The following is a 72,089-nucleotide window of genomic DNA, read 5'->3' as shown; positions in this document are numbered from 1 at the left end:
ATCATAAATACACTGTTTATACTCCTCTACAAATATCAGTTTTCCTTAGCTGCATTAATAGTCCAATTATCTTTCTAATATGTGGAGAATATGATGGGCACCCATAAACTAGTATACTGTCACTAGTCAAACTCAATGATTATTTCAGTAATCACACAAAGCTAATCCTTCACTTCAATTGGAGTAGTTCATAATTTACTTTACAAGACAAAAAATTCAACACAGCTCAATTAACTTCGAAAAAGGAACCATTCTTGACAGAAATCAAAACACCACTAATTTTAAAATGAGCTTAGCTTATTTGTCTTTTTACCACCTGTGAAGCAGGTGTTTTAGACAATAACATTTACACAATCTTGCACTGTATTCCTACAAAACTCTACTTTGCAATAAACTAAGAGTACTTTAGCAAAATCCTATCTAACTTCACTTTTGTGGTTATAATTGAACTTTTACTACTCTTTTTACATTTGACAAAAAAATCACTTTGAAACTCTTGAATGCCAGAATTGATCATTCAAAACAGGATACTCGATTTTAGTAACACTTAAGTGAGGACCCTGGATAGGTTCATGATCAGAACAGAAAATATGGTTCCAGACACAGATTTATAACATATGGATTATTATTAAAACCACACACAAAACTTAACTGCTCCATGCCATATACATAGCTGGATGCATGAAGTTAGTAGAGCAGTGGCGAAGTTTTGGTGGCAAGTGACATGGTGGCTAACTGTACTCACGGCTCTTGATGTTCGAATGCTCTACAAAATTTCGTCTTGGAGTCGGATTTTCAACTTAATACAGCCATTCCTTTTAGCCGAAAATACCATATAATAGCCAGATCCACATTCGTGGCAAAAATCCTTTGCAAAGCAGATTCCAATTGCCTCTCTTACCACTGTTGAGGTATACCGTGCTATGGCTAGACACTTACTGCATACCGTTTACACCAAGGGGCCGCGCAGTTCAACCGCCAAAACCACCTTTTACATCGCGCCATGACACTTCCGTTGCGGAGGGACTTTCTATGTCTTTTATATATATTACAAATACAAGTCCCCTAAACATGAACCAGCTTCCAATAAACATTGCCTTTCTTATAAACATACACATATATAAAAAATTTATTATTTTAGTAAATCATTTTGCTCTTTTCATATATACATTACACAACTCTAAATTTCCTGACACAAATCAATGACTTTCAATAGCAAAGAATACACACTCCATAATTGCAGATACACAGTTACATAATATAACCCTACTTCTAGTCGATATAAGTGTTACAGTAAGACTCCTCTAATCTGAGCTATATTGTCCGTGACATGACGTTATGTGAACCAGCCTTAACTTCACGGCTTTTGATGTGGACGTAATAAGAAAGGTAGGAAACTGCATTCATTTAAGAATAAGTTTAAGGCAGATTTAACCACTCAGTAGGCGTTGTGAATCCAACACGCCTTTATTTTGTTTTTACAATTTTCTTTTGTTGTCTCTCATATCCTTCAAATGACTGGGCCAGTCATTCCATGTAAATGATGTTGGTTAGATGCTTCAATTCGTGAACAGTTGCCTCGCTTCTCCGCTATGATGTGGTTGGAACTTTTTTCACACATGCACCTGCAGTGCCACAGCAGTGGCGTCACTTAAGTGCTTCCGTGAACAAAGAGGTAGGCTTGAACAGGAAACGTTAGCGACAGCCCCAGACATGGAACAAGTCCCGCCCATACACCCTCCTCCACACATATCCCATGCTAACTGGAACAGTCGAGGGTAAAGTATTTGGTCCACATAGTGGAGCGCATATTGCATGGTCTTTGGTCGTCGTCACTGTGTGGGGCACCTGTTATTTAGTAGTCTTACTGCGACAGCATTTATTTATTGCTCTCTTTTGGTTGTTATTTATACAGTGAGCGTTAGCTTGTTTGCCGTGCTTTACAGCGTGAGCGCTTGTTCGTCGCCTCTTTTAGTGTGTTGGTTGGAGTGACGGAATTTGCTTTTCCCTCGCCTTTTTGAAATCCACGTTTTTTTACTATGGTTGCTTGTACTAGCAGTGTTGTGCAGTTAAAAGTATTTAAAATGAGTGCATTTAAGTGTGAAATTTGTGAAAACGAATATAATTACCTAAAGACTCTGAGGCAGCATATTTCCAAAGTGCACCCACAACAACTGAACGAAATCATACCTCATGTTACAAATAATAAACCTTCACGTTTCTGCCAGCGCTACATAAGCGACAAGAGTTTTACTTGTAAAAGAAGATTAAAACGCCATCAACGAAACATCCATGGCCTAATGCAGCAGCAGAAGACGTTGAAGTGTGTGATGTGCACATTTGGAACTGAATCTAAAAAGTGCTGGATTGATCATTTCCAATCCACTCATCAAATAGCGTGAAATGTGGAATTCTCTTAGTGAAGGCGAAATTTTAAAAGTGGAAAGAGGAAATGGAACGTGTTACACAATCCAGATTCCTCAAACACAGTGGCATTAAGTTTTTTGATGACTGCTCAACGTGTATGTATGTTTGTCATCGTTTAAGTCAGTGAGTCTCCAAACGTGAAGGGATAAGACACCTAAAAATGCTAGGTGGTGACAAAGATAATGGAAAGTGCCCCACAGGGATGCAAGTCCTCCACAAGGAAGGAAGGAAGGTGTCTTTTTAAATTTGTGTTGGCTCATGTTGAACACAATCTAGACTTAAATCATTTGAATCTGACACAACAAGAACCTGGGAACAAAGCTACAGACATTGCTGTAGGATGTTACATGATGATCTGTTTTGTTTTTAGAAAACAGCCTCGTCTGTGGCACATTTTTTTCTCTTGTGTCTCCTTTATGGGCTAGTGAATGAACGGCTATGGGTTCAAGCAGCATCTACTTTTGCCATCGATGATATCACCTTTTTTGGCTAGGTAACATTCCAGCAACCTTCAAATAATATTTTTCTTTTCATTTGATAGTGCTCCCTGGGTATCGAATTTAGCATTTACAGTTACTTGGTCTAAAACTGCATCCCTGACAATTCATGATTTTACAAGTGATTATCACCTCTGCTCTTCAATCCATTTGTGAATGTGGTTACTCATGTTTAATACTGTAATTAATGCATGTGCAAGAATGCCAATGAATGGATACTTCACATTTATTGCACACTAATCTACACTTACAGAATACATTATTGTCTTTCACAAGATAAACTTAAGATGATCTTGAAGCAGGTACTTCCCAACCACTGCGTACCTTAGTAATGAAGTCACCTACTAAAATAGATTTGTGTGTAATTTAATGTCTTTTACTTTACTAGTTACTGTTCCTTTCACGATCACAATAAGCATATCAAACAGCTTCACTGTTACAAACATCAATGCAGATATACCTTTGTCCAGTCATTTCACTTGCTTTGCATTACCATATATGTATTTCAAAGCCTTGTACATACTCTCCAGGTGAATGTTTGTGCTGAGTGCAGCTTGCATCCTGTGACAATATGCCCAACATTTCGCATTTTTTTCATAGTAAGTCTTGAAATAATGACCAAATTCGGATGTATCTGGATCACTACAGGGCTTCCGGAGTGCTTTTTGCAGCAATTCTTCAAACATAGCAACTTCTCTCACCTGCATTAATTTCTTAACAAGCTTGTACGTCTCATTTCTGTTGTCCTTGTGCAGAATTTTACACTTGGTGTTGTTCCTCCATGCTCTATCCACCTGCCAGGTGCAAAGAAGTCTCATTTTAGGAACTTTTATCATCCTGTTCCAAACAATACTGTAGGTCAGCATGAGATTTTCACTCTGCAGCGGAGTGTGCGCTGATATGAAACTTCCTGGCAGATCAAAACTGTGTGCCCGACCGAGACTCGAACTCGGGACCTTTGCCTTTCGCAGGCAAGTGCTCTACCATCTGAGCTACCGAAGCACGACTCACGCCCGGTCCTTTGGAAGGTAGGAGACGAGATACTGGCAGAAGTAAAGCTGTGAGGACCGGGCGTGAGTCGTGCTTCGGTAGCTCAGATGGTAGAGCACTTGCCCGCGAAAGGCAAAGATCCCGAGTTCGAGTCTCGGTCGGGCACACAGTTTTGATTTGCCAGGAAGTTTCAATACTGTAGGTCTCTGACAAATCTGACATGAATACTTTGAGGCAAAGCTGTCCAACGGGAGAATTCATATAGTTGAAAAATATAGTCAACACATCCCTGTCATTTTCGTCAGAAATGAGGAAAGTGTATGGAAATCTTTGCCTCATATCATCCAGTACTAGTATCCTGGTAAATTCAGAATAATAGCCATTTAGACTGAGAGTCCCATCAACACAAATATAATCATTTCCGTATTTTGCTAATAATTCATCATGTGCATTATTAATTATCACTAACATGAAATCTTCGCTTCTTAATCCCATATACAGGTTACTATGCCTTATTGAAGCAGTACACATGGATTATGACATTGCTTAACTTGATGTATCTATGCTTTGATGGTATTGCATCATTCATGCGCGACTGACCAAGAAGCAAAATTATAAGAAGCTGCAAAGTTATGCAACTCCTGCATCGTTGTGAGATATAACCTATCTAAGTTTGAACCCTGCATTGCTGATCAAATTTTGTCAAGAACAATGGGAAACAGGAGTCCTACAACAGCATGAGCAGCAACGATCTCCAGTTCTTTTGGTGTCAGATTTAGATACTTAAGTCTAGATCATGTCCAACATGAGTCAACCAAAAATTAACAAGGCACTTTTGTTCCTTATAGAGGACTTTCATCTCTGCACAACCCTATCCATTGATTTTGTTGCTTTGTAACATTTTCAGTTCCCTTCACCTTTGGAGATAAATTGACCTGAACAAAGGCAAACATACTTACAAGTCGAGCAATCGTCAACAAATTTAGTGGCATGCTGTTTGACGAATTTGGGCTGTATAGCACGTTCCATTTCCTCTTTCAGCTTACGATCAATCCAAAAATTTTTAGAGTCAGCTTCAAATGTGTACATCACACAGTTCAATGTTTTCTGTCGTGTTATGCCATGAGTGTTTTGTTGGTGGCGTTTTAATTTGTTTTACAAGTAAAATTCTCGTCAGTACTCAGCACTGGTAGTACTATGAAGATACATTATTTGTAACATGAGTTATGATTTCGTTTAGCTGCTGTGGGTTCACTTTGGAAATATGCTGCCTCAGAGTCTTGCAATAATTGTAATAGTTTCCATAAATTTCACACTTAAAACACTCATTTTAAATGCTTTTCATTACACAAAACTGCAAAGAAGTATAGGGTGGTGATTCTTCTGGAAAACCTGGAATTCTCAGGGAATTACATTTTACTGGGCAAATCTCAGGGAATTCCAGGAATTTTATAAAATTCCATAGAATTCTGCATTTTAGTTTAGCATTGAAATTTAATTTTATTAATTGCAAATTTTAAAATACTTAATATTTCAAAGTGTGTTAGTTGTATGAATATTATTTCACATAAATTATCGATGGTTAAAAACTGTGTTTAAACTACTACTTATGGTTGTATGTAGTGTAACTGAGATAAAAGAAAAGCCATTATTGTTGTTTTCTGACCCTCTTCCCCTCTTACGATTACTTTATCAGCAGTATGTTGACACAATCATCAGTCTCACACTTGGAATTCTCAGGGAATTTTTTTCCAAGTTTGAGTAGCCATACTGGAAGTAGCTTAGCGCTATTAAATAATTATCATCGCTGTCATGCGTTATTTTCTTTGGACTGAAGAGCTGATACTGTTAAATTGAAGTATATCTTCAGGAGTTGCACTATTCCTGGATGTAATTTGAAATACAACCTGGTGGAATAATGTTGTCCTTCAGATTTATTGAGGCTATTGTGACAATCCAAAAAAATCATCTATGTATTATATATTTTTTCTCTGCAGTAGTTTACATCTTTGGGGTTCTTCTCACTGTATATGTATATATGTGGCACTAAAACCATGCATCTACTCTGATCTCTGTGAGAGCTTAGTGCTTGTAGCCTGTGTGTTTTCAGTGTAACTGAATGAATGTTAATGTGATAACTCGTTTCTTGCTTTTTAATCAAAGCTATTTGCAGATTCTATTCCCAATTTACTGTATTTTTGGCATCTAGTTTTTTGATTTGATTTATATAATATCCACGTGATGTCATATCTCTATCCTAATTTATTATATTTTGACAACTAACGTAGAGAGTAATTTAATGTACACAGTACATTCCTTTTTTATTTTTAGCATTTGCCTTATACTTTGTTGTTTTGTATGATGTTTACCAAGAAATACTGGTTTTCAGTTTTAGATAATTGTATTTATGGGTTTTGTAATTTGTTTCAACCACACTATTATCTGTGTTTTGCAAATTAAATTACTTGGCTCTCTTGAAGAGTAATCACACCGAATTATCTTCTTTGTTTCAAAGGAAAGCCTTTTGAGAAGGATTCAAATTTTGGATGCAGTGGGAAAAATGGTTTTTGTTGTTGTTGAAGTGTTCAGTGTGTAATATTTCATTTTAGTAAGCACATTTTAGTAAGCACTTTTAATCCTCTATCATAATCAAGAGTGAAATAATTCCTAACCATTAAACTTTGTCATTGATAAACTGTTTAGTGCATCACCCTACCAAATCCAGTTGATTGATTATTTTGAACTACAGATATCTGATAGTAGGTCACGTACAACTTATTCTCACATTTGTTTTATTCAGATGTATATAGTAGTTATAAGAATATCACTGTCAATAAAGGTGTATTCTTCCAGCATTTGTGTCTTGTTGATTCTTTGTCCATTTTACATAATCGGGTGCTGATGACCTTGCCGTCGAGCACCCCACAAACCCTACATCTTCATTATCATTTTACACAATAAGTAATTACCAACTGGAAATATGAAGTGGTACCATTGAAAGCCTATCACTTATTGAGGTTGATAAGTATTTATTACTGAAACTGTCGTCCTAGCAATGTTATGTAGTGATTTACACCTTACAAATGGTGCTGCATTGCTTCTCAGTAAAATTACATAATGGTCCCAGCTCTCACTCATCACAAAAATCCGACTTTTGTAGTATGCTGCCTATATCCTTCACGGTACCTGTGGTTGCCTGAGTTGTGTACCAGTGTTGACAACTTTCAGGGCTATCTCATAGTGTCTCTGCTGTACATAGTTCTTAATGTGTAATTCTTCACGTAACGGCTAAGATTTGATCACAAGGATTCTTTCTGGTTAGCCAGACATGCACAGCAGTGTGAAAATACTTTAGAAATTGAAATCAAACAACAGAAAATTCAGGATGGAATAACAGGATGTATATGCCCCAGGGCAACCGGGAAAAATCCAGGAATTTTGTCATCCAGAGAAAACCAGGGAATTTTTTAGAATTTCAGAAATGTTCATTGTTTTAGTTTTCAGTTAACTGGTAAGAACTGATACTCTAACAAAGAATTTCACTTTAGGCCACTGAAAAATAATACTGCAGCAATAAAACATAGATGAGAGGAAAAAAAATAAAACTTATGTTACAAAGGAAATTCACCAATTAGAACAACTAAACACAGTGGACACACAAGCGCCTACCAACAGCAAAATGTGTTAGAGGCTTTAGAATGAAGACTATGCAATACTTCATAACAACGAAGTGCCTCTGGTGAGCTTGACATCACAATGGTTTGCATTAGGTTCGTTTGAGCAGTTTCCACTGGGCTTATGCATATGTTTAGAAGTGCCGCATATGAGTAGTACCTTCACCCGCTTCTGGCTGCTTGAACTGCAGTTCTTAGCTATATCAGTAATAGTAACAAGCAGGAAGATGCTGTCGCGCCCAAGCTGCCAAACTTGCACATGCACCAAGCAGTCTGAGTTGTAGTGAGGTGGGGAGTAGTCTCACATCAACCATGTTTACGTTTGGTGATTTTGCTGTTTCCTCTTTGGTCACAACTCTCAGGCCAAATAAAAACAAAACCTATTTCTGTGACCAGAAACTATAAAGTGAATTAAAATACATTCACATAACTGCAGAAGGTTAAAGTATGTTAGTTTCAGTTTTCTGATTTCATTTTATTTTCAGGGTTTTGGCTGTCAGACATTAATTTCCTTGCAGAACAATGAAGTTATTTTTGTTGATTTCCTAAAAAATGGCTTTAATTAATCTTTTATGCAGAGGCAGTCAATTTATTTGAAACGCTATTGGCTAGTGTCAACTGTTTGCGGAATTTCAAGTGGACATTTTTATCTTCTGGGACGTATGGCATTATGCCATAAAAAAGAGCTAAACATGAAATAATAACAGTACTAGTACTCCAGGAAAATTTGCATCCCAAAAACACACTGAAAAGTTTAACATCAGATTGGGGCCTAGTTGTTTTTGAATCTGGACATACAAATGTGCATTTTACTATGGTTTACGAAGTTTCGATGCTCTTGGAGAATCCTCTGATGTCCTGTTTCGTCTATGACGTAATGTAAGATCTCTTAACGCTATATATGTACGAACATAGGGGCTACCTACATCATCGTAGCTGCGCACTCACAGTAACGCCGTTTTCTGGCGCCCTCTGACAACTGCTGGAAAGAATTCTAACAGGTCGCGAGAAAATATTGTGATTGCTGGTTTGAAGAGCGTTACTTTCAAAGTACACTTCATTTTATGCAACATGAATTATGCTATGTGTGCAAACGCGCTTTGAACTTCTTAAATCACAGAGTGTTCGATTCTCATTTAAAGCTTATCACCTTGAGGGCCAGCCACCTAGAAGAATTTCGAGCTGAGAAAACGAGACACTTACGTAATTGTTTAAAATTTCCTGGTACATTTGTGTGATGTATCTAAGATTAACACACCCAAAAAAGATAACTGTTTTATGCGAAAGTTTTCAAAAGCGCATCGCAATCTCGATTTCAATACTTCAGAAACTAACGTTCTGTGTGTGGTGGCATTCGACAATATACACTATGTGATCAGAAGTATCCAGACACCTGACTGAAAATGACTTACAAGTTTGTGGCTCCCTCCATTGGTAACGCTGGAATTAAATATGGTGTTGGCCCACCCTTAGCCTTGATGACATCCTCCTCTGTCGCAGACATACATTCAATCAGGTGCTGGAAGTTTTTTTGCGTAATGGCAGCCTATTCTTCACGAAGTGCTGCACTGAGGCAAGGTATCGATGTCGCTCGGTGAGGCCTGAGACGAAGTTGTCGTTCCAAAACATCCCAAAGGTGTTCTATAGGATTCAGGTCAGGACTCTGTGCAGGCTAGTCCATTACAGGGATGTTATTGTCGTGTAACCACTCCGCCACAGGCCGTGCATCATGAACAGGTGCTTGATCGTGTTGAAATATGCAATCGCCATTCCCGAATTACTCTTCAACAGTGGGAATCAATAAGGTGCTTAAAATATCAGTGTAGGCCTGTGCTGTGATAGCGCTGCGCAAAACAACAAGGGGTGCAAGACCCCTCCATGAAAAACACAACCACACCATAACACCACCGCTTCCGAATTTTACCGTTAGCACTACATATGCTGGCAGATGACGTTCACCAGACATTCGCCATACCCACACCTTGCCATCGGATCGCCACGTTGTGTATCATGATTCTTCACTCAAATGGTTCAAATGGCTCTGAGCACTTTAGGACTTAACATCTGAGGTCATCAGTTCCCTAGAAGTTAGAACTACTTAAACATAACTAACCTAAGGCACATCACACACATCCATGCCCGAGGCAGGATTCGAACCTGCGACTGGAGTGGTCGCGCGGTTCCAGACTGGAGCTCGTAGAACCGCTCGGCCACACGATTCTTCACTCCACACAACGTTTTTCCGCTGTTCAATCGTCCAGTGTTTACGCTCCTTACACCAAGCGAGGCGTCGTTTGCATTTACCAGCGTGATGTGTGTCTTATGAGCAGCTGCTCGACCAGGAAATCCAAATTTTCTCACTTCCTGCCTACCTGTCATAGTACTTGCAGTGGATCCTGATGCAGTTTGGAATTCCTATGTGAAGGTCTGGATACATATCTGCCTATTACACATTACAACCATCTTCAACTGTCGGCAGTCTCTGTCAGTCAACAGATGAGGTCGGCCTGTACACTTTCGTGCTGTACGTATTCCTTCACGTTTCCACTTCACTATCACATTGGAAACAGTGGACCTAGGAATGTTTGGGAGTGTGGAAATCTCGCGCACAGACGTATGACACAAGTGACATCCAATCGCATGACCATGTTCGAAGTCTGTGAGTACTGCAGAACGCCCTATTCTGCTCTCTAACGATGTCTAATGACTACTGAGGTCGCTGATATGGAGTACCTGTCAGTACGTAGCAGCACTATGCACCTAATATGAAAAACATATGTTTTTGGGGGTGTCCAGATACTTTTGGTAACATAGTGTACTTTCGTAATAGGAAGTATGCAGCATATACGTTGCTGCACATCAAAGATCTTTCCAAAACGCATTTTTTTCCTGCAGTTCGTTTCCTAACATGCCATTAAGTTCTACGCCAGTGTATAAAACTTTAAACATTCAATGGATTGATAAGTTTTACAGTTCCAAGGGAAAGTATAATGTCACTTAACATGGAAAAAGTGTATTTTCACCTGGGAGAACGTGTACTTTTAACCGGGAGACCCGGGAAAAATCCGGGATTCATTTTCCTTGTCCGCATATACACCCTGAATAACAATGATATTAAGAAAAGGATAGATTGATGATATGTAGATGAGCTGTTGAGTTGCTGAAAAATACAACAAAAATACTGCTATAGATGTGTACTTGTTGCCGAAATGTCTTCTTCTAACATAGAAAATACACATATTGATGCAATCAAAACTCTCCCACAAGTGAGGACTATGTCTTTCAGGCTGAGTGCTCACATGTGTAGCAGTCTTGTTGTTGTGCCTGCCTCAATATCTCATCCATGTGGTGAGTTGTAATGTAGTCTTTTCAAAATTAAAATATTAGACCCCATGCAGCAAACAATTTGTAAAATTGGAAGTGTTGTGGAGATATGTGAAAATTCTTAGAATAATTTCCATCTTCATTTGTCATCAGCTGGTATTTTCACATGAGACTTGGGAACTCTAAGCCATTACAGTGAACTTGATTTTCAGTGATTATTCAACTGTCAGGAAACAAAGCTAAAAGATTCTTTGCATGAGAGGGGGGACCTTACATTAATGAGGTACAGTAGGTTAAGTGTTTGCCTGTGAGTATTGATTCCGCATAAAATTCCATTCACGATCTGCACAGTTTTTATAGCCACCTAGTGTCACCTTCTGCATCTAGCTGTTGGATATCCTTACAGCATACTGTTATGAAATACTCTTTTATGTATGCTACAATAATCATGCACCCACAAGCACAAATTCGTAAGGCAAGTGAATCCTTAACACAGTGAAGTAAACAATTTTTGCCGGCCGAAGTGGCCGAGCGGTTCTAAGCGCTACAGTCTGGAACCGCGCGACCGCTGCGGTCGCAGGCTCGAATCCTGCCTCGCGCATGGATGTGTGTGATGTCCTTAGGTTAGTTAGGTTTAAGTAGTTCTAGGTTCTAGGGGACTGATGACCTCAGAAGTTAAGTCTCATAGTGCTCAGAGCCATTTGAACCATTTAAACAGTTTTCTCAAAGTACATTCTGTTCTGTTTTTTTATGATTATGATCTGTTCTCTGGGTGACATAATATTTTAATGTGGCCATGAATAATGTATTCCAGCTTTTATTAACCAAGGACAAAACACATTTAATTATCTGTTGCAGCTTCTGTTTTGTCTCATTTCTTCAGTGTTCGGGGAATTCCAAAATCTATAAACAAGAGTTTTATTTCACAATATCAAGAAAAGGACTGATTGCAAGTCACTGTAAAGATGACACAATGAGCTGCAGACAGACACACCAAAAAGACTGCTACACATGTGAGCCACCTGGGGACAGCACATCTGCAGTGATGGTAATCCCTTGCCCTGTATGCTAAAGGTTTCACAAAGACCTTCACAGACAGACACCACCCCTGTGCAAGGTCTATGTGGAGGATCTGCCCAGTCCACTAGCTCTGCACTTTCTGTTCCAGTCCTGTCACAGGCTTCTCTTACCCCATAAAAGAGGTAAGGCCTCCTATGAAAGCAGCTGTTACATGTAACAGCTCTGCTGCAGTCATCGTTCAGCTTTTTATATTGGTATGACTGCCAGCCAACTGTCTGCGAAGATAAATGGCCACCCCCAAACTGTGGCCCAGAACAAAGTGGATCATCTTTTGGCAGAACATGCAGCTTACGTACACTACTTGATTTCAATAGCTAATTCACAACCCAGGCCATCTGAATCATCCCATTCACCACCAGCTTTTCTAAACTACACAAATGGAGACATACTTACAACAGCTCTGAAATCATCCCATCCCTGACCTACACTAACCTACTGACCCCACATCGTCCATCAAACTGTTTCCAGCCCCCTCTGACCTGTCATCTCACCCTCATTTTGTGCTGTTCCCTGCTATTGCATCCACTGGTCTTTCTTCCTTCTCTGCCTTTCTGCTTTCTGCTCTCACATTTTCCCTATCTTCTCCCTCTGGTGCTGCATCTGTCATCCGTATCTTGCCACATCTAGTCACAGTGTGCTCCGCCAGCCATCACCAATTCCTGTTCCCTCACCCATGTTGCACTGTCCCTCCCCCTTCCCTGCCCTACTCTGGATTGTTGCTCTGGTTCAACACGCTTCTTTTGCAGTCTGGCTGGAGGTAGCGGTCATGTGTGTGAGGTGTTCTAGCTCGTGTGAATGTGTGTGCATTTCTCTTTTCTGAAAAGGGCATTGGCTGAAAGCCTATATGCACACACTCTTCATTGTGTATGCGTGCAACTCAATGTTCTTTATGGAGAGTGGCAATTTACCCTTTCATAATATTGTTGACTTTCCATGCTTAGATTTTTATTTGAAACATGAATGGAAGATCAAAATTGTGAAGCAGGAGTTGAATGCAGGTACCTCATTATCTAGAGCAATGCACTCACCAGCAGGGATACTTCAGTCTTCCCATCAGTGTTTTCAGAGCAAATGATTTCATCTGTAGGCAAGAGAATTGGAACAAAAAATGCAAGGATACAAGAACACGAGAGAAATGAAAGAGCAAGGTTAGTGGGAAGAAAAAAAATCAACTGAAAAGTGTTCGTGTGAGGGAGTATACACAAGAAAAAAACACATTTGTACATAATCCAATTTAGTTATCTGCAGATGACTGAAGAAAGCACACTCTACCTTGTTACTTTACATGGAGAATCTGTCAACACTGAAACTTCAGCTTGCTGTCCTCGCGGTAACATATTTATATTGAAATGAGCTATTACATTATGAATCCTCTGACAGCACAAACAAAACTTACTGAACATTATAAAGCTACACAAATGTGGACATATGTTTGTACATTTTTGTGAGAAAGAGCCCTCATGGACGCAAATGGTTACTAGTGATGGTTTTTTCTGGAATGGCCTGGATATAGACAAGGATTTACTGTGGGAAAATAAAGAAACAGTCGTGGACAAGTGTAGACAGATAGTAGTGTCTGTTAATATGCACGACCTACAACTAAACGTGTTGATTGACACCGGTGCAGAAATGAGTGCTGTATCTGGGAGAATATTTGAGTTACTGAAAGACAGACCTGGCATCGAAGTTAAGCCAGTAACAGGAGTGAAAATTATCGGTGCTACTGGGAAGGCCAGTAAACCGGTCACAAAACAGATTTTTGTCAACTTCGAGATATGTGGGGCACGATTTGAACAAGAGTTTGTCGTCGTGCCAGACTTAACTATGGAAGTAATTATCTGGTTAGATTGGCTATTAAATTACCGTGCAGTGATTAATTGCGAAAGCTAAACTTTGACATGTACGTCACAAGATAAAACAATAGTAGTTAGTTTTGACGAGGCAGGAGATGGTGTGCATAGGCAATACCAGCCTATACACATTGTTAACTGGCCGGATGCCACTGACGTAGGCATGAATTTGAACTACTGTAACTTGGGGAATCTAGGCATTGACAATAGTGTAGAATGTGAATTGGAAAGTATTGTAGATGGTGTGTCAAACGTAACACACGAACAAAGACGAGGCCGGTATGAAGTTATAATGACGAATCGGACTGTGTTTTCAGACAAACCGAGTATTGGTGTGAAAAAAGATCGTTTGCGAGAAGTAATGAAGCTAAAAGCCGATGCTCGCATACGTCGTCATGACGCTGAAGCGCATTTTGCTAAGTTTGCAATCGGAGACTTAGTACTTGTAAAAGCTCATGAAAAATCGAGCGAGATAGACAATGAAATCTCTAAATTTAAGTTTGTTTATAATGGACCATATAAAGTCATTGGTATACCTCGTACAAATGCTTATTGCTTAGAGTATCCAAGCTCTGGAAAACTATTAGGTATATGGAACGTTGAAGACTTGAAATTGTACCAACCTAGGATTGATTAATACCACAGAATGGGTTATTTTATACAGTATGTAAATATAGAGTGTAAGATTTAACGATTTGCTAGATTTCCATGCCTTTGCCTGACCAAGAGGACATGAAAGAAGTTGTAATTAATAAGTAATTAATTTTGATTAAATGATTTAAGAGTAACTGATTGTTAATCGATTGAAAAATCCAAGCTGAGTCACAGTAGATTAAGGAATGTAAATATGATTTTGTAACTAGCTGTCAGGTTCCATGAATCTGTGTTTCACTAGTCATTGCCGATGTACTTAGGCACTGTTTTAAGTTTCAGGCTAGTACGTGTGTGTGATGATGGACAGTGTTGAGTTATCCACTGTGATAGTGTTAATGGACTCCTTGAGATTACTCGGGAGTGAGTTTTTCCGAAAGAATTCAGTGAAACGGACGTTGTGGAATGCCGTTACACGGGCGATTGAGATCAAGCGTGCCACACAGGCGGGCGCTACAATACTGGCGACGCGGAGCCGCTGTCGGCTCTTGTGCCGCTGTCGGCTCTTGTGCCGCTGTCGGCTCTTGTGCCGCTGTCGGCTCTTGTGCCGCTGTCGGCTCTTGTGCCGCTGTCGGCATTCTTTGTACTTGCAGGTACGGAAGGCGGAGTTGGTTTTCTTCCCGGACAGCCTATGTGAAAGAATTCTGTTGTCAATATTTATGTTTTTGTCGATCTGCTGTATATTATTTTCTTGTTTAGCGATAAGTGGACTCTCATACGAGAATATTAATTATTAAAAGATTATATAAAATGTGTATTCTATGTAATTAATTATTAATTTGCGTATTTTGATATACCTGCTTTTTATGACCATGTACTCTGGTTAATTTTGTAAATAGAATTCCATTTCTTGATACTGTATGGAATTTTGATGATTTTAGAATAGCTAAACCATTTTCTATGTTTTCTATGAATTTTAATATGTTGTCAACCTGTTTTCTTTTGTGTAAGATGACAGAGTGGATAAGATTAGAAGTGTCTCCACTCAATTATTATGGCCTAAAAAGTGGTTTATGGTTAATCGTCCTAATGCTAAAATTTCTTGATGTTTTGAGCATATGCATTTCCGCTGTTTCTTTTTTGGGACATTTTCTGAGTCTGTCTAGGTTACACGAACATCCTCAGACAATGTGGGGCACGTGTAACGCCGGAAATGCATATCCTCCTATTTCCATCTATTGTACTATAAATTTTTTTCCTTATTTTGTTAGTTGAAGATATGACATTTCTGTGTCTTCATATATATTGTAATTGTTTTACTATTTGTATATATATATATATATATATATATATATATATATATATATATATATATATATATATGCATTTATATCGATGTATAATTGGTTTGTTTTGTGAATACTATTTGTATTTTTACACTGGGTCATGCCTAGGAAAAACTATGCTATCGAACGAATACATCAATAGGTTGTGTGGAGAACCAAAGTGTTTAGGATCTTTGGTAATGTGAACTCGACCGCGTGGAGCGCGGGCAGAGCGGGGTCTGACTGGAGTAGTGCAGTGGAGCAGGTACGTTGTGTGACGCTCCCGCGAGTTGAGGGGCTTTCAGAGTTTGGCAGCATGTAATTGCGCTCGATTTGCTATGATAGTTTCTGACACGGTGTCGCGGACGGGAAGCATTAGCTGGCGCACATCAAGAGCCCGTTTTGCCTGGTGACCATGCTGAGAAGAAGGCACGCCAACATCCAGCTTCTGCAACAGTGAGGGCCGTCAATGAGTGACTGTCGTCACCTGCTCGACCAACAACTGCAAACCTTCAATCAACCAACAAGGAAGACTGGAAGCTCGTAAAGTTTTAGAATTGTATTGCAGACCTCAGCTTTTAAAATTGTTGCATCACAAAATTACAGCAATGTAGAATGAACCTTTGTTGCTCATTGTCCCAATTGCATTACCAAGCAGGGTCCCTTCCTTTTCCGGAATGAACCCGAGTGTTGTTGAAATTCAAACGCCAGTATTAAAGTAATATCATTCGATTTCACTGCTTTAATTTCAAAGTTCACTTTAAGTATTCTTAGCTGGCTACAATATTCAGATTACACAAGCACAAATTATGAGTGTGAGTTCTGTTAGCACATTTTAGCCTACCTGTGACTGCAGCTCAGCTTGGTACGTACTAAATTTTACTATTGTTAATTGTCCAGAATCATTTAGTTCAAGTTCAAAGTTAAATCTCTTATTTCTAAACTGCGTAGATTCAAGTAGCTTTTGAAATGATTGTTAAGGTGGCCCAAGGCTAACCTGATTTAACTGAATTTCGTAGTGCTTCAGAAACAAATCTCACTATTAATTTCAGTCACTAAATTAACTTTCAATTTGCCGGTTTTATTAATTCTTTTGCTAAATGAAGTCAGAGTGTAGTGAAATTTATTACTTCTGTCAAACTTTCAGTTTTCACACAACACATGTCAACCTTCAGTTGCCACGCTTTTAGTGCTAATTACATGTGCAATAACCTTTCTTTTCCAGTTATTATAGTAGTTGTCCATAGGACTGGCGACCGTAATTTTCACCAAATCTCAAATATCTAATTAACGCCATTTAGTTGTTAACGTGACGACCGCACATTTACTTTCTTTATTCATTTTACCCTTTTCCCAAAATTAATTTCCACCAATTTCATTTGCATTTTTCCTTTCATTTAGATGTAACCCTTTCCTCCCTCTTTACCGATAGATTAACTTCGGTGACGATTGCTTTTCCCAAATTTCCATTAGCAACACGCGGTTTAATTTTTCACTGTCGTTAAGGTCGATAAGTGAGGGGGCGGTTACACGTGGCAAGCTGGTGACACGACAATCTTCGGATTTGAGGTTGTTCTGGACACGAATTTTGCATTGTGCAAATCTCGTAACAAAGTACTGGTTACGAACAGCTCGTTACGTCAACGAGAATAAGTAGTTTGAGGAATCCTAATTAGATTTGACATTTGGCATTTATATTGAAAATTATTAAAATGAGTGAAGGCAACTATTACCAAAATTTGGTAGACTTGGATACGGAAGAATCGGTCGAACAGTGGGAAACATGCACTGCAGAACCCATTGTTCAGGGGCAGGCGGCTAGCATGAAAGACGCGACCGCCGAAACGCAACAAAGAGCAGAAATGGAATTCCAAACTTTAGAAAATGTTTCGGAATCGGAAGCGAAAATTAAATCTGTACCCCTTGATGACCAATACGGGGGAACATATATAGAGGAACCAGCTATGGAAGTGAAACCGGTAGTTTCCGGGAATTTAACTGATTTATTGAATGTTCTGATTAATGAAATCAAGAGTCAATCGGCAGAAATTAAAGCTCAGGCTGCCAAGCAAGAAGTTCAGTCTGCCAAGCAAAAAGCTCAGTCTGAAAAAATTGAAATGAAGCTAGACAATCAGAAGAAAGCCATTAATGTTGTTAACAACAATGTTGGAGTTGTTAACACAAAAGCTGATAAAATCAAAGAAGATATTGTTGTGATTAATACCGAAATCGGTAATCTTAAACAGGAAATGATAGGCGGTCAGGCGGAAATTGCGAGCATAAATACTCGTTTTAATTCCGAAATTAGCAGAATCGAGAAAAGTGTAGGAGAAGCAGTTGCTCCAATTATCGAGAATAAGGTGACGGAACAAATTCAATTAGTGAAAAAAGAGGATCAAAAGCAGGTGGAAACTTTAAAGGCTTTAGTATCTGAAGTAGATACCAAAGTGAGGAAGCAGGCTAATACCTGCGAAGAGAAAAAGAGGGAAGTGGAAACGCTTGCGACAACCACTTGCCAAGTAATTACGAGAGTGTCGGAATTAGAAAAGAAACTTGACGAAAAACAGAGCTATGTGCCAATCTGTGCACATAGTTCGGAATTGTTGACGAAAGAGGAGCGGTTCGACCCCTTGAAAAAAGGCGGAATACACGTGATGGACTTCATTAAAAATTGTGAAAGAGTTTTACCCAGATCATGGACTAATGAGAGGAAAATTAATGCGGTTATTGATGTGTTGGCTGGTGATGCCAAGCGTTGGCGCTTGAACCTCAACATTACGAACCTGACTTTTGACGAGTTTAAAAATTTGTTTCGGGCTGAATACTGGTCAGAGCAAAAATAACAAAGTGTCTGACGCGAATTTGTCGTATCGAGGCCTTTCGATGCGAATTCGCGCGGCTCGATGAAGGAGTTTTGTGAGGGCTGGATCCGCAAGTTGGAATATTTGCGTGATCGCCGCACGGATCCGAAATAGTCTGGGAACTCTACAAGAAGCTTCCAGATGATACAAAACGCTACGTAGGAAGCAATTACAGGACAATCAATGATTTCCTGGAAAGAGTTGAGGACGAGGACAATAGGCGCAATAATCGCGATAGTGGTAGAGGCCGTGGTAACAACAACGGGTACCACAGCAACCACAACAATGATAACTATGGGAATAATGCATACCGTAGTCTTGGCAGCAATAAGAATAGTGGTCCGGGCCGTAATGACAATCGGTACAATGCAAAGAATAACAGGAATGACGGAAACCAGTATCATACTAGCGTGATACGGCCTTCGCAGAATAGTAATAACGCCAGAGGGTGTGATCAGCCGCCTCAGCAGGAGCGTATCTGCTGGGACGTGACAGGGAAACCATTAGTCGCGCCGGTGAGGGGCCGACCGGGCGTGGAGAAATTTTGGCGGCCCAATAACAGTAGAAGACCGAGGTGTCGTCGTTATGAAAATTCCGTGTGGAATACTCAACGGCGGGAGAGTGTGCCAGTGTTAGGAGAAAGGAGTGCGCCCACAGGTAGTAAATCAGCTGTATACACGGCAGTAGGAAGTACATTCACTGTCAGTGAGAACAATTTAGGTAGTGCTCCGGAAAACGATTATAAAGTGGCAGCTGTAATACCCACAGCGGAACTGGAGATTGAGTTTAAGAATGATTCGCAAGTGTTGAGAGAAGATCAGATGTCGGATAAAACGTCCGTCATCGAGCGAGGGGATGCAGAGAGGGATGAGGTCTGGTTAAGGCAGTTCGGTCGCTTATACGACGAACTAAGAGATTATAGGGGTCTGTATGGGAGAAGCGTTTATGGGGAGCGCGGGCAGGATTTGCCGCGTTTCGTCCCACAGGAAGATAGTATTTGTGAAGTGATAGGAAGTTCTGGCCCTAACCGGCAGACTTTACTAGAAATAGTTGATGTTAATGGGGAGCACGAGCAAGATTCGTCGTGTTTCGTCCCGCAGGAGTTGGCTGTTGAAGTAGTAACGGGAAGTTCTGGCCCTAACCGGCAGACTTTACCGAAAGTTACAGTGGTAGAAGTAGCCGACCCATCCGACGCAAAACTCCAGTTTAAACATTGCGAAAGTATTGAGGAGAAAGATTACGAAAATTTTAGTGATAGCCGGACACGATTGGTAGAAAAGCATGTGGATTACAGCGTGTATGTGGTTAGAGCTGACATTATACGGTCAGACGATAGCAGTGTGGGTTGCGCAGATCTAGCGGAAGTAATTGCAGAGACTACTGGGCACATTCCTCCAGGTAGATTGGCGGATGATATCAATCTGGCCAAAGTGGAATCAACGAAGGTGACAACTTATGAATTGATAGCAAAGCAACACTCACTAGTTGACGAGTTACAGGAAAAGGTTTCGGTATTGGAGGCGAAGCTACAGACTAAGCCTCAGGACAAACGTGTTGAAATTAAAACTGTATGTGAACAGAGGTTGAAAACGCCGCCAGATAAGCCGGATTTAGGATCAAAGCCGGATGGTTTTTTCTGGAATGGCCTGGATATAGACGAGGATTTACTGTGGGAAAATAAAGAAACAGTCGAGGACAAGTGTAGACAGATAGTAGTGTCTGTTAATATGCACGACCTACAACTAAACGTGTTGATTGACACCGGTGCAGAAATGAGTGCTGTATCTGGGAAAATATTTGAGTTACTGAAAGACAGACCTGGCATCGAAGTTAAGCCAGTAACAGGAGTGAAAATTATCGGTGCTACTGGGAAGGCCAGTAAACCGGTCACAAAACAGATTTTTGTCAACTTCGAGATATGTGGGGCACGATTTGAACAAGAGTTTGTCGTCGTGCCAGACTTAACTATGGAAGTAATTATCTGGTTAGATTGGCTATTAAAGTACCGTGCAGTGATTAATTGCGAAAACAAAACTTTGACATGTACGTCACAAGATAAAACAATAGTAGTTAGTTTTGACGAGGCAGGAGATGGTGTGCATAGGCAATACCAGCCTATACACATTGTTAACTGGCCGGATGCCACTGGTGTAGGCATGAATTTGAACTACTGTAACGTGAGGAATCTAGGCATTGACAATAGTGTAGAATGTGAATTGGAAAGTATTGTAGACGGTGTGTCAAACGTAACACACGAACAAAGACGAGACCTGTATGAAGTTATAATGACGAATCGGACTGTGTTTTCAGACAAACCGAGTATTGGTGTGAAAAAAGATCGTTTGCGAGAAGTAATGAGGCTAAAAGCCGATGCTCGCACACGTCGTCATGACGCTAAAGCGCCTTTTGCTAAGTTTGCAATCGGAATCTTACAAGGGAACCTCCCCATCGCACCCCCCTCAGATTTAGTTGTAAGTTGGCACAGTGGATAGGCCTTGAAAAACTGAACACAGATCAATTGAGAAAACAGGAAGAAGTTGTGTGGGACTGTGAAAAAATAAGCAAAATATACAAACTGAGTAGTTCATGGGAAGATAGGCAACATCAAGGATACAAAGAGCGCAGGAGCGCCGTGGTCTCGTGGTAACGTTTGCAGCTGTGGAGCGAAAGGTCCTTGGTTAAAATCTTCCATTAATTTTTTATTTTCAGTTTATGTGACAAACTCTTATGTTTTCATCACTTTTTTGGGAGTGATTATCACATCCACAAGAAAACCTAAATCGGGCAAGGTAGAAGAAACTTTCTACCCATTCGCCAAGTGTACAAGTTAGGTGGGTCGACAACATATTCCTGTCATGTGACGCACATGCCGTCACCAGTGTCGTACAGAATATATCAGATGTGTTTTCCTGTGGAGGAATCGGTTGACCTATGACCTTGCGATCAAATGTTTTCGGTTCCCATTGGAGAGGCACGTCCCTTCGCCTACTAATCGCACGGTTTTGCGATGCTGTCGCAAAACACAGACACTAAACTTATTACAGTGAACAGAGACGTCAATGAACGAACGGACAGATAATAACTATGCAAAAATAAAGAAAGTAAAATTTTTACTCGAGGGAAGACTTGAACCTAGGACCTCTCATTTAGCAGCTGCTCACGCTACCACGGGACCACGGCGCTCCTGAATTCACATTGTCCATGATGTTGCTTATGAGGCGCATGGACTAATCGGTTTGTATATTTTGCTTATTTTTTCACAGTTCCACACAACTTCTTCCTGTTTTCTCAATTGATCTGTGTTCAGTTTATCAAGGCCTATCCACTGTGCCAACTTATAACTAAATCTGAGGGGGGTGCGATGGGGAGGTTCCCTTGTTAGTACTTGTCAAAGCTCGTGATAAATCGAGCGAGATAGACAATGAAATCTCCAAATTTAAGTTTGTTTATAATGGACCATATAAAGTCATTGGTATACCTCACACAAATGCTTATTGCTTAGAGTATCCAAGCTCTGGAAAACTATTAGGTATACGGAACGTTGTAGACTTGAAATTGTACCAACCTCGGATTGATTAACTTTACCCCTTTTCAAAATTCATTTCCACCAGTTTCATTTGCATTTTTCCTTTCATTTAGATGTAACCCTTTCCTCCCTCTTTACCGAGAGATTAACTTCGGTAACGATTGCTTGTCCCAAACTTTCATTAGGTACACGCGGTTTAATTTTTCACTGTCATTAAGGTTGATAAGTGAGGAGGAGGTTACACTTATCAACCTTAATGACAGTGAAAAAATTAGGACAATCTTCAGATTTGAGGTTGTTCTGGACACGAATTTTGTATTGTACAAATCTCGTAACAAAGTACTGGTTACGAACAGGTAGTTACGTCAGCGAGAATAAGTAGTGGGAGGAATCCTAATTAGATTTGAGATTTGTCATTTATATTGAAAATTATTAAAATGAGTGAAGGCAACAATTACCAAAACTTGGTAGACTTGGATACAGAACAATCGGTCGAACAGTGGGAAACGCGCGCAGCGGTACCCATTGTTCAGGGGCAGGCGGATAGCATGAAAGACGCGACCGCCGAAACGCAACAAAGAGCAGAAATGGAATTCCAAACTTTAGAAAATGTTTCGGAATCGGAAGTGAAAATCAAATCCGAACTCCTTGATGACGAATACGGGGGGACAATTAAAAAGGAAGCAGTGCAACGGGAGATAGATAAGATGATCGAATGGGGAGTGACTGAAAGAAGAACGAGTCCATACAATAACGGTTTGGTCATTGTAGCAAAACGGGATGGTAGTGTGCGTATTGTGATTGACGCACGCACGTTGAATAGGGTCGTTCAACGCGAAACAGACAGATCAGAGAGTATGGAGGAGATTTTGCAACGTTTTCATGACTAAGTTCATGACTAGCCTCGATCTGATGGCTAGTTACTGGCAAATAGAACTCGAAGAAGAATCTAGGCCATGCACCGGCTTCTTGTTTGCGGGCAGGTGTTATCAGTATAGAGTACTGCCGTTTGGACTTAATATATCTGTGTCTGTATTCATCAGGGCCCTAGATAAAGTGCTAGGACCGGCTTTGAGTTCAAGATTAAGTGTATATGTTGACGACCTATTGTTGGCCAATGCCACCTGGCATGACCATTGTGACCTGTTAGATGAAGTTTTTAGAGCATTTCGCCGTGGCGGAATGACTCTAAAGCTAAAGAAATGCGAATTTGTGAAGCAGGAACTGAAATTTTTAGGGCGTGTAATTACCACTGCTGGTATTACGAAGGACCCGGAGAAACTAGAGGCAATAAGGAATTGTCCTCCACCCAAGACTAGGAAACAGTTAAAAAGTTTTCTAGGGCTCACAGTATTTTACCGTAAATTTGTAAAAAGACAAGTGTTTAATGATGAAAATTTGAATAACCTCTTACTCAAAAATGTTCCGTTTGTGTGGACTGACGGGTGTCAGGCCGCTTTCGAGAGATTAAAAGACGAGTTGTTAAGATCTAACATACTATTTCATCCTGATTTATCGCTACGCTTCCATCTGGGAACGGATTCGTCGAATTACGGGGTGGGGGTAGAACTGTTGCAAGAAGTTGGTAAAGGAGAGGATAAGGAACACCGGACAATAGTGTTCGCGAGTCGAACTTTATCAAAAAGTGAGCGAAACTACACGATTTCTGAGAAAGAGTGTCTCGCTATCGTGTGGGGATTCAAGAAGTTCAAGGGTTACCTATGGGACCGTAAGGTGATTATTCATACGGACCATAAGGCGCTCACTTATCTGAAGGATTGTAAACTACTTCACGAAAGACTGACTAGGTGGTCGCTGTATTTACAGCAATTTAACTATGACATCTGTTACGTAAAAGGGACCGACAATTGCGTAGCGGAATCGCTGTTGCGGTTGCCCGAGTCTAATCAAGATGTATTGAAAGATGAGTCAGATGGAGTGGTCAAATTATACTATTTTAAAGAAGTTGAGGGACGCAAATTAATTGTGAACATCTGTAAGAATCTACGTCGTCATCAGAACGAGGATGGTTGTTTAAATATGGTGAAAACCCGATATGACGAAAGGAGTCCAGAAGGAGAGAAATTAAGGAAGTATTACAAGATATACGATCATATCTTGTACAAACGTAAGGGTGAAGATAGTAATATTTGGCGGTTATGCTGGCCCACCAAATACGTCACGGAAATAATAGACTACTACCATTTGGCGTATGGTCACTGTGGACCAAAGAAATGTACGGAAAAGCTGAGTGAAGTAGTGCAAAAACAACATGTTAAAACGCGTTACTGACAGAATGAAAACTTGCGATTTATGTCAGAAGGTGAAGGTTACCAACTGTACGAGTCGTGGTCCTATGCAAAGTATAAATCCTAACGACACCTTTGAATTACTGTGCGTGGACTTGTACGGACCTTTGCCCAAGTCATCAGGAAACTTTGCCTACATTTTAGTAGTGCTAGAAGCTTTTTCCAAGTTCATCAAACTATACCTGATTAGGAAAGCTACAGCCAAAGTGGTCTATAGCAAGCTTGTGAACGATTATTTTGTTCATATTGGTAAGCCCAAGGCTGTTCTATCAGACAATGGGGCACAATTTACTTCTAAGTTGTGGAATGAAGGCATGGAAAGTAATGGGGTCAAGGTGATCCATATTTCAGCTTATTGTCCGGCTGGGAATCGCGTTGAGAGGTATATGCGCGAGCTAGGCCGACTTTGCCGTACCTATTGCCAGTACAACCATAAGGCATGGGGCAAATATGAAGCAGTATTTGAGAGAATTATGAACACCTTGAGACATGAATCTACTGGATTTTCTCCAGAGGAAATCCTGTTGGATGACAGAAGTAAAAGTTTAGTGGAAGAGATAATCAAATTCCCTCCACGAATTGACATTAGTATTGGTGTGAAAAAAGATCGTTTGCGAGAAGTAATGAAGCTAAAAGCCAATGGTCGCATTCGTCATCATGACGCTAAAGGGTGTTTTGCTAAGTTTGCAATCGGAGACTTAGTACTTGTAAAAGCTCATGAGAAATCGAGCGAGATAGACAATGAAATCTCTAAATTTAAGTTTGTTTATAATGGACCGTATAAAGTCATTGGTATACCTCACACAAATGCTTATTGCTTACAGTATTCAAGCTCTGGAAAACTATTAGGTATATGGAACATTGTAGACTTGAAATTGTACCAACCTAGGATTGATTAATACCACAGAATGGTTAATTTGTACAGTATGTAAATATAGAGTGTAATAGTTAACGATTTGCTAGGTTGCGATGCTTTTGCCTGACCTAGAGGACTTTAAAGAAGTTGTCATTAATTAGTAATTAATTTTGATTAAATGATTTAAGAGTAACTGATTAATAATAAGTTGAAATATCCAAGCTGCTAGTTTAAGTTTTCAGCTGAGTCATAGTAGATTAAGGAATGTAGATATGATTTTGTAACTAGCTGTAAGATTTCATGAATGTGTGTTTTACTAGTCATTGCCAATGTACTTAGACGCTGTTTTAAGTTTCAGGTTACTACATGCATGTGATGATGGACAGTTTTGAGTTATCCACTGTGATAGTATTAATGGACTCCTTGAGATTACTCGGGAGTGAGTTTTTCCGAAAGAATCCAGTGAAATGGACGTTCCGGAAACGCCGTTACACAGGCGAGTGAGATCAAGCATGCCACACAGGCGGGCGCAACAAAACTGGCGAGGTGGAGCCGCTGTCGGCTCTTGTGCCGCTCTCGGCATTCTTTGTACTTGCAGGTATGGAAGGTGGAGTTGTTTTACTTCCCGGACAGCTGATTTGAAAGAATTCTGCTGTCAATATTTATGTTTCTTTCGATCTGTTGATTATTATTTTCTTGTTTAGCGTTAAGTGGACTCTCATGGCGAGAATATTCATTACGAAAATTTACATAAAAATGTGTATTCTATGTAATTAATTATTAATTTGCGTATTTTGATCTACCTGTTTTTATGACCATGTACTCTGATTAATTTTGTAAATAGTATTCCATTTCTTGATACTGTTACACATTTCAATGATTTTGGAATAGCTAAACCATTTTCTATGTTTTCTATGAATTTTAATATGTTGTCAACCTCTTTTATTTTGTGTAAGATGACAGAGTGGAATAAGATTAGGAGTGTCTCCACTCAATTATTATGGTCTAAAAATTGATTTATGGTTAATTAGACGAATGCTAAATTTTGTTGATGTTTTGAGCATATGCATTTCCGCTGTTTCCTTTTTGGGACATTTTCTGAGTCTGTTTAGGTTACACGAACATCCTCAGACAATGTGGGGCACGTGTAACGCCGGAAATGCATATCCTCCTATTTCCATCTATTGTACTATAAATTTTTTCCTTATTTTGTTACCTGAATATATGACATTTCTGTGCCTTTATATATTGTAATCGTTTTACTATTTGTATATATATATTTATGCATCTATGTCGATGTATAATTGGTTTGTTTTGTAAATATTATTTGTATTTTACGCTGGGTCTTGCCTAGCGAAAACTATGCTGTCGAACGAATACATTGATAGGTCGTTTGGAGAACCTAAGTGTTTAGGATCTTTGGTAGTGCGAACTCTGCCGCGTGGAGCGCGGGCAGAGCAGAGGGGGTCTGGCTCAAGGTTGCTACATAGAGTTTCTGGCAGGGGTAGGCGGTGGAGCAAGTGTGTTGCGTGACGCTCCCGCGAGTTGCCGCGCTTTCGGGGTTTGGCAGCATGTAATTGCGCTTGACTTGCTATGATAGTTTCTGACACGGTGTCACAGACAGGAAGCATTAGCTGGCGCACATCAAGAGCCCGTTTGCCTGGTGACCGTGTCGAGAAGGAGGTGCGCCAACATCCAGCTCCTGCAACAGCGACGGACGACAATGAGTGACTGTCGCCACCTCTTCGATCGACGGCTTCAAACCTTCAATCAACCAACAAGGAAGACTGGAATCACGTAAAGTTTTAGAACTGTATGGCAGTCCTCCGCTTTTAAAATTGTTGCATCACAAAATTACAGCAACTTAGCATGAACCTTTGTTGCGCATTGTCCCAATTGCATTAACAAGCAGGGTCCCTTCCTTTTCCGAAATGAACCCGAGTGCCATTGAAATTCAAACGCCAGTATTAAAGTAGTATCATTCCATTTCACTACTTTAATTTCAAAGTTCAGTTAAAGTATTCATAGCTGGCTACAATATTTAGATTACACAAGCACAAATTAAGAGTGCGAGTTTTGTTACCATATTTTAGCTTACCTGTGACTACAGCTCAGCTTGGTACGTACTAAATTTTACTATTGTTAATTGTTCAGAATCATTTAATTCAAGTTCAAAGTTAAATCTCTTATTTCTAAATTGCGTAGATTCAAGTAGCTTTTGAAATTATTTTTGAGGTAGCCCAAGACTAACCTTATTTTGTTGAATTTCGTAGTGCTTCAGAAACAAAGTTCACTATTAATTTCAGTCACTAAATTAACTTTCAATTTTCCAGTTTTATTAATTCTTTTGCTAAATGAAGTTAGAGTGTAGCAAAATTTATTACTTCTGACAAACATTCAGTTTTCACACAACACGTGTCAACCTTCATTTGCCACGCTTTTAGATCTAAATATATGTGCATTAATCTTTCATTTTCAGTTATTATAGTAGTTGTCCATGGGACTGGCGACCGTAAGTTTCCCCAAATCTCAAATATCTAATTAACGCCAATAATTGTTTACGTAATGACCGCACATTTACTTTCTTTATTAATTTTACCCATTTCCCAAAATTAATTTCCACCAATTTCTTTTGCATTTTTCCTTTCATTTAGATGTAACCCTTTCCTCCCTCTTTACCGACAGATTAACTTCAGTGACGATTGCTTTTCCCAAATTCCCATTAGGTTGTGCAAATTATTAAAATGAGTGAAGGCAACAATTACCAAAATTTGGTAGACTTGGATACGGAACAATCGGTCGAACAGTGGGAAACGCGCACCGCGGAACCCATTGTTCAGGGGCAGGCGGCTAGCATGAAAGACGCGACCGCCGAAACGAAACAAAGAACAGAAATGGAATTCCAAACTTTAGAAAATATTTCGGAATCGGAAACGAAAATCAAATCTGTACCCCTTGATGATCAATACGGGGGAACATATATAGAGGAACCAGCTACGGAATTAAAACCGGTAGTTTCTGGGAATTTAACTGATTTATTGAATGTTTTGATTAATGAAATCAAGAGTCAGTCGGCAGAAATTAAAGCTCAGGCTGCCAAGCAAGAAGCTCACTCTGCCAAGCAAGAAGCTCAGTCTGAAAAAATTGAACAGAAGTTAGACAATCAGAACAAAGCTATTAATGTTGTTAACAGCAATGTTGGAGTTGTTAACACAAAAGTTGATAAAATCAAAGAAGATATTGTTGTGATTAATACCGAAATCGGTAATCTTAAACAGGAAATGAGAGGCGTTCAGACGGAAATTGCGAGCATAAATACTCGTTTTTATTCCGAAATTAGCAGAATCGAGAAAAGTGTAGGAGAAGCAGTTGCTCCGATCTTCGAGAATAAGGTGATGGAACAAATTCAATTAGTGAAAACAGAGGATCAACAGAAGGTGGAAACTTTAAAGGTATTTTTGTTCTGCATAAAAAGCTGTTAGAGTGAAAAACATTTTTATTTGAATCATTTGTAGGTGGGTGGTAGCTTCTATGAGAGGAAAGGTTGATTGCTAGTTAATATAAGTTTGTGGTGATGGTGATGTGGGTGTGTGTGTGTGGGGGGGCATTATTTGTTTGATTCTGGGGGAATGGGATGAAGAATCCCACACTGATGGGTCATTTTCGTAAACAACACAAAAGGAAAACATTTTCAAGTTAAACGTCTCTGATTTGCTACATTCAATGACCCTGGTAAGAGATGGCACACACCTACAAATTTGTAGAGTTGCATGACAACTCGGTGGAAAGTTACAGGTTTGTAAATTCAGAAACAATGAAATTTGCTCATATGTCTCACGATAAAGTACTAACTTGTGGTTCTAATCCAGGTGCAGCAGCATAAATTCTGCCACTGGAAAATAAATTACTGTAGAGCTTTACATTATCAGGTAATGTGACCTCACTTCATACAGCTACTTCCTTTCTCTCCCTACTTCAGGCTCTTGCCAGACAGCAGTCAAAGTGGGCTGGTGTACAATGATACCTTTTTTAATATCAGTGTGTTGTCCGCTGGTGACTTCCATAGAATGATATGGAAATGTGTATATATTCTCTTTACAGTTTCAGCTGCACAGTACATATGTCCACATTAAATTATTTTTCTGTATGCAGAAAACCCTCCATATAGTTGCAACATTTATTTATTCCTCCTGGGATCATCTTACAACAGGGTGTATATGCTCTGGGACAATCGGGAAATCTGGGAAAAACATGGGAATTTTTTCATCCAGGGAAAATGGGGTAATTTTTTGCAATTTCTGGAATTTTTCATTGTTTTAGTTTTTAGTTCAATTTTTGTATTTGACTGGTAAGAACTGATATTCTAACAAAGAATATTACTGTATCCTGCTAATGCACAATAATACTGCAGCAATAAAACATAAACGAAGGAAAAAACCAAAGTAAAACTTAAGTTGCAAAGGAAATGCGCCACTTACAACAACAAAACACTGTCACACACAAGTGTGTGCCAACAGCAAAATGTGTCAAATGCCTTAGGACGAAGACTATGCAATACTTTGTATCAACAAACTGCTTCTGATCAGTTTGACATCACAACGTTTACATTAGATTCGTCTCAGCAGTTGCTCATATGCATTCGCAGTTCGATGGCATATGAGCAGTTACTTCTCCCACTTCTGGCTACTTGAAGCCACATGCTAACTGGAAATTTTTTTCTGGCGCACCCAACCTGCCAGATTCGCGCAGAGCCGTCTGAGTTGTAGTGAATGTAGAGGGGTTTAGTCTTCATGCGACCCATGTTTACATTTAGTGTTTTTGCTGTTTCCTCTTCGTATATAATTCCCATTTTAAATGAAAACAAAATGGATTTCTGTGGCTGGGAACTGACAAGTGAATTGAAATACATTCACATAATCACGGAAGGCTGAAATACATTATTGGTTTAGGTTTTCTGATTTTATTTCCACGATTTTGTCAGGTCAAAGTTAATCGCCTTACAGAATAATGAAGTTATTTTTGTCGGTTTGCTAAAGAAATTTGTCTTTTATTAATCTTTTCCGCTGAGGCAGTCAATTTATTTCAAACGAAGCATTTTATTCCATGATATAGGCTAGTTCCAACTGTTCACTCAATTTCAAGTGCACCTTTTCATCTTCTGGCACGTATGACATTATGCCATAATAAAGTATCAAACATGAGGTGGTACAGTGATGGTATTCCAAGAAAATGTTCATCCTGAAAACCACACTTAATGTCAGATTGTGGCCTACTTCATTGCAAATCTGGAAATACAAATGTGGACTTCAAGCCGAATTATGGATTTTAGTACAGTTTATGAAATCCTGATGCTATTGGAATATCCACTGATATCCTGTTTCTTTTATGAAATAATGTATGATCTCTTAATGCTTTATACGTACGAACATATGGGTTTCCTTCACCATCGTAGCTGCATACAAGCAGTAACGTCTGTTTTCTGGTGCTCTCTGGCAACTGCTGACTACATCACGTGTCCTATGCTCTGAATATCTGCCGTTATTAGCTGGCGAGATCACATGACATGAGCTGTGATTGGCTTACAAAACGGCATCGCAATTTCAATGCTTCGGAAAGCAACGTGCTGTGCTTGGTGGTCGTGGAATTCGAATTTATACTTTTGTAATATCAAAGTATGCAGTGTATCGTACTACGAAAATATGCAGCATACATGTTTCTGTACATCAAAGAGCTTTCCTTTTTTTTTATTTTTCCTGAAGTGCAGGGAAGTTCTACGCCAGTGTACAAAACAATAACCATTCAATGACTGCTATGTTTTATAGTTCCATGGGAAAGTATACTGTCACTTGACACGGAAAAAAAGTATTTTCACTCAGGCAAAAGAATATTTTTCAGTGAGAAATCTGGGGAAAATCTGGGAATTTTTTTCCTTGTTCACATATACACACTATATAATGATATAGAATTTGTCATTGTAATGCAATGAACCTAAGTAGCTCAAATATACTGCATACATCACACGAGGGTAGGTTACGAAATTTACACTTGTATCATAGATGTAATACATATAAAGATCATGGAACAGTAGAGAAGAATTTAAGGACTTACACCTGTGAGCATTAAATAAGTATCCTTTGCTTTTCAACCAAGTAGGAAGACAAATATTACAAAACCCAACACTTGCTGAGTTGGTCTCAGCTGTGACAGCCATTTTTACAGAATATGTAGGTGAAAATGAACTTACACCAGATTCTTTAAACACAAGTACTGAGTATTTAGGTGAATAGCTTAGGAAGAAACAGACTTCAATGTGAGAAAAGCAAAAGAAAATTGCAACGTCAATGTCGGGTCATATTTACGTCGCACAACCAAAAAACGAATAACGGGAAGAACTTAGAGACAGCGCAGCAACACACTAGCTGAGAGGTAAGTTTCAGAATTCAGATAGGACATGTGACAAAATACAAATTTGGGCTGTAGTTCTGCAGGGGAGACAAACCACTGTGTTGTTCCCAGCGCAACCCAAACTTCCTGTGTAGGTGACTCACACAATTTTAAGTTTTGCTGCAAAGTTTTAAGGACGGAAATGCATCAAGAACATTGGTTATACCCATAAAAAGAAACATAATGTAGTATTTTTTCATGCCGTCCTGCTCTGCTAGCACGTTTCTTATATCCACATCTCCATAATTAAAATTAGATTAGATTATGTATTCGTTCCATAGGCCCAAAAATGAGATGATTCTCATGGGTGTAGAACAAGTCAGAAAGTATAACATAAAAACAAAACATTTGGATATAATACTCACTATCCTGACCATATGTCAGGGTTTTGTCAAATATGTGAATATATTACACGAAACTGGAACTGCTTGTATTTACAGAATTACTATACTGTCAGAATGAAACAGTTTTAATAAATTTTTCATAGACGAAATAACAAATCTTGATTGTTGTGACCAAGTGTTGACAAAACTGAAATCTAACGACCTTACAACAGCTACTATAACATTAATTTATCACACAGCAGAACTTACAAATCTTTCAAACACTAAAGAAGAAATCAAAGTAAAATAATCTTGTGTCTGCACATGGAGTTTACCTCCATGTGGCTACAACATGCAAGTTATCACAGGAGTTCACAAGTAAACTTCGCCCATTACAGATGAAGTGTATCACATATAGAAATGTCTTACTGCTTTCATAAGGATTTCTACATTATCTCACACTTATATTCTTTAAGTTTGATGAGATAATCAGAAATAAATCTAGAAAATGATTTTGATGTATGCACAACATTGACTTTAGGCAGTTGAGATGATACATTGGGTCCTTGGCGATACTGCGTATAGATTTTCCCAGCAGAATTCCTTATATTAAGTGAGTTGATCGAAACTGGCGCTCACTACAATTAACAAATATCAGATTTTTAAGATACTGCGGAAGATAGCTCATGAAACAAAAAAGATAGTGTGGATCACAGTTTTATTTTTGTTTTTTATTGATGAAGTTTTCAATTTACATACTCAGTATAGATATTTATTTGTTTAATGATACGCTATTTTCACAGTCGTACCAGAAAAACTGAAATTCGTACTAATTACTGATTTTATCCCTTGCTTTTATGACTGGCGAAAAAGTTGCTTGAACGCCCAATCATAATCTCTGATCCGGAAACCTGTGTGAGTATGTGTACTGTTGTTGTTTGTTGACAGTTAACGAAGGTTTGAAATGGTGTTATGTGATGAAAATCGACTTCGGCAGCTATGCAGAAGCCTTGGTGTGGAGACGCCTAATTTAAAATCGGATGCTGGAGGAAATGTAACGGTATGCTGTCTGTATTTTCTCAGGTGTATTTTCAAGACTTTTCACATTTGTCTCTTAGTACCAGCCCAGGTTCACTTAAGAGCTGGCAGAATGTGTGTGACTGCAGTAGAATCCAAACAGGGATAAGTTTTTGTAATTGCTTTCCATTGTATTGCAGTTTAGAGAGTGTATTGAAGGATACTTAGCTTACACGAGTTGAAACCACATGCAGTGTTCCTAATGGAATTGAAGTTTTTTTTTACGCTGTATAATAATCACTTGGCAGTTAACTGTGAAGTACTCTCTGAAAACAAAATTGCAGATTTTGAGATCTAGCTTGATAAGGTCTCACAGGAACAACAGAGAAATGATTGGGTTATTTGCAGAGGCAGTTATTGCTCCCGTACTTCATTCGAGAAGAAACCCCAGTCTGTGGTATAGTGTGAAGTACCTCTGCCTCGCACTTGGGGAGTCTGGATATACATGAATTCTGCCTCTTAGAATTCTTTCACTTGAGAAGACAGCTTGGATGGGATTGCAGTGTTGTAAAATGTAGACAGACATATGCCTAAGTAATCTGTGTCGTCGATAAAAGCAAGGAATACTAACTGTCGAAAATAGATAGGTTTCCTTCCAAATGTTGTTAAGAGGAACATGATAACACAAACATTTGCAAGCGCACTTTCTTCATTGCTGCTTACGATTTGTTGTGCTACTGCGCCTGACTGTCAAATATAACAAACCCAGTATTTGTTTCCAGTATTGAAATTTAGGCTATTTCTTCTAGTTCTCTCTGTAATAATTTCCATAAGCAAAGGTTGTATCCCTTCTTATGTAATAGGGAACTTCACAACAGAATTTCTTCTGTGTTTAATGCAATAAGCTCTACATGCATTTTAGGTACAATATCAGATGGAATTGTTTAGGGTCCAGTTTAACTGTGCAGAAATAAACCCATGACCTGTTTGGATGCTCCAAAGTGTATGTATCCCATACCACAACGAGAAAGTTGGAAAGGCCTCATTTAAGTGTTCATATATTTTAGGTCTCATTTCACATTGTGTTTACTGTAGTGCGTAATGAACTCATGTTGAAAGTAAGGGCCAACAGATAAGAAAATGGCTGACTACAGTAAACAGTTTGTGCCTCTGCAGTATAGTACACTGATTCATGAATAGATAGTTTCTCGGAAGTGTTGTCTGTCAGTGAGTTAAAATGGCAGCAAAAATGTTGATTATAGTCCTGCTAAATGTGAATTGCTGTTACTGATTGAATTTCTCAGTGCAGAAGTATAAATCACAGCTGAAATTCACCTTGAGCTGTGTCATATTTGAGCCTTCAGCAGAGTATGAAGGAAATGTAAGACGGTTATGTTATGATGTCAAGGATCTGAGAACTGAGGTGGATGGTAAACACAAACTTCTGAAATTGAGTGTGTTTTTGTAAGTTTCATTTTCATAAATCTGGGTCTTTTGTGATTAATCCTAGTTAGTCTATTCTTGCTTTTTTAATGTGCATTTTGATGTATCATAATAGGAAACTTCAGCAATATTGACATTTTTAGATTTCTGTTTATAGCTCTTAATTAAATTATGACTCAGCCTATTTTTCTGTAATTTGATGGATGGTATGCTGGTCTTTACAGATTAGTGCATCGGATCTGAGCAATGGAAGACTACCAAATGAACTAGTTACAGGATTTGGAACAATTGCATTGTCATTAGCTAAGAAAGCAGATAATTCACTGCTAGGAAAAACAGCAGAAGAAGAAGCTTGTGTGAGACAGTGGGTTGAATATGCAGTTTGCTACATTAATTTAATGGATTCCCCTGGTGTGCAGCAACGTGTACTAAAGGTGAAATTTCTACACTGTAGAAGTAGATACTACAAAACATTATGTTGTGGGGTGCTGATTCCTTTCATTGTATATCTTTTGTCTACGTTTTTTCTTTACTTTAGAACATGTTAAACACTCCCCGTTTCTAGTACTCCCTGTTTGACTATGCAGCAGTGTAATTTACTCCAGAGACTGTCAGCTGACAAAATGCTGTATAGGGTCAGAAATTTTTCAAAGTGCTGCTGGGACCTAACTGTTTCTTTTGCTCGTTTTGTCATTCTTGTGTCTTGGATATTGTAGACAAGTTTTTTTATGTGTGATAACTGTCTTTCACTAACATAGTTGCCAGTACACAGTATAAGATGTCAAACTGAATGTGAAGCATGCTTTTACAGATACAGTAGTTGTATATAATTAACATAATTTAATAACTTTCCATAAATAACAGGTACGCTCATGTGCACAGGTCTGTGACTGCAAAAGGGACAGTTTCAACTGGTTGTGACATTGAAACATAAATTGCAAATCATCTGTTATAGATTTTGGCATATGCCAGGACTTAACAGTACTTATTGTGTCTTAGAGCATTGGAAAATTCCTGTGTGTGTCGAAAACAAGTTTCCATGTGGTGATTTGGGGGGGAGCCAGACCTCTATGGTCAAAATTATGCAGATATGATAGAGGAAATGGAAGTAATGGTAGAAATGAATATAGGCAGTATGAGATCTTGTAAGAGGAATGTGGGTGAGGTACACATGTAAGCTGCTTTTGTTTTGCAACAGATAACAGCCTGGTAGTCATTGATGGTGCTATCTAGAGAAACTACATAGTCTTCTGACAGAAAGAAACTGTGAATCAGACTAGGAGCCAGACCTATAACATTGTCTTCCATGTGCAATTACTGGTGTGCTACCTGGCCGTAAAGCACTAATTCTGCTAGTAACACTCTCATACTTTCTAAACATCACGGAAATTCTTCTGCATGCCTTACTGGGCTAGCACTCCTGGAAGAAAGGATACTGTGGACCAGCACACAGGAAACAGAATGCTCTCCACACCGAACTGGAAGATTAAGTATCAAGTTTACATAGTGATAATAGTGGTATTTAAAGTTCATGACTGACTGTCAAATGTGACAGTATTGTGGTGCTACAGAAGAATGCTGAAGATAAGGTGGGTAGATCACGTAACTAATGAGGAGCTATTGAATAGGATTGGGGAGAAGAGAAGTTTGTGGCACAACTTGACAAGAAGAAGGGACCGGTTGGTAGGACATGTTCTGAGGCATCAAGGGATCACAAATTTAGCATTGAAGGGCAGTGTGGAGGGTAAAAATCATAGAGGGAGACCAAGAGATGAATAAACTAAGCAGATTCAGAAGGATGTAGGTTGCAGTAAGTACTGGGAGGTGAAGGAGCTTGCACAGGATAGATTAGCATGGAGAGCTGCATCAAACCAGTCTCAGGACTGAAGACCACAACAACAACAACATTTTATCTACTCATACATTCTTCAGTCTCTCTTATCATTTGCAGGGTTAGTAGGCGTATAAACCTGTACAAATGTTGTTTACGTCGTGGCTTTGATATTGTGTTCAATATGCTGTTCATCATAGCTCACACACATCTCTGTTTTGTCATTCAGTATTAGACCTACTTCTTCATTGCCCAATCTGAATTTCTGTTGATAACTTTGTACTCCTGCAGCTGGAAGTCGTGTTCTCACTGGCACCCCACTTCACTAATTGTCAGTATAATCTATCTTCAATCTATCCCTGCTCAGAGATGCGAATTTGGAACTATTTAACACTGGAATATTTTATCCAAGAGGATGTCATCAACAGAAATCATGAAGTGGAGTTGCATGTCCTTGGAAAACTTAAAGGCTACACTTTACTATTTTGCATGGATTCTAAGTCTTTACTAAAGTTTGGTTTTTAAAAAATGTTTCAGTTTAGTAATTCACAAAAGTATATGTAACATTATTATTATTATTATTATTATTATTATTATTATTATTTTCTGAAATCCCCCCATTACGAGTATGACATCCATCTTGAAATAAACAATTTATGATTCTAAATTATTCATAATCTTAGTTACCAACTTAATTAATTGATAAGAGATGTTGTTTGATTCAGAAAAAAATACAGCAATGAAATTATATTGCTAAAGTTTAGAAACTTGTGGTCATTAAACTGAAACAGGTGATTGAAATGTTGAGGGTCCAAACTTTGACCAGTGGTGTCATACTTTACTCGTAGATATTAATGTCTTTATTTTTGAGCCATAGGTAATAAATTGGTTATCTTCTGTGGCAAAGCATCATTATTGTAAACTGAAATAAATGAATGTGTTTTGAAAAGACAGGGCTAGACATTGTGTAAGATTCTTGTTGCTTCTATTAGTTTAAATCATTTGTTCATTCCAATTTGTTTGGTACTTATTTCCATTCTTAGTGAGTTTGAGACAATTTAGAAGAATTGATTTTCATTCTGGACAGTTTTTACTTTTTCGATTTTTGTTTGTAGAAATCTCCTTCATTTGGCTTTTGCAAGTATGTGTCCTTATTGCTGATTATGATAGATGTTGTGAGTTCGGCAAAAATATGCATGTGATAAGTGTGTCAGCATCTCATAGACATGATTTATTTATATGGAGGTGTACCAAAGATTGAGTATGGCATTCAATTCAATGAGGAACATGATTTATGATTTGAGAAATTGAAGCTGGTCTTGAGGGATATAATAAAAATTACATATTTTGGTATTTGAGGTATTCTGTTTGGTTGTGTGTACCTGAATGTTGCGTGGGTGAGCGTGTCACTCTAGACTGGTTTTGTTCTGTAGGGAAGTGTGTGGGAAATATATAACGTACCCTTTGGGCGGCGGGGGGGGGGGGGGGGTGGTAAGTGTCATCCTTGAAATTGATGAGTCTGTTTTTGGCAAAACCAAGTGTAAAAGGGGAAACCTACAGTGGGTTTATGGATTGGGGGTGCTAGAATTTCAGGCCCAGAGTCTGATGATGTAGTTTTTAAAGTGGTTCCTAATGGAACGGAAAAATATTGGTGAAATTAATTGAAGGACATGTTGCCGAGGGTTCTTCAGTTATTCCAGATGGGTTTTCTTCATATAGGGATGTGGGGAATAGGGATTTTCAGCATCTTCTCATGAATAATGACACTGAATTCTGAAGTTTAACTACTGGGGCTTGTACCAAGAGTATAGAAGGTTATTGGTCATTCATAAAATCTGTTGTAGGGAGGGGGAAATGATGCATTTCAATACTACAGAGCCATTTAGATGAATATTCTTGGAGGTGCTGTGTACCCAATACATATTGCCAGTTTGTTTTCCTTAAACGTTTTGGGCAAATGTATCCTCCAAAATTTGTTAGTTAATTTCATGTTGGTATGTGGTGTCGGGGGTCAGTCATAATTAAGGAAAAGAGTGGGTTTGGTCGGGATGGTTAAGATATTGATTTGGAGTTTTTGTGGTTGGTGCATCATTGTTCATTTTCTTATGTTTGGCAATGTCTTTTCTGTGGTTATATTTATTATTATTTTCTTTTCTGGATTTATATGTGTGTATGTATGTTTGTTTTTTGTGATGTTGTCTTTCTTTGTGTGTGTGTGTGTGTGGGGGGGGGGGGGTGCGTGCGATTTTTGTTGACATCTCTCAAGGCCAGCTTTGGTTTTTTCAGAGGAGTTTGTGTATGGTAAGTTTTTTCGCCTTCTATAGCATTAGTATTACTACGATATTTTTCAGTCCATGCCAGTACAATCGAAGATGAAAAGACTGACATAAGGAAAATGTGTATCCCATACTTCTGTTTACGTATATAGCTCAAATCAGGAGTGGGATACAAATTTTACTGTTGTTGGATTTTTTGCTATTGTTAGTAATACTGTGATAATTTTCCAGGTGAAAAAAAAATTGTCTCACATGCAGTTGACCCTATAGGCAACTGAAGTATGCGATACAAATTTTATGTATGTCACTTTTTTCCAACTTCATGTAGTTCAGCTGAGGTACAGGATGCCAGTGTTACATACATCGATTCCTTCATCTTCGATAGTTTACCTATATGGGACAACTGAAGTATGGGATATAAGTTTTACATATGTCGGTCTTTTTGGCTGCATGCAGTGGCCGTGCGGTTAGAGACGCCATGTCACTGATTGCGTGGCCCCTCTCGCCGGAGGTTTGAGTCCTCCCTTGGGCATGGACGTGTGTGTGTGTGTGTGTGTGTGTGTGTGTGTGTGTGTGTGTGTGTGCATTTCGGTTTTTCCACCTTCGCTAGTGCTAGTATCAACTAAAGAATAGGATGCTAGTAGTAGTGGAGCGAAAAAAGCAACACCTTTAAAATGTGTATCACATATTTCAGCTGACCTGCATAGGTCAACTGAAGAACAGGATACTAGTGACAGCAAAGGCAAATAAGTCAATGTACATTAAATTTGTATCTCATACCACAGTTAACCTACACAGATAAACTGAAGTTTGGGATACAACTCATACATGTCAACTGAGGTATTCCATGCTAATGTTACTTCTGTCACTTTTTTTCCTTTATTTTATGCACAAATACCCTGTGCTTCTTTACAGACGAATGGAAAAACTGATAGAAGCCGATCTCAGGGAAGATCAGTTTGGATTCCGTAGAAATGTTGGAACACGTGAGGCAATACTGACCCTACGACTTATCTTAGAAGAAAGATTAAGGAAAGGCAAACTACGTTTCTAGCTTTTGTAGACTTAGAGAAAGCTTTTGACAATGTTGATTGGAATACTCTCTTTCAAATTCTGAAGGTGGCAGGGGTAAAATACAGGGAGCGAAAGGCAATTTACAATTTGTACAGAAAGCAGATGGCAGTTATAAGAGTCGAGGGGTATGAAATGGAAGCAGTGGTTGGGAAAGGAGTGAGACAGGGTTGTAGCCTCTCCCCGATGTTATTCAATCTGTATATTGAGGAAGCAGTAAAGGAAACAAAAGAAAAATTCGGAGTAGGTATTAAAGTCCATGGAGAAGAAATAAAAACTTTGAGGTTCGCCGATGACATTGTAATTCTGTCAGAGACAGCAAAGGACTTGGAAGAGCAGTTGAATAGAATGGATAGTGTGTTGAAACGAGGGTACAAGATTGTAACCTCCCCCTCACTTATCGTCCTTAATGACAGTGAAAAATTAAACCGCGTGTACCTAATGGAAATTTGGGAAAAGCAATAGTCACCGAAGTTAATCTGTCGGTAAAGAGGGAGGAAAGGGTTACATCTAAAGGAAAGGAAAAATGCAAATGAAACTGGTGGAAATTAATTTTGAAAAGGGGTAAAGTTAATAAAGAAAGTAAATGTGCGGCCGTTACGTTAACAATTAACTAGCGGTAATTAGATATTTGAGATTTGGGGGAAATTACGGTCGCCAGTCCTAAGGACAGTTACTATAGTAACTGAAAAAGAAAGGTTATTACACATATAATTAGCACTAGAAGTGTGGCAACTGAAGGTTGACACGTGTAGTGTGAAAACTGAAAGTTTGTCAGATGTAATAAATTTCGCTACACTCTGACTTAATTTAGCAAAAGAATTAATAAAACCGGAAAATCAAAAGTTAATTTAGTGACTGAAGTTAATAGTGAGCTTTCTTTCTGAAGCACATCGAAATTCAGTAAAATACGGTTAGTCTTGGACTACCTCAACAATCATTTGAAAAGCTACTTGAATCTACGCAATTTAGAAATAAGAGATTTAACTTTGAACTTGAATTAAATGATTCTGAACAATTAACAATAGTAAAATTTAGTATGTACCAAGCTGAGCTGCAGTCACAGGTAAGCTAAAATATGGTAACAAAACTCGCACTCTTAATTTGTGCTTGTGTAATCTAAATATTGTAGCCAGCTATGAGTACCTTAACTGAACTTTGAAATTAAAGCAGTGAAATCGAGTGATGCTGGCGTTTGAATTTCAACGACACTCGGGTTCATTCCGGAAAAGGAAGGGACCCTGCTAGGTAATGCAATTGGGACAATGAGCAACAACGGTTCATGCTAAGTTGCTGTAATTTTGTAATTTGAACAGTTTGACAAGCTGAGGTCTGGCATACAGTTCCAAAACTTTACGTGCTTCCAGTCTTCCTTGTTGGTTCATTGAAGGTTTGAAGCCGTCGATCGAGGAGGTGGCGACAGTCACTCATTGTTGGCCGTCGCTGTTGCAGAAGCTGGATGTTGGCGCACTTTCTTCTCGACACTGTCACCAGGCGAAACGGGCTCTTGATGTGCGCCAGCTAATGCGTCCTGTCCGCGACACCGTGTCAGAAACTATCATAGCAAGTCGAGCGCAATTACATGCTGCCCAACCCAGAAAGCGCGGCAACTCGCGGGAGCGTCACACAACACACCTGCTCCACTGCACTACCCCAGCCACTCTCTCCCTGCTCTGCCCGCGCTCCACGTGGTAGAGTTAACACTACCAAAGATCCTAAACACTTGGGTTCTCCACACGACCTATTGATGTATTCGTTCGATAGCATAATTTTCCCTAGGCCAGACCCAGCGTATAAATACAAATAATATTCACAAAACAAACCAATTATAAATCGACATAAATGCATAAATATATAAAAATAGTAAAACAATTACAATATACAAAGACACAGAAATGTTATATCTTCAGGTAACAAAATAAGGAAAAAAATTTGCAGTGCAATAGATGGAAATAGGACGATATGCATTTCCAGCGTTACAAGATGAACATCAACAAAAGCAAAACTAGAATAATGGAATGTAGTCGAATTAAATCGGGTGATGCTGAGGGAATTAGATTAGGAAATGAGACACTTAAAGTAGTAAAGGAGTTTTGCTATTTGGGGAGCAAAATAACTGACGATGGTCGAAGTAGAGAGGATATAAAATGTAGACTGGCAATGGCAAGGAAAGCGTTTCTGAAGAAGAGAAATTTTTTAACATCGAGTATAGATTTAAGTGTCAGGAAGTCGTTTCTGAAAGTATTTGTATGGAGTGTAGCCATGTATGGAAGTGAAACGTGGACGATAAATAGTTTAGACAAGAAGAGAATAGAAGCTTTCGAAATGTGGTGCTACAGAAGAATGCTGAAGATTAGATGGGTAGATCACATAACTAATGAGGAGGTATTGAATAGGATGGGGGAGAAGAGGAGCTTGTGGCACAACTTGACTAGAAGAAGGGATCGGGTGGTAGGACATGTTATGAGATATCGAGGGATCACAAATTTAGTATTGGAGGGCAGCGTGGAGGGTAAAAATCGTAGAGGGAGACCAAGAGATGAATACATTAAGCAGATTCAGAAGGATGTAGGCTGCAGTAGGTACTGGGAGATGAAGCTTGCACAGGATAGAGTAGCCTGGAGAGCTGCATCAAACCTGTCTCAGGACTGAAGACCACAACAACAACCACCCTATGCTTCAATTGAGCTATAAGATATTAGGACTCAGAGAAGCACTATATTTAACATGGTGTTTGAAATATGGATGTACGTGATATGTTTTCCATTGTTTTCTCTGTTCTGCGTTCCTTTGTTTCTGAACATTTGTCTTTGCTGTTAAATCTGTGCACTACATCATCTCTGGTAACTTCTGACATCATTGGTCAAAGCTGATGCATTGTATCCCATTCTTCAGTAATCCCAAATATGGTTCGGATTAGTAATTCACAACAATAAATATAACATTAGTACGCATTTTTCTGAAATCTCCCAATTATGAGTAGGGCATCCATCTTGAACTAAATAATTTATGATTCTAAATTATTCATAATCTTAATTAACAACTGACTTAATTAGCAAGAGGTGTTGTCTGATTCAGAAAAAATACAGCAATGAAATTATATTGCTGAAGTTCACCAACTAGCAGTAATTAAAGCAAAATAGGCGATTGATATTTTGAGGGTCCGAACTTTTAATATCAGTTATTTCATAAGTTAATTAATTTCAGATAATTCCAAATATGTTCTCGGAAAGTCAGGAATGTCTGCTAACAATGCCTCCTTTGCTGCTTATTTGTTCACAATGTTTTATCATCATATGATGATGTCTTAACTTGAGTTAGCTGCATATTTTACTTACTTGAGCTTCTAGTAAAACCAATTGCATCACTGTAATCAGGAATATAAATATAAATAACTGAAATATAAGTGTAATGGAGATTGGATTGGATTGTTTGGGGGAAGAGACCCCACAGCGAGGTCATCGGTCTCATCGGATTAGGGAAGGATGGGGAAGGAAGTCGGCCGTGCCCTTTCAAAGGAACCATCCCAGCATTTGCCTGGAGCGATTTAGGGAAATCACGGAAAACCTAATCAGGATGGCCGGATGGGGGATTGAACTGTCGTCCTCCTGAATGAGAGTCCAGTGTGCTACCACTGCGCCACCTCGCTCGATGTAATGGAGATTTTGCATAAAAATTTTACATATTCCTGTACAGATTACCTGTAGTTTATGCAGCTATATGAGATAAACAAGTAGAATTAAAGGAGCAGAAAATTCTAGTTATTCTTTGGTGCAGAAAACATAACACACGGATTACATTCCAACTTGCTCGTTTCACATTCTCGATGGACAGCTGCAAGGAAGCTTTGAGCGAGGAGGGGGAGATACACTATTCAATCTGTTAGTGTGGGTAACATGGTCATTTCATGCTTATACCATTCACACATTGATGCTTTATGTCAAAGAGTTTTGAATTACATATATATTTTCACTTTGTATGCCACCATAGAGCATATGGCAGGATTTGTTTCCTTCCTGTTCAATTTATGGATGAGATACTGAAAGGAAAGTTGACAAGACTGCTCAGATTTTTCAATTTTACTGCTGTAGTCGTTATAAGATCAATATGTTGGAGGAAGCAAAATGATTCTTGAATCATGTTTGAACATGAGCTCTTGGAGTAAAAACAATAAACCTGTGCCTATATTGCAAACTAAAATTACTGCTGTTCATTCATTACATGTTTTGCTATATGCCGTGAAAAATAGAAGAAAAACACTTATAATTTTAGATAATATTATTGGGAAACAGTGATCTGTAGGTAAGTAAAAAAAGAAAAAACAGTCTCGATTGCACAGTCATTTATTAAAAGTATGACTGGTTTCTGCCTGTAGTAGTAGGCCACCTTCAGATAATATAGGGGAAAGATAAAAACTAAAATTAAAAAGAATATATGTTAAAATGATGTACCATTACCCATCTGGCTGACGATGAAGCTTGGAACAGCTGTGCTGACCCCAGTTGCAAAACTGCTGCTGCTGATTGAGCAGCAGTGGGTGAACAAGATTGAAAGAGAGCACACATGAGCCGCATGATGTCAGTGTCAGTCAGTGGCATGTGATTTATATCTTGTATGTTAAGATTTGAATGTCAGTTTTTCAAAATGCGCTAAAATGACAAGTGGACTGCTGAAACAGCAGCAGGTGTAGTGATCCTTCTCAGAGAAATAGATTATGAGTTTTTGTGGCTTTTAGAGGTGTTAATGAAATTGGCCTAAGCTAATGAAGTGCTGCAAAGAAAGTGTTGTACCCATGATGTAGCATCAAGTTAGTTATTTGGTTTCACAAAGAAATATTTAACATTTATATGATGGAGGAGGGCAGAACACACAGCCATTTTCTTAGCAACGCCTCTTTGAGAATGGATCGAGTGGTTTTATTAAGATTTTATGAAATACTGATTTTATCTCCTTCAGATTAGGGATGTATTTGCTTATTGTTCAGCAGCACAATCTGTACTATGTTTATTGGACCCTGTATTCCGTGATAAAGACTGTCAAATGGAGCTTTTCATATGGGCTTCCTCGTGGAAGCACGTATCGCTTGTCTGAGAGTATGACATTCGCTCTTCTTGATAAACTATGTGGTCACTGTCAACCAGCAACTGGAACATGTTTGATACTCCCATTTTGTTCTGAAATGACAGACTCCAGCTGCTTGTGAACCACCTCTGAAACCGTAAACCAGCTGAGGTACCGTTTGAGGACTTGTGTAGAGAACTCCCAACTTCCTCCACTTGCTTGTATGCGAAGAACCACATCTCACTCACTTGTGATATGTTCCTAGGCCAGTAATAAGGATGGGCATGCCCTGTGGCACCAAGGGAATTACAGCAGAAATCTGTATACCATGAATATCCAGCTAATGAAATCATATGTACAGATGTTTCTTAGGTCAGTGACCATGTTTGTTATGGCTGTGTTGATGCAGGAGTTTATGAGCAACACTGTCTTCTGAGTGTGTGTAGTACATTTACTGCAGAATTGACGGCCATATTATGAGATCTCCAACATATGAGACTCTGTCAAACGGAACTTTGTTGTATGTAGTGATTCCTTGAGCAGACTATAAGCAGTAGACCAATGCTCTCCATGAAATGTGCTGGTCTTCAACATTCATGACCTGCTCTACAACTGCCATGGAGCAGGAATCTCTCAATCTTTTCTTTGTACACTGAGCCACATAGGTATCTTAGGCAGTGAACTTGCCAACAGACTTGCTGAGCTTGCAACCACAATGGAAACATTGCAACTGAGAGCCTTAGGCACTGATTTTTTGTCACATCTCAGACACTGTATCTTGAGGGCTTGGGACACAGAAAGGCAATATACTGCATGTACAACAAACTCTGGATGGTCGAATAGGCTACTAAGAGTGGCGAACTTTACTCTAGGCACCTTGCAAATTATCTGTCGTCTTACATGTTGGTAACCACCAAACTGTCTTGCAACAAGAGGACTCCCCCCTCCCCATTGTGTGTGTATGAAGCACCTTTGATGGTACTTCATATACTCAAAAAATGCACCATCCTAACAGACCTATGATGTAAACTGAAATTAGATGTACCTCTGTCTCGAATTTTGTGGAAGAAAACATTGTCGGTAGTAGGCTGTGTAGTTATCTTTAATAAAAAAAGGATAACTATAGAGTGTATTACAGGTAGTGTTTTCTTTCACAAAATTCTTGGAGACTGTGGACCCACATATGAACAAAATATCTACCTCTAATGCTTGCTGAAGACAACAGCTGTTGGTTTCTTGAGAGAGAGAGAGAGAGAGAGAGAGAGAGAGAGAGAGAGAGTGTGAGTAGATACTGTAGTAAAATCTAAAGTCTTTAGTCATTGGACTGGCATATCAAACTATTTTATGCATGTCCCTCATATATTTTGTGTGGTGTTAGTGGTGGGCAAACATAGAGGGGAGGATAATTCACTGCCCTGAGGGGCATGTAACTTCACCATGACACACATTGCCCCCTTTCCTTCCAGATCTAACAATCTTCACCACCACTGCTGGGTGTACTGCTTCTCCTTGTAATCAAACTCATGAAAATGAAACTTGAAAGATATTCAGGATGAGAAAATTATTAATATTAGCAAACGGACAACTTATTTGTACCCTGTTTCACAGACTTCAGCTGTATAGAGAAACTATACTCTCGTAGCTGAGTACCTTTAAGTCTTTGTTATCATTGTCGTCGTCATCATCTTCATCTGCAGCATTTTGTGAACTCGGTTTCAACAAGTTAAAAACGATAAAAAAATCTGCTTATGGTTGACTGTGGGTAAAAGAAGACTGCAGAATTTAGCTATATTACTGATAGAATACGACACAGCTGTCAAACTTGACTTCACGTGCATAATCAATGAATTTGCTTTGGTCAAAGCAAGGAAATGCCAAGTAAAATTGTAATAAATAAATTTTCTCAATTCTTAATTGTAACACATTTTTTTAATTTATTATTAATAATTGTACGCTATTAGTAATTTATGAGGAGAAATTAAAATCTTTTCTTCATTATATGTCATACAAAAACCAATGTACAGTAGCTGCCATAAAAAATAAGATACAGTTTTTGTTTTAATTTCAACATTTTTAGAAAGTTTATACAATTTTTAGTGTACTAACTGCAATGATATATTTCATTTGCTGCATGCAAATATTTTTTCATCAGTACAGTTGATTTAAGTAATAGTGTTCAGTTTGCTTTGTTTTTATATAACCCATGAAAAAAATTATAAACTTTTCTGAATCCATGTAGTTTTATGAAATGGGGAGGGGGGTCAGCAGTTTCAGCAGGGGAATAGAATGAGCTCAATACAGTTTTGAGTGGAACACATTAATTATTGCACCAATATGATTCCTAACAAATATTAGAAAGACAAATATAATCTAATTAAAAATAAATGTAAAATGTCTTGTTTGTACTTTTCATTGTGTGGTACATTTGTTAGTCAACTGGTACATGTTGTACACACATTTATGTCAATATTTTTTCAGGAACTGAATAGTTTCTTGGCAGACAAAACATTTTTTGTCTCATATCATCAAACTTTAGTGGACAAGATGTATTACCATCTGTTGTATGATGTTATGGTGAGTACTAAACAAAAATTACTTTAATTTCATCGTTAGAATAAAGTCCTTGGATTAAATGTTTCGAGCACACTGGTGACGGTCGTGTTACTTTGCATGCTAGTTCTGAAACACTGAAGAAGCTAGTGAACACTGACATTATTTTGTTTTTGATAATTATTACAGGTATTATGAGTAAAAATTTCTCGGTGTACATGCCGCGTCAATTCAGGATAAAACTCCAAGCTTTCGACCACTACCTCCATGGTCGTCATCAGGGCTAAAACTGACTGTCGTGAACTAGCGAGGTTCCCACTTTTATATGCAAAGGATGGCTTCTGATTGGCTGGAATACGTCATAGCAACAGCGATCCCCCCCATGAACCATGGACCTTGCCGTTGGTGGGGAGGCTTGCGTGCCTCAGCGATACAGATAGCCGTACCGTAGGTACAACCACAACGGAGGGGTATCTGTTGAGAGGCCAGACAAACGTGTGGTTCCTGAAGAGGGGCAGCAGCCTTTTCAGTAGTTGCAAGGGCAACAGTCTGGATGATTGACTGATCTGGCCTTGTAACAATAACCAAAACGGCCTTGCTGTGCTGGTACTGCGAACGGCTGAAAGCAAGGGGAAACTACGGCCGTAATCTTTCCCGAGGGCATGCAGCTTTACTGTATGATTAAATGATGATGGCGTCCTCTTGGGTAAAATATTCCGGAGGTAAAATAGTCCCCCATTCGGATCTCCGGGCGGGGACTACTCAAGAGGATGTCGTTATCAGGAGAAAGAAAACTGGCGTTCTACGGATCGGAGCGTGGAATGTCAGGTCCCTTAATCGGGCAGGTAGGTTAGAAAATTTGAAAAGGGAAATGGATAGGTTAAAGTTAGATATAGTGGGAATTAGTGAAGTTCGGTGGCAGGAGGAACAAGACTTCTGGTCAGGTGACTACAGGGTTATAAACACAAAGTCAAATAGGGGTAATGCAGGAGTAGGTTTAATAATGAATAGGAAAATAGGAACGCGGGTAAGCTACTACAAACAGCTTAGTGAACGCATTATTGTGGCCAAGATAGATACGAAGCCCACACCTACTACAGTAGTACAAGTTTATATGCCAACCAGCTCTGCAGATGACGAAGAAATTGAAGAAATGTATGATGAAATAAAAGAAATTATTCAGATTGTGAAGGGAGACGAAAATTTAATAGTTATGGGTGACTGGAATTCGAGTGTAGGAAAAGGGAGAGAAGGAAACGCAGTAGGTGAATATGGATTGGGGCTAAGAAATGAAAGAGGAAGCCGCCTGGTAGAATTTTGCACAGAGCACAATTTAATCATAGCTAACACTTGGTTTAAGAATCATGATAGAAGGTTGTATACATGGAAGAACCCTGGAGATACTAAAAGGTATCAGATTGATTATATAATGGTAAGACAGAGATTTAGGAACCAGGTTTTAAATTGTAAGACATTTCCAGGGGCAGATGTGGACTCTGACCACAATCTATTGGTTATGAGCTGTAGATTAAAACTGAAGAAACTGCAAAAAGGTGGGAATTTAAGGAGATGGGACCTGGATAAACTGAAAGAACCAGAGGTTGTACAGAGTTTCAGGGAGAGCATAAGGGAACAATTGACAGGAATGGGGGAAAGAAATACAGTAGAAGAAGAATGGGTAGCTTTGAGGGATGAAGTAGTGAAGGCAGCAGAGGATCAAGTAGGTAAAAAGACGAGGGCTAGTAGAAATCCTTGGGTAACAGAAGAAATATTGAATTTAATTGATGAAAGGAGAAAATATAAAAATGCAGTAAATGAAGCAGGCAAAAAGGAATACAAACGTCTCAAAAATGAGATCGACAGGAAGTGCAAAATGGCTAAGCAGGGATGGCTAGAGGACAAATGTAAGGATGTAGAGGCTTATCTTACTAGGGGTAAGATAGATACTGCCTACAGGAAAATTAAAGAGACCTTTGGAGATAAGAGAACCACTTGTATGAATATCAAGAGCTCAGATGGAAACCCAGTTCTAAGCAAAGAAGGGAAAGCAGAAAGGTGGAAGGAGTATATAGAGGGTCTATACAAGGGCGATGTACTTGAGGACAATATTATGGAAATGGAAGAGGATGTAGATGAAGATGAAATGGGAGATGCGATACTGCGTGAAGAGTTTGACAGAGCACTGAAAGACCTGAGTCGAAACAAGGCCCCCGGAGTAGACAACATTCCATTGGAACTACTGACGGCCTTGGGAGAGCCAGTCCTGACAAAACTCTACCATCTGGTGAGCAAGATGTATGAAACAGGCGAAATACCCTCAGACTTCAAGAAGAATATAATAATTCCAATCCCAAAGAAAGCAGGTGTTGACAGATGTGAGAATTACCGAACAATCAGTTTAATAAGCCACAGCTGCAAAATACTAACACGAATTCTTTACAGACGAATGGAAAAGCTAGTAGAAGCCGACCTCGGGGAAGATCAGTTTGGATTCCGTAGAAATACTGGGACACGTGAGGCAATACTGACCTTACGACTTATCTTAGAAGAAAGATTAAGGAAAGGCAAACCTACGTTTCTAGCATTTGTAGACTTAGAGAAAGCTTTTGACAATGTTGACTGGAATACTCTCTTTCAAATTCTAAAGGTGGCAGGGGTAAAATACAGGGAGCGAAAGGCTATTTACAATTTGTACAGAAACCAGATGGCAGTTATAAGAGTTGAGGGACAGGAAAGGGAAGCAGTGGTTGGGAAAGGAGTAAGACAGGGTTGTAGCCTCTCCCCGATGTTATTCAATCTGTATATTGAGCAAGCAGTAAAGGAAACAAAAGAAAAATTCGGAGTAGGTATTAAAATCCATGGAGAAGAAATAAAAACTTTGAGGTTCGCCGATGACATTGTAATTCTGTCAGAGACAGCAAAGGACTTGGAAGAGCAGTTGAATGGAATGGATGGTGTCTTGAAGGGAGGATATAAGATGAACATCAACAAAAGCAAAACGAGGATAATGGAATGTAGTCGAATTAAGTCGGGTGATGTTGAGGGTATTAGATTAGGAAATGAGACACTTAAAGTAGTAAAGGAGTTTTGCTATTTGGGGAGCAAAATAACTGATGATGGTCGAAGTAGAGAGGATATAAAATGTAGACTGGCAATGGCAAGGAAAGCGTTTCTGAAGAAGAGAAATTTGTTAACATCGAGTATAGATTTAAGTGTCAGGAAGTCTTTTCTGAAAGTATTTGTATGGAGTGTAGCCATGTATGGAAGTGAAACATGGACGATAAATAGTTTGGACAAGAAGAGAATAGAAGCTTTCGAAATGTGGTGCTACAGAAGAATGCTGAAGATTAGATGGGTAGATCACATAACTAATGAGGAGGTACTGAACAGGATTGGGGAGAAGAGGAGTTTGTGGCACAACTTGACCAGAAGAAGGGATCGGTTGGTAGGACATGTTCTGAGGCATCAAGGGATCACCAATTTAGTATTGGAGGGCAGCGTGGAGGGTAAAAATCGTAGGGGGAGACCAAGAGATGCATACACTAAGCAAATTCAGAAGGATGTAGGTTGCAGTAGGTACTGGGAGATGAAGAAGCTTGCACAGGATAGAGTAGCATGGAGAGCTGCATCAAACCAGTCTCAGGACTGAAGACCACAACAACAACAACAACAACAGCGATATGGCGCATAGTGAAGTGGTGCCCTCTACTTCCATAGATGTAGTTACTATCCCGCGTTGCTTGCAGCGAGAAGTTTTTCTCTGCGATTTTTCTTTATCCAGTGCACTCTTCCAAGTGTTGCTAAGTGCATAGCCGTTGTCTCTGTTAAAGTTATTATCGCTAAGTCTAATTTCGACTGCTTCCCGGATCACAGAGTCCCAGTAATTCGATGCGTGGACTATTACTCTGGTTTCTTCAAATAAAATCTTATGCTTGTTAAGCAGACTATGTTCAGCCACCGCTGATTTTTCCAAATACCTGTATTTCAGGTGGCGTTGGTGCTCGATGCAGCGGTCGGCAACGGTACTTACAGACTGGCCCACGTAATCCTTGCCGCATTCGCAAGGAATAGTATAAATTCCCGGCACTCTTAAGCCGAGACTATCTTTGACTGGTCTCAACATTTCCTTAATTTTCCTAGGTGGTCGGAAAACTGGTTTTATTCCTTGCCTCTTCAGGACTCTGGCTATCTTGCCACCACTTCACTACACGCCATATTGCTGTTGCTATGACGTATTCCAGCCAATCAGAAGCCGTCCTTTGCATATAAAAGTGGGAACCTCGCTAGTTCACGACAGTCAGTTTTAGCCCTGACGACGACCATGGAGGTAGTGGTCGAAAGCTTGGAGTTTTATCCTGAATTGACGCGGCATGTACACCGAGAGATTTTTACTCAAGAAATACGTCGCGAAAGACTTCGTAGCCATTACAGGTATTATGTTTGCTTCAGCCGAAATCTTTACACTTCATTTCTGTATCTGCTGTTTTTAGAACAATTACCTGTGCTAAAATAAAATGTTATCCGTAGGATATATTTTATAGTCAGTAGTTGCAGTATCCAGAATAATGTTTTGAGAGAGATGTATGATGAAATAATGGACCTCAAATAAAGCAAAGAGTAAAGCTAACCACTCTACCATGTAGTTGATGTGTTGAGCAGTCAAGATGCACTTAAAAATATGATTGAAAACGTAGCTGAACATTTAAGCAATGGACAATGCCTGTTTTTTGAATTAATAATACCACACACACACACACACACACACACACACACACAGAGGGAAACATTCCACGTGGGAAAATATATCTAAAAACAAAGATGATGTGACTTACCAAACGAAAGCGTTGGCAGGTCGATAGACACACAAACAAACACAAACATACACACAAAATTCAAGCTTTCGCAACAAACTGTTACCTCATCAGGAAAGAGGGAAGGAGAGGGAAAGACGAAAGGATGTGGGTTTTAAGGGAGAGGGTAAGGAGTCATTCCAATCCCGGGAGCGGAAAGACTTACCTTAGGGGGAAAAAAGGACGGGTATACACTTGCGCGCACACACACACGCACACACATATCCATCCACACATATACAGACACAAGCAGACATATTTATGTCTTTAAATATGTCTGCTTGTGTCTGTATATGTGTGGATGGATGTGTGTGTGTGTGTGTGTGTGTGTGTGTGTGTGTGTGTGTGTGTGTGTGCGCGAGTGTATACCCGTGCTTTTTTCCCCCTAAGGTAAGTCTTTCCGCTCCCGGGATTGGAATGACTCCTTACCCTCTCCCTTAAAACCCACATCCTTTCGTCTTTCCCTCTCCTTCCCTCTTTCCTGATGAGGCAACAGTTTGTTGCGAAAGCCTGAATTTTGTGTGTATGTTTGTGTTTGTTTGTGTGTCTATCGACGTGCCAGCGCTTTAGTTAGGTAAGTCACATCATCTTTGTTTATATATATATATAAAGTCAGGAGGTGAAGGTCCCAAGGTAACAGGGTAGGAATGTGGTGAGCTCAACCTGGTGCAGACAGAGGGACTTAAGTATGACTAGATAGATAGATAGATAGAGAGAGAGAGAGAGAGAGAGAGAGAGAGAGTGAGTGAGGTGGGGGGGAGGGAGAGGATGAAGAGGGGGGGATGAATAGAGTTAGTGCTCATCACAGCGACACTAGATGAACACCGAGCCACATGGTGATATTAATTAATTAATTATAATATCATTGTGAAGGAGAGCTTTCAGGATATAAAACAAGTCACGTTAAATTAATAGACAGAAGGGGCCACTGCCGACTACTTCTGGAAAGTATACAACAAATTATGACCTATACTACCTACTCATACTGATAATTATTATGTCAAGTACTTTCTCATTAATTTACATATGCGTATTAGCAGAAAACTAGCTACTTTGAAAGAAGGCAGTGTTCCTTCTCAAATACACTGACAGAAAAAAACTGCAACAACAAGGGGCAGTTGTGATACATAAATGAAAGTTGGTAGGCATATTTCTACAACTAAAAGGTGATGTCTATTCAAATTTCACATAAGAAAGACATTAGCAGCGCCACTATGAGGATGCAATTCAGATGTGTATGAATTACATGCTTTAAGATTGGATCTGGTGAGTTGATGTTAGTCAAGACTGCATTTAAGGCGAAAAAGATGTTGTTATCAACACATCACTGGGTTTGAACAAGGTCGTGTAATAGAGCTATGAGAGGCTGAATGTTCCTTCTGCGATATTGCAGGAAGACTTGGCAGGAATGTAGCGACTGTTCACGATTGCTGGCAGCAGTGGTCACAGGAATGTATGGTTGAAAGAAGACCAGGCTTCAAACGGCCATGTGTCACTACCGTGCCACTGCTGAGAGGGAAGACCATTGTGTTCAGTGTATTAGGGCTCTGACACATTGTACTGTATCTGCAGCAGCAATTTGAGCAGCATTTGACACTCCAGTGAAATGATCTGTTACAAATTGATTACTTCCAGGACAGCTCCAAGCCAGACACCCTGTGGCATGTGTTCCACTATCCCCAAACCATCACCATTTGTGACTTTAGTGGTGTCAAGCAAGAGCTCATTGGAGGGCAGAGTGAAGTCTGTTGTTTTTTTCTGATGATGAATGCTGGTTCTGCCTCAGTGCCAGTGATGGCCGTGTTTTAGTTAGGAGGAGGCCAGTCTAGAGCAGGGACGACCATGGTGTGCCAAACTGCACGCGTGTACAGATGTGCTGCACGCGTGCCGTCCAGGACTCGGACCACCTCGCCACTACTCGGCTTTCCTCGGTCTTTCGCGGCACTGCTCGGCACGGCGCGACATTAGACTAGCTGTGCGATGCGACATCTTTTCATCCGGTGCATTAGTTGATTCGTAGTGGCAGCCATGTTTATTCCTCGCTATTTGTTAGTGATTCGTAGGAAGTTTATAAGTACTGTACAGTGGTTGCTGCAATGGAACACATGCTCACAAAGAGGCGGGGTAGTGACACAACGTCACGAGCCTTCAGAGCTGAATGGGAATTGCAATATTTTTTCGAAGAGAAGGATGAAAGTTCTCGGTGTCTATTATGCAGTCACATACTCGCCGGCCACCGCAAATTTGCAATAGAACGGCATTATAACACCACACACAAAGGACTCAATGATTTAATTGGGTTGATAGATCAAACAAGTTGGCGGAATTAAGAAGACGTAGTGTTATGCAGCGAGACAGACCAAACGCGAGTACCACTTCTAAATATTTGTGTTTCTGATTTTTGTATTTGTACATATTTGTCGTTAGAATTTGAATTTAGAGTTCTCTCAGTTTTTGTTTCCTTTTTCTAGCCTGCAACCAAACATAGTGACCTGTCTTTAAGAGCAAGCTACAAAATAGTGCTCAAAATTGCAAGAGCGAATAAGCCTTTCAGTGATGGTGATTTCATCAAGGAGTGTATTGTTGAGGCGGCGGAACTCTTGACGCCACTGGAAGTAAAGAAGTTTAGTGAAATCAGTCTTTCCAGACAGACAATAGCTCGCCGCATAGCTGGTATGGCAGCGGATGTCTACAGGCAGTTAATTGATAGTGCCTGCAAGTTTATTGCATTCTCGATTGCTTTGGACGAGTTGACCGACATTTCGAACACAGCACAACTAGTGATTTATGTTGGTGGAGTCGACACAAATTTGCACGTGACGGAAGAACTGTTAGATTTAGTACCAATGAAACAGACAACGATGGGTACCGACTTGCTAAAAGCAGTTGAAGAGGCAGTTGAAGCCGTTGGCCTGAATTGGAAAATGTTAGTTTCAGTCACCACGGATGGAGCGCCAGCAATTCGAGGTGCTCAAAATGGGCTTGTAACATTGTTGCGTAAAAAACTAAGACGATCGACAGAAGATTTGTACGGAATTCATTGTTTTGTACTCCAAGAAGCTCTTTGTGCTAAGTATGCTAATTTAGAGCACGTGATGAAGTTGGCAGTCACCACAGTACATTTTTTGACGTCTCATGGCTTAGTACACCGTCAGTTTCAACAGTTTCTCATGGAACTGAACGAGGAGTACGGAGATGTTATTTACCACTGGGAAATACATTGGTTAAGTTGAGGATCATGCCTCGAAAGATTTTTCAATTTAAGATTCGCTATTGTTGAGTTCCTGAAGGAAACAGGAAAGGCAGAGCCAAAATTAGAAGATCCAAAATGGATTGCAGGCCTCACCTTTTTAGTTGATCTGACTGCATACTTGAACACTCTCAATAAGACTTTGCAAGGTGAGTAGCAGCTTATTTCTGATCTGATGAAAAAAGTGGATGCATTTAATAAGAAACTCGCATTGTGGAAGGAACAACTCATGAAAATGAATACCGCCCATTGCCCTATGCTCTCTAAAGTCAGAGAGAATGCAACTTCTGACGAATTCGTTTCTGTGTTGGAGGAACTACAGGCACAATTTTCTAAATGTTTTCAGGACACTGCCAGTCTGACATCTGTTTTTGAACTATTTTGTAGACCCTTTGCTGTTTCAGTTGAAAGTACCCCAGTGCATTTGCAAATGGAATTGATCGATCTGCAGTGTAATTCCTGTTTAAAGGACAAATTTTTTAACGTAAAAACTGTCCAGGAATTTTACGAAGGTTTTCCTCGGGAAGAGTTTCCCCATCTCCACAATGAAGCTGCAAAAGTTATATAAGTGTTTGGATCGACATACGTGTGCGAAAGGTTTATTTCGATCATGAAACTAAATAAGTCAGGATTACGTGGCAATCTGAGTGACGAAAAACCATGTATGTAGCTTTAGACAGAATATAATCTTCTGTCTATATGCTGGCAAAGTCAAAATTTCTTTGCTTCAGACATTAGAGTTGTGTGAAATTTACACCCTTGAGTCCAAATTTTGTGATAAATTGTAGGAGTGGCTGATGTGGTGCTCACTTATTTTGAATAGCTAGGGATCTGAAATTTCCTGCTCAGTTTGATCACTTTGAAGTAATATATCAACAAAAATTTTTGTATTGTTCGAATAAATTTATTATAGTGTAGTTCATAGGGATTGGTAACAGAAGAAGGAAGTTGTTTCTTTAGATTGATTGAACGTTAGTTTTAGAATCATAAAACAAAACTGTTTTACCTTTTAAAAGAGAAGAAAAGAGAATGCAATATTTGCCCTGGTGCAGTATAATACAATAACTTGTATCACACTGTTCCTCTGTAATCACTTTTCTGGACAGTCACGGAATAAATTTACACGTGTGTGTAAAGTGACTTGCAGAATATAGATATAGATGTAGAATGTCACTGTGTATCATCTGCAGTACCTTTGCCACAGATAAAGTGACGACATTTCTGAAAACATGTTTTTCAGTTATGTAATTATGGTCAGAATACAAATGTTTTATCCCAGGAAAATTTCAGTGAATTTTGATTGCATTGTCATAGATATCAACTCTTCAAGTGTTTTTTGAAGAAATATGTGCACACTGTACAGTTGGAAAACCTCTCTGCTATTGGGATAGAATTAGTTTCTAACTTGCATTATTATGTTCATTCTTTGGCAGTACATTTACATCTGAGCATTTTAATACCACTGTATGGGGAAGATTTGAAGCTTTGTGTGTTGGAACTTTTTTCTACTTTGTCTTTTTTTTAAAGTTAAGTAGCCCTGTGAGTGAATATCTTGAAGATATATTCCCATCATTGTTCATTCTAATCTTCCTCTGCAAATTTATACATGTATGCAGTGAGTGATGTGAAGCAAGACTAATTTTAGAGAACTGTTCACCAAAAACCATGTTTCAATATGATTGTATTTCTGCTATTAAAAGATAACCCTGACATGATAACTATAGCTTCTTAATGTCCTTTGGAAGTCACCCTTGACATTTATTTTGTCTCCGGCAATGCTCATCTCTCATAGATCTTTTAGATTACTTGGACTGTAAAAAAATGCCAGAATTTCTTAAGAGATACTCATTAACATTGTGCAAAATGTGCGCTCAGAACAGTAACATACTCTTTTTAATTGTTATTGATTTCAACTTGCTGTATACTTATGTATTGGATTTCAACTGACCTTGTCAGTCAACTAATCTAAATGTACATTTAGACAGGCTGTAAAAATAGCATATTGCCAACAGTTTATCCCGATAATGTTGTGGGGCAACATTAAGGCAGCACAAATTGCAGCCACATGTACGACAATAGCCACAGTTGCCTGACAATATTTGCGGCAATACATTTACAGGTCAGAAGTGTTTGCGCGGGGACACACTGTTGGCACAGAATGGAAAATCATAAGTGAGTGTGGCTCTCTTGCTTTTACATCACACAGATAATAAATTTATTAGAAAGAAGAACAAGAGAAATCAGATTTTGTGGGAGTGTTGAGAAAGTAAATCACAGAAGCTAGTCAGTTACATGTCTGTATTCTATTTGTCGTTGTGGCACAATGAGACTCAAAGCAGATTTCATAATGTTTTACTAACATAACGAATCATATTTACGTAAAATATTGCATCATAGTCCCTAGTAAAATGTTTACACATTGAGGTTAAATAATAGTGTTCATGTGCAGAATTTTCTGTCATTTTACAGCTTAATTAAAAATTATAATTTGTTTGACAATTTGTTTTCATGCATATCGCACAACAAACTTTATCATCATGTAACTGAAGTCACAACCTGTTAATTAGCATGTTGTTCATGTTAACAGGCCATCCTGGCGTTCACCTTCTTCATTGCCAGGTGCATTAGCTGTGGTCTTTTGCCAGTGCCATGCTCTGCCCATATAGAAGCCAGGTCTCGGGTGCTCCGCTCGTGCTGCAGCTCTGTCAGCCTCTGTGATTCATGTAGTATGGGCATACACAATGAAGCGGCCCTCCTGCTTGCCTCTATATAGCGTCAACAGATCGATTAATCTTCTCGTTTTGTCACAGAATAGTCCTGGTCCACTACAGGATTGAATTAAGGCTCCCACAACACTAGAAAGGATCAGTGATTCCTATGATCATGTGTCAGTTCTACTTTCACAGAAATGCAACACAAATGTAGGCTGACTGCCCTGTGAGAGGAACGTGGGTCTTTTTACCCTGCAGCGCTTGTCACCCCTCAGGCATTCGAAATACTCATTTGTTCACACTCGTGGCTGACTGCCATGTTATAGTGCCCACAATATTTTCTTTTCTTCTTCTGCAATGTCTGTCCCTCATGCTGGCAGGGTCCAGTGTTTTGACTCTGTCGCTATTTTATCCAATCTTGTGCCTGTTCAGGGTGCAGCCCTGATATCTTGACATCTTTGTGCAGGGTATTGAGCCATCACTGTCTAGGTTGTCCTGCTGGCCAGTTACCATTTACTCTCAAACAAAAACTAGTATTCACCACTGTTGTTGCATCTGCTCTAAGAACGTGCCCGTTCCATCATAGAGAACTTTCAGATGTTGGCACTATAGAATCCAGGGAACGAAGCCAATCAGTATGTTTTGACCACACTGATTATGTTCCTGTAAAGTGCAAGTAGACAATTATTTTTGGTTCTACCTCCAAATATGTTGTTGGTTCTACCTGTAGTGGTATGGGTCACCCAGTTGTAAGTGTCCACAAGAGACCATTGAAATTTGTTTTTCAGTGCTTTCAGTGCTTTCGAAAACAGTGTTCTTCAGATTTTGTAATTACATAATTGAATGGGAGAAGAAAATTAATGTCCAGAAACTCCATAAATCGGAGTAGCACTCCATTCACTGGTGAGAAAATACTGCTGCTTCTCAACAGAAGCAGTAATTTGTTAAGCCAATAGTCAGAAGAAGAAAATGAGCAGAGACCATTTCAGGAAAAACTGTTGATGTTTGTGCAAAAGCAAACATCCACTCTGGAAGCTTTTATAATAGAGAATAAAAACTATTTATGCTGTTTTATTATTATTTCACCTTCAGTCTGTGTTCTCCTATGTTTCTTAGATCAATTTCATCTTCTGGCCCAACATGTGGAAATCTCTTAAATTTTTATATCTGATCATTTACAATAACATGCTAATTTTGCGAAAAATATAAGGTACATTTTCAGGTGCGTAGTTACAATCCATTCTGGCCAATTGCTGATGTATTTCATCTTCTCAAAGAATATTTGTTGTAGCAGTGCATCTACGTCTACATAGATACTCCACAAGCCACTGTATGGTGCGTGGTGGAGGGTACCCTGTACAACCACTAGCCATTTCCTTTCCTGTTCCACTTGCAAATAGAGCAAGGGAAAAACGACTGTCTCTATGCCTCCGTATGAGCCCCAATTTCTCGTATCTGATCTCCGTGGTCCTTATGCACAGTGTATGTTGGCGCCAGTGGAGTCATTTGGCAGTCAGCTTCAAATGTTGGTTCTCTAAATTTTCCCTACAGTGTGTGCTGTATCTTTAAGGTGGTTGATCTTCGTGATTGCTGAAATGATTTTGGCAAAAATTTCCAAGTCATTGTGAAAGCCAGACAGTCGACAAATGTGCAGTCTTCATTTCCTTCTTTTTTGTTCAGCAGTTTTCTCCATCCTTGCTTCACATTTTCTCATATGCAGTTAAAATTTGGTGGAGAAAAACCATATCCTTGTTCGACTCCAGTCTTTATCTGAAAGGACTCTGAAATACTATTCTTGAATTTTACTTTCCTATTGTGTTGGAGAGTGTCTGTTTAACTAAATTTCTGGATGTATCATCAAATGAAACATCAGAACATTCAATAATGATTCTTGGTCACCAGAATCATATGCTTGAAGTCAACTAACACAACAATATAGTCTAACCTCCTAGTTTCCTTTTATCTGATAATGATCTTCAGGTTGAGAAATTTGTTTTTGACAGGAAAGCTGAATCTTAAACTAGCCTGGTCTCAGCAATCTGTTTATCAATATTAACTTCTGATTCTGTGTAGCAGTGCTTTAGAGAGAATCTTGTAAGTGGCAGGCATAATTATAATTGGAATACCGTCATAACTGTCAGCATTATTCTTCTCCCCTCCCTTTCCCCATCCCCTCTCCCTTTCCCCATCCCTCTCCCCCTTTTGCCCCCCTCTCCCCCTTTTGCCCCCCTCTCCCCCTTTTGCCCCCCTCTCCCCCTTTTGCCCCCCTCTCCCCCTTTTGCCCCCCTCTCCCCCTTTTGCCTCCCTCTCCCCCTTTTGCCCTTTTCTGACTGCTGTTCTGTAGTCATTATTTGTGGATGGATTTCTACTTTATCCTACTACTCAGCTATAGTAACAATGTCTTGTTGGTTAAAAGCACTAGAAGTGTAACATTTGTTGTAAATTTTCTCCAGAAGAAAGTAAGCATTGATTTTAAGTGTTTTTTTCTTTTTTTTCATGATGTTCAGTGCACTGAACATCAAGGAAAACATACTGAAAAGCTACATTTGACATTTAGGTTTCTCATTAGGTTAATTCTTCTTCTTAAAAGATGGGTTCGAAATCTAAATAATCATGGCGATTGACTACTTGTTGGACTGAGAGTAGATGCTGCCCTTATTGGGACATTTGCTACCAAGTGTGTTATCTGAGAACACCTCACTGATGTTTCAAAGCTGCAGAGTGCCACAGGTGTCCCTACAGGGGTTCTCTCATTAGCTGTTGAACTAGAGAAATGTGCAGGACAAGAAGTTTTTCTTGTTCACAGTCTCAGGACCACTACAGAGATGAAAGTCTTCAGTCTGTTCACAGAGCAGTGAGGTTTCCTGGCATGTATGGACATTGCTGGGGTTATAATAATTATCTTTAACCATTATTGGGACTGTTGCTGTCGTGGTACCTTAATAGGTGTGTACTCTTTCATGTTTACTGATGTCAAAGAATGACTTTGTCCCAGTAAATAGTTCTAACATGTGTTTTAAATAATTATACCACTGGATAAACTGAAAGTACCAGAGGTTGTAGAGAGTTTCAGGGAGAGCATAAGGGAACAATTGACAGGAATGGAGGAAAGAAATACAGTAGCAGAAGAATGGGTAGCTCTGAGGGATGAAGTAGTGAAGGCAGCAGACGATCAATTAGGTAAAAAGACGAGGGCTAATAGAAATCCTTGGGTAACAGAAGAAATATTGAATTTAATTGATGAAAGGAGAAAATATAAAAATGCAGTAAATGAAGCAGGCAAAAAGGAATACAAACGTCTCAAAAATGAGATCGACAGGAAGTGCAAAATGGCTAAGCAGGGATGGCTAGAGGACAAATGTAAGGATGTAGAGGCTTGTCTCACTAGGGATTAGATAGATACTGCCTACAGGAAAATTAAAGAGACCTTTGGAGAAAAGAGAACCACTTGTATGAATATCAAGAGCTCAGATGGCAACCCAGTTCTAAGCAAAGAAGGGAAGGCAGAAAGGTGGAAGGAGTATCTAGAGGGTTTATACAAGGGCAATGTACTTGAGGACAATATTATGGAAATGGAAGAGGATATAGATGAAGACGAAATGGGAGATACGATACTGCGTGAAGAGTTTGACAGAGCACTGAAAGACCTGAGTCGAAACAAGGCCCCGGGAGTAGACAACATTCCATTAGAACTACTGATGGCCTTGGGAGAGCCAGTCATGACAAAACTCTACCATCTGGTGAGCAAGATGTATGAGCCAGGCGAAATACCCTCAGACTTCAAGAAGAATATAATAATTCCAATACCAAAGAAAGCAGGTGTTGACAGATGTGAAAATTACCGAACTATCAGTTTAAAAAGTCACAGCTGCAAAATACTAACGCAAATTCTTTACAGACGAATGGAAAAACTGGTAGAAGCGGACCTCGGGGAAGATCAGTTTGGATTCCGTAGAAATGTTGGAACACGTGAGGCAATACTAACCTTACGACTTATCTTAGAAGAAGGATTAAGAAAAGGCAAACCTACGTTTCTAGCATTTGTAGACTTAGAGAAAGCTTTTGACAATGTTAACTGGAATACTCTCTTTCAAATTCTGAAGGTGGCAGGGGTAAAATACAGGGAGCGAAAGGCTATTTACAATTTGTACAGAAACCAGATGGCAGTTATAAGAGTCGAGGGGCATGAAAGGGAAGCAGTGGTTAGGAAAGGAGTAAGACAGGGTTGTAGCTTCTCCCCGATGTTATTCAATCTGTATATTGAGCAAGCAGTAAAGGAAACAAAAGAAAAATTCGCAGTAGGTATTAAAATTCATGGAGAAGAAGTAAAAACTTGAGGTTCGCCGATGACATTGTAATTCTGTCAGAGACAGCAAAGGACTTGGAAGAGCTGTTGAACGGAATGGACAGTGTCTTGAAAGGAGGATATAAAATGAACATCAACAAAAGCAAAACGAGGATAATGGAATGTAGTCAAATTAAATCGGGTGATGCTGAGGGGATTAGATTAGGAAATGAGACACTTAAAGTAGTAAAGGAGTTTAGCTATTTAGGGAGTAAAATAACTGATGATGGTCGAAGTAGAGAGGATATAAAATGTAGACTGGCAATGGCAAGGAAATCGTTTGTGAAGAAGAAAAATTTGTCAACATCGAGTATAGATTTAAGTGTCAGGAAGTTGTTTCTGAAAGTATTTGTATGGAGTGTAGCCATGTATGGAAGTGAAACATGGACGATAACTAGTTTGGACAAGAAGAGAATAGAAGCTTTCGAAATGTGGTGCTACAGAAGAATGCTGAAGATAAGGTGGGTAGATCACGTAACTAATGAGGAGGTATTGAATAGGATTGGGGAGAAGAGAAGTTTGCGGCACAACTTGACTAGAAGAAGGGATCGGTTGGTAGGACATGTTTTAAGGCAGCAAGGGATCACAAATTTAGCATTGGAGGGCAGCGTGGAGGGTAAAAATCGTAGAGGGAGACCAAGAGATGAATACACTAAGCAGATTCAGAAGGATGTAGGTTGCAGTAAGTACTGGGAGATGAAGAAGCTTGCACAGGATAGAGTAGCATGGAGAGCTGCATCAAACCGGTCTCAGGACTGAAGACCACAACAAACAACATGTATGGAGTGTAGCCATGTATGGAAGTGAAACATGGACGATAACTAGTTTGGACAAGAAGAGAATAGAAGCTTTCGAAATGTGGTGATACAGAAGAATGCTGAAGATAAGCTGGGTAGATCACGTAACTAATGAGGAGGTATTGAATAGAATTGGAGAGAAGAGAAGTTTGTGGCACAACTTGACTAGAAGAAGGGATCGCTTGGTAGGACATGTTTTGAGACATCAAGGGATCACAAATTTAGCATTGGAGGGCAGCGTGGAGGGTAAAAATCATAGAGGGAGACCAAGAGATGAATACACTAAGCAGATTCAGAAGGATGTAGGTTGCAGTAGGTACTGGGAGATGAAGAAGCTTGCTTGCACAGGATAGTGTAGCATGGAGAGCTGCATCAAACCAGTCTCGGGACTGAAGACCACAACAACAACAACATACCACTGTCACATAAACATATACTCATGATCTTATGAATGGTCTTTCTTAGATGCTCAGTTAAAGTCCCTAAACATTTGGTGAATTGATTTTGACCAAATCACGTAACAATAGCTGCATAATGGTCTCAGTTTTCTCACATATTCTGCTGCTGAAGGCCTGTACTATATGCATAGTGGTTATCTTTACTGGTACATGGATTCATTTTTCGCTGGGACAGTACATTTATTTTTTTGGTGCTGTGAATGGTATGACTGACTGTACATGCTAATTGGTGACAGAATGCATCTTTCAGGTTTTCTATAAATATCTTGTCTTATACAGTTGGAATGGTTCAGGGTGGAATACAAGCAGTGGCAGGAGTGTTTGAGGCTTTGAGCAGTTGACGGGTATAAAAAAAATATTGAAAACATCACTAACCTTTTGGATAATATCCTTCCTTGTAGCTAGCAGGCTAACGAAAACATACACACTCAAACATGCTTCTCTATGTGTGTCTGCATTGTCCGACACAGGAGCCGTATCGTACAAAAAGACAACACAAGTTTGTAGGACAGCTGCTACCACTTCCAAGAATAATTACAGTGCTGCTGGAGTTGCTTAACAAGGATTAGGCTGTACTCAGCTAATATTCTGAAGTTTTGTAGTATGACATATGTTCTGACTGCAGTTGTTTTTAAACTTATTCCATATCCAGTTTCAAGAAAGTACATTGATAGCCTGCTTATACAATGTAACTCAGTTTCCCCTTTCAGAAGTTCATCCTGTATTTTTAATATTGCACAGATTGTAGTTGTACGAAGACATTAAGTCTTTATGTGCCATAGTACTTATTTATTTGTTTATTTTGGCCGAACTTTGTGTAGCAAGATGCAGACACAGAAGTAGGTGGATGTGCTCCAGGTTTTGAATGTACTACATGAGATCCCCGAGTCCAGTATTTACAGTGTTAATCATTCGTTCCACACATTGGATGGGTTTCAATAACATATGACTGCTACACTAGCTGTCCTTATCTGAAGGGTTCAGTGAGACACGTGACCAGTGTTAAATACTGTGTCAGTAGGGTAATTCAGTTGAGAAAAATTAAAAGGAGACAGCATGGCTGGCCAGTACCTTCATTCAGTGGCAGAACTCCAAGTACCGCCAATAAGGAACACTTGAAATAGAAAATACTACATATAATGATCAGAACTAGTATGTTCCTCCTTCAGGAAGAGGGATTGGTTGGTGAAGGTTAAGAGGAACTCACCTGCTATGAGGATAGGTCGACTCAACTGTTGTAAGGGAAGATAAAGGTTTTTATCGCATGCCTTAGAAATTCAGTCGGCAGATATACATGTCTTTTCACAAATGGTTGTTTTGAGAGCACAAAATGCAATGAGCTATCAGTATATTCAGTATATATATTGACGTGTGGAATTTTATAATTATTTCCTTTCTGTGTAATGTAAAATAAGCAGCTAAATACAGCATAACATTTTTTTATATATTTGTCTGTTGCTGCAGTCAATACTGTGAATGAAAGTGTCAGTTATTTGTTTGTTGTCATTGATGATATGGATTTCCTAAATAAGCTTTGTGATTTGTGTAGATCAAACAACTTGGGTTTTTATTGTGGTGTGTGTGTGTGTGTGTGTGTGTGTGTGTGTGTGTGTGTGTGTGTGTGTGTGAGAGAGAGAGAGAGAGAGAGAGGAACGTGTTTCTGAAACTTTTTGTATCCCTTCACGTGTCTTTTGTTTCTATCTTATTTAGTGCCAAATTATTGACATCTGTAGATGAAATTAAATGTTCGTAAATGTTTTGGCACATGAACTACAGCTTGCACTGATTGTACCTTTCATTGTGCTACTGGGGGCCTGTGCAAAAATGCAGTTGACTGAGTTTGACTGTGTTAGGAGTTTCTATAAATTGTCCCATAAGTGACTTCCTGTTCTTGAATTTAATATATGGATAGTAGTGACTGACTGCAATGTCTTTCTTTTTAACTCAATTTGTAACGGTCACAGACTTCGCCTAAGATGTAATGTAGGTGTTATTAAATTACATGGACCAATGTTAACCAGTGTCATATATATCTCTCTCTGTTTTTGTGTTTCAGTCCAGTTTGACATTTCAAGAAAAGGAACAATATGTACATCTTTCACGATGGTACAACCATTTGCAGCAAGACACGAAGTTGAGGCAAAACAACAAATTAATCATGTTCAGCAGAAGGCTGTTGTATGTGTAAAGAATGTGAGCAATCATTGTGTTGTGCATCTGACTGTGACAGTATCGCTGTAAATATATTATTCCGATGGATGTTTGTAATTTCTCTCAGTTTTCTGATTAAAATTACTTTGTGATTGACAGATTGCAGTGCTGGGGGCATTGTTGCCGCATACAGCTAGCCTTACTTCACAAAGTACTGCACGTACGTACCAAACAAGTAACACAGTGAGCACGTGATGCTCGAGAAAGAACTGTGATTGGATGAAAGTTGGCGCCTACCACTTGACTCGCTGAGATGTCAATCACAAAGTAATTTTAATCTATGTATAATGACCTCATTGTGAACAGGACCTCAACAGATCATTGTTCTTGTTTTTAATTTGACCGCCATATTATACAGGACCTCAACAGATCATTGTTCTTGTTTTTAATTTGACCGCCATTTTATAATTCTTCAATCTCACCAATTCACTTGACTTTTCTATTGCTCATTTTATATTACAGTATCTAGTTTCCTCTCATTCACCAGATGTAATGAAAATCATTTTTGTCAAGGAAAACTTGTGCTTGAATTTTTTGATGGTACAAAAACTATACAGTATACACTAAATTATTCCTTCATAACATATATTATGATTGTATTCATCAAAGACCAGAAAATTATTAATTTAGGAAGTTAAAAAGGTCAGAATTTACACTAGATGAAAAAGTGAACAGCATAAAAAGCAAGACTACTGAATCATTAAGAAAACTTGCAACCAATTTACATGGTGAAAAGATAAAGAAAGGTGCATTTTGTCAGTACTTTCTTTGAGATCTGAACAATGTGGTACAGATCTACATCTACGTCTACATGGATACTCTGCAAAACACATTTAAGTGCCTGGCAGAGGGTTCATCAAACCACCTTCACAATTCTCTATTATTCCAATCTCATATAGGTCGTGGAAGGAACAAATACCTGTATCTGTCCATTGGAGCTCTGATTTCTGTTATTTTATTGTGGTGATCATTTCTCCCTATGAAGGTCAGTGTCAACAAAATATTTTCGAGTTTGGAGGAGAAAGTTTGTGATTGGAATTTCATGAGAAGATTTTGTCACAACCAAAAAACACCTTTCTTTTAATGATATTCAGCCCAAATCCTATTTCATTTTAGTAACACTCTCTCCCATATTTCGTGATAATACAAAACATGCTGCCCTTCTTTGAACTATTGCAATGTACTCTGTCAGTCCTATCTGATAAGGATCCCACACCATGCAGCAGTATTATAAAAGAGGATGGAAAAACATAGTGTAGGCAGTCTCCTTAGTAGGTCTGTTACATTTTCTAAGTGTCCTCCCAATAAAACGCAGCCTCTGGTTAGCCTTCCCCACAACATTTTCTGTGTGTTCTTTCCAATTTAAATTGTTCGTAATTGTAATATCTAGGTATTTAGTTGAATTTATGGCCTTTAGATTGGACTGATGTATTATGTAACTGAAGTTTAACAAATTCCTTTTAGCACTCATGTGGATGACCTCATACTTTCAGTTACTTAGGGTCACCTGCCTATTTTTGTACCATTTGGATATCTTTTCTAAATCGTTTTGATCTTCTGATGACTTTATTATTCGATAAACAACAGCGTCATCTGCAAACAACCCAAGATGGCTGCTCAGATTGTCTCCCAAATCGTTTATATAGGTAAGGAACATCGAAAGTGCCTATAACACTACCTTGGGATATGCCAGAAATCACTTCTGTTTTACTTGAGGACTTTCCGTCAGTTACTATGAACTGTGACAAGAAATCACAAATCCAGTGAAATAACTGAGTCGATATTCCATAAGCAAGCATTTTCACTACAAACTGCTTGTGTAGTTCAGTGTCAAAAGCCTTCCAGAAATATGGAGTCGATCTGAAATCTGTTGGCAATAGCACCCGACACTTCACACGAATAAAGAGTCAGTTGTGTTTCACAAGAACAATGTTTTCTAAACCTACGTTGACTGTGTGTCAATAGACCGTTTTTTACGAGGTAATTCATAATGTTCAAACACAATATATGTTCCAGCATCCTGCTGCATATCGATGTTAATGATGTGGGCCTGTAATTAAGTGTATTACTTCTACTACCATTCTTGAATATTGGTGTGACCTGTACAACTTTCCAGTCTTTGGGTACGGATCTTTCGTCGAGTGAACGGTTGTATATGATTGTTAAGTATGGAGCTAATGCATCAGCATACACAGGAACCTAATTGGTATACAGTTTGGACCAGCAGACTTGATGTTATTAAGTGATTTAAGTTGCTTCACTGCCCCGAGGATATTTATTTCTACGTTATTCATGTTGGCAGCTGTTCTTGATTCGAATTCTGGAATATTTACTTTGTCTTCTTTTGTGATGGCGTTTCAGAAGGCTGTGTGTAGTAACTCCGTTTAGGCAGCATTGTCTTCGATAGTATCTCCATTGCTATCGTGCAGAGAAGGCTTTGATTGTTTCTTGCTGCTAACATACTTCACATATTACCAGAATCTCTTTGGATTTTTTTTACCAGGTTTCGAGTCAAAGTTTCTTTGTATAAACTGTTATAAGCATCTCGCATTGAAGTCCGCGCTAAATTTTGAGCTTCTGTACAAGATCGCCTATCTTGAAGATTTTGCGTCTTTTTAGATTTGACGTTTGTTTCGTTGTTTCTGCAACAGTGTTCTGACCTGTTTTGTTTACCAAGCAGGATCAGCTCCATCGTTTGTTAATTTATTTGATATAAATCTCTCAATTGCTGCCGATACTATTTCTTTGAATTCAAGCCACATCTGGGCTTCACTTATAGTATTAAGTTGGAAGGAGTGGAGATTGTCTCTCAGGAAGGTGTCGAATGAATTTTTATTTGCTGTTTTGAATAGGTATATTTTTCGTTTATTTTTGGAAGATTTGGGGGTTACAATATTCAGTCTCACTACGACAACCCTGTGTTCACTAATCCCTGTATCCATTTTGATGCTCATTATTAACTCAGGATTATTTGTTACTAAGAGGTCAAGTGTGTTTTCACAGCCATTCACTATTTGTGTGGGTTCATGAACTAACTGCTCGAAATAATTTTCAGAGAATGTGGATTGATTGTATTGATTGTGCAAGTGGATAAGTGGTGAGAGTGGCTTACTGCTGGAGGGGGGGGGGGAGGGGGAAGGAGAGGCAACATTACTTTTAAAACTTCCTGATCGTACTCGACTAACAGTTGCTAACTGTATACAGGGTAGACCTACTGACCTGTACATAACAGATGTAAACTTTACATACTTGATAATTGTACTTATTGTCAAAATAAGTAAATGTTTTCTGAAATTCATTTGCATTAATCCCCTGCCTCCATCATGTGTTACTCATTGTAAAATTAAATCAAGTGTGTGTGTGTGTGTGTGTGTGTGTGTGTGTGTGTGTGTGTGTGTGTGTGTGTGTGTGTGTTTTGCTGATAAAGGCTGTGGCCGAAAGCTTTATGTAAGTGTCTTTTAATTGTGCCTGCCTGCAACTTGACCTGTTTTCTTTACGGTAAGTAGCAATCTGTCTTTCCTATATCACTGTAAAATTATGTTGATACTAAGAGCTGTTAATTATGTTTGGATGCATCTTTACATACACGTTTTCTAACTAGGTTCATCAGATAATGTTCTATAGGTGGATCCTACAGTGTGTTCATTCCACTTTAATTGCTTTGTCTAATGAACATCATCATCTGCTCAAACAATGGAAAATCCAGGACAGAATGTAACAATAGTAGAGAAGGAAAGTTGCTAGTCACCATATAGTGTAGATTCTGAGTTGCAGATAGGCACAACAAAAAGACCCTCACAATTAAATCTTTCGGTCATTAAGGCCTTGTAGTCTCAAGCAACTGAAACCACGCTACAGTCTTGTGCTTGCGTGTGTGTGTGTGTGTGTGTGTGTGTGTGTGTGTGTGTGTGTGTGTGTGTGTGTGTGTGTTTTGTTGATGAAGGCCTTAATGGCCAAAAACTTTAACTGTGAGAGTCTTTTTTTCTTTGCGCCTATCTGCAACTCAACATCTCTGCTATATGGTGAGTAGCATCATTGTCTGCTCACATATGCTAAGAGATGCATCAGTACTTTTGTTACCATTGCCAATGGAATTAATACGTATCTGTGTTGTCTTGTACAAAAAGTTTTCCAAAAAGCAAGTTACTAATGTTTGTGCAGCTGTCCATCTTACAGATCATAGGTAACTGTGGGGGAAGCCTTTACATGTATGTTGTTTAAAGTGTATGTGTAACATTCACTCTATTCAGTCAAATAAAAATATAAAGCAGTTTGTTAATTGTTAAAAGTTTCCTTTGTGTGATATGAACATAAACACATGACATCGTGGAGTGTAATATACAAGAACAGTTGTTGCAGCCATCACTGCAGTCATAATATTAGCAAAAATGGTGCTAGGAGGATATGAACAATTTGCACCAGAGGACTATGGAGACTACAGTATCAACAAAAGTGACAGCTATGACTCTATTCGGTATTGAAGTTTGCTTTGTCACAGTTGCCAGTTGGTCAGGGCAAAGAGACTTTAGATGATGTATTTTGACAGCAGTTAATATAACTACTATATTTAAGTTTCATATATTTGTCTCCATTGTTGTACAGAGAAATTAAAGTCTTTTACGTAGGGGAACTATCATTTTTGAGCATGTCAGAGACATTTGTAAAACATGGACTTAAATGTGCCAATAGTCTGAAGTATCAGGATAATTAAAATTAAGCATGGTGGTAACTTTTCCAGTCATTCTTCTTTAAATGTGGTAGGATATATATATTTACAAAGTACTTCTGAGTAACTGAAACTTCAGTCTGATACTGCATCTGCATATTTGGCAACAACCAAGTGGTGCTTGTCAAAATTCCAGTGATATTCATTGTTGAAATTTAATTTAGTGTGGTCATACTCAAAGATAGTGCTGAATAATAATTTAAGAATTTGCTCATGATTTAGCTTCCATTGCCCAGTCCTATGTAAACAAGGCCTCAGTCTCCTCTCACTTGTTTGCTTCTCCTGATTCTCCTCTGCCCAATGTGTCACCTTCCTGGACACTGACTTCCACCTCTTTGACAAGCTCGATCCATACTTCTGTCCATATCATGCCACTATCAGCAGTACCAGCATTTTGACAGCAATAAATACAACATCAAAAAGTCAGTGCCATATACTCTGACCAATCATGGATGGTCCATCTGCAGTGACGAGAATACCCTTGGCTGCACTGTATCCTCACACACACAAGAACCAGCTGCATATGACCACTCCACTCATTGCCCAGTATTGTACTAGATGGGATCAACTGAACCTTGTCCTTCACCTGGGAGTTGACTATTTACCATTGTATGAGGGAACAACAAACATCCAATCTAGAATCCTTCCCACCTCTCCTATAGTATATTCCACTGTCCATCAAATCCACGCAATATCCTGGTAGTGTATTTCCTTTTCCTTTGACAATAGGAGGCAGCAGTGCCTTGAACACTCTTGGGTTTGTAACACGTATTCCCTTTACAAATTTGTGTTTAGTTTAAGGTGTGCTTCCTCCAATCGTGAACAGATATGTAATTACCACGTGCACTGACTGAGAGCTGCAAATCCATGTTTGTTTTGTGGCATGTTTTGTGTGTGATGAATGGACACGAGCAATTGATTTAGGTGGTACATTAATTTTTACCGAGCGAGGTGGCGCAGTGGTTAGACACTGGACTCGCGTTCGGGAGGACGACGGTTCAATCCCGTGTCCGGCCATCCTGATTTAGGTTTTCCGTGATTTCCCTAAATCAGTCCAGGCAAATGCCAGGATGGTTCCTCTGAAAGGGCATGGCCGACTTCCTTCCCCATCCTTCCCCAATCTGATGTGACCGATGACCACGCAGTCTGGTCTCCTTCCCCAAACCAACCAACCAACCAACATTAATTTTTTTAGCTTTTCACTGGTTATTTTTTTGACAGTAAATTATGTAATACTCGACGGAGTCTGTAGCTTTGACAAATCAGATCCAAATGTGGTGAAAAATTTTATATGTTCAGCATTTGAATTGTTTTCAAAGATATCAGTATTTCGTTGCCAGTGGGCTTTAATATTGTGAACAGAATTGTCAGGGTTTTCATTAATGATAGTTATGCTGGTTTCTTCTTGATTTGTT

The 72,089-nt window shown here is 39.2% G+C and overlaps 1 protein-coding gene across 1 annotated transcript; it reads left to right on the top strand.

Moving 5' to 3' along the window:
• The first annotated feature begins 32,960 nt into the window (after positions 1 to 32,960).
• Positions 32,961 to 65,996, top strand: LOC126253496 (eukaryotic translation elongation factor 1 epsilon-1). The gene is made up of 4 exons (XM_049954878.1): positions 32,961 to 33,137; positions 34,762 to 34,971; positions 47,255 to 47,350; positions 65,794 to 65,996. The coding sequence occupies exons 1-4, from the start codon at positions 33,042 to 33,044 to the stop codon at positions 65,923 to 65,925; spliced, it is 534 nt and encodes a 177-aa protein (XP_049810835.1). The 5' UTR covers positions 32,961 to 33,041; the 3' UTR covers positions 65,926 to 65,996.
• The last annotated feature ends 6,093 nt before the right edge of the window (positions 65,997 to 72,089 follow it).

The sequence above is a fragment of the Schistocerca nitens genome, chromosome 4 (assembly GCF_023898315.1).
Source record: "Schistocerca nitens isolate TAMUIC-IGC-003100 chromosome 4, iqSchNite1.1, whole genome shotgun sequence".
In the NCBI taxonomy this organism is placed as follows: domain Eukaryota; kingdom Metazoa; phylum Arthropoda; class Insecta; order Orthoptera; family Acrididae; genus Schistocerca; species Schistocerca nitens.
The sequence above is the reverse complement of the archived record's forward strand: the minus strand, read 5'-3'. Positions and strand labels throughout refer to the sequence as shown.

What these genes read in the sequence shown, in the direction of transcription:
- LOC126253496 (XM_049954878.1), top strand. Translation starts at nt 33,042, where the DNA reads ATGGTGTTATGTGATGAAAATCGACTTCGGCAGCTATGCAGAAGCCTT. An exon ending in ATGCTGGAGGAAATGTAACG is followed by an intron (nt 33,138 to 34,761) that starts GTATGCTGTCTG and finishes TGGTCTTTACAG; the next exon opens with ATTAGTGCATCGGATCTGAG. An exon ending in TGCAGCAACGTGTACTAAAG is followed by an intron (nt 34,972 to 47,254) that starts GTGAAATTTCTA and finishes ATATTTTTTCAG; the next exon opens with GAACTGAATAGTTTCTTGGC.